This window comes from Oryzias latipes, chromosome 22, assembly GCF_053564925.1.
Source record: "Oryzias latipes strain Hd-rR chromosome 22, Olatipes_Hd-rR_3.1".
Classification (NCBI taxonomy): domain Eukaryota; kingdom Metazoa; phylum Chordata; class Actinopteri; order Beloniformes; family Adrianichthyidae; genus Oryzias; species Oryzias latipes.
In genome coordinates this window covers 24,486,833-24,558,921 of record NC_136258.1, presented here as the reverse complement: position 1 = coordinate 24,558,921, position 72,089 = coordinate 24,486,833, and the positions used below count along the sequence as shown (strand labels likewise).

The following is a 72,089-nucleotide window of genomic DNA, read 5'->3' as shown; positions in this document are numbered from 1 at the left end:
GCGCCACTTTGCTAGCTCGCCACGCGCACGCCGTTTAAAATCTACAACTTCTAATTCCAACATTTTTTCCACAGTAGCTTGCCGTTGATGCCCAAAAAGTTTCGAGACGATCGATGAAAATTCCAACGACAAGTTTACGTTTGAATCTGGTGGTAAAGGTGTTTTTTATAGAAAATTCAAGATGGCCGCCTTTTCCCGAGGTCAAAGGTCGACAAAACTCCAGAGGTGATTGTAAACTTACACTAGGGACACGCGCGTCAAATTTCGTGAGAATCGCTCGAAAAAAAGTTCATTTTTCCATATTGTGTAAAAACGCGAAAAACTCAAAATGGCGGATTTTGGCACAAAATGGCCGCCAAACCGTAGGTCGTGTCGCCATCACATAATGATTTCAAAACTTTGTTTGGATATACCCGACAAAGTTATCTGGGTTTCGCTAGCCGATTCATAAAAAAAAAAATCCGAAATTTTTTTTTTTAGCCGAGTCAGCACTTTTTTTTGCGACCGTTTTTTGTTTACCACGGCCACATTCCTTTATCGATTTTGTCGTATGTGACATCGTTTTGTTCAGTGTGGGCCAGGTTATCGCATATTTCAGTTTCAGGCTATTTCGATAAAATATGTGCGAGCTAGCTAAAATGGCGACGGTTGCGAATTCGCCACGCGCACGTGTTTCAAATTCTACAACTTCTAATTCCAACATTTTGTCCACAGTAGCTTGCCATTGATGCCCGAGAAATTTCAAAAAGATCGATAAAAATCCCTAGGACGAGTTTTCGTTTGTATCCGTTACTAAAGGAGCTTTTTTTTGAAAATTCAAGATGGCCGCCCCTTGCCAAGGTCAAAGGTCAACGAAACTTCTTTGGTTATTGTAGAATCATGGTCTTGGTATGTGTGTGCAATTTCGTGAAAATCGCTTAAACAAAAGTCTCGTTTTCCCATATTGTCAAAAAACACGAAATTCGCCATTTTTCTGAGTTCGCCACAAAATGGCCGACAAGCCGTAAGTCGTGTGGCCATCCCATAATGATTTCATAACTTCTTTGGGATATCCCCAACACGCGTGTTTTGGTTTCGTAACAGTATTTCAAAATATTTTTTTTTGGCCCCATAAGCGATTTTCGGCCCATTCATTTTTTTTACGGGAACGCTCGCCGTGATGTCATCATCGTGGGGGGGGTGATGTTGTCTTTGCCGAAAATTCATTTTCAATTTATCCCAGATGTGTGCCAATTTTGGTGAGTTTTCGGGTATGTGGCGGGGGTCAAATTTGAGCTCAAAGACGCCGTTAGAAACAATAATAATTAAAGCCGCAAGCGGCGTTGTATGGCCCGCAGACGCAACCCGCCTTCCACGCCCAACTCTACGCACCACCGCTGACCTCACCGCCCTCACAGCCCGCTAATAAAAAGCTAGTCAAGGCTGGATTTGCTAATTATGCTAACAATGCTAACTATGTTAATGTGGCTAAAAGTGCTAGCATTGCGATCAGCATCATCAACCGATTCAGAAAGACACATTACCTAAAATGCTAATTATGCTAACTATGCTAGCTATGCTAATGTGGCTAAAAGTGCTAGCATAGCGATCAGCATCATCAACTGACTCAGAAAAACACATTACCTAAATGCTAATTATGCTAACTATGCTAGCTATGCTAACATAGCTAAAAGTGCTAGCATAGCGATCTGCATCATCAACTGACTCAGAAAAACACATTACCTAAAATGCTAATTATGCTAACTATGCTAGTTATGCTAACATACATAAAAGTGCTAGCATAGCGATCAGCATCATCAACTGACTCAGAAAAACACATTCCTCCATTGGTGAGAGCTATATGTCATAAGTTGATAAAAAACCCCACTTTTTTCAAAATGGCGGCTTTTCTGTTGATTTTATCTCCATAGAAACCATTTTATGTTTTGGTCCCCTCGGGAGGACGAAAAGATTGACGTCAATTTCGGACAAATCGGTAAAAGTAAACTTTTTGTCGTCCTTAGCTACAGTGGTTTTATGCTAACCACGCCCACATTCCTTATATGTCCATATCCAGTGTTTTTCAATGTATTCAGTTTCAGGCATGAATGCATGCATTCAATTTTCACTGTATTGTATTGAAATGCATGGGAGATATAACAGTGCGCCACTTTGCTAGCTCGCCACGCGCACGCCGTTTAAAATCTACAACTTCTAATTCCAACATTTTTTCCACAGTAGTTTGCCATTGATGCCCAAAAAGTTTCGAGATGATTGATGAAAATTCCAACGACAAGTTTAAGTTTGAATCCGGTGGTAAAGGTGTTTTTTATAGAAAATTCAAGATGGCCGCCTTTTCCCGAGGTCAAAGGTCGACGAATCTCCAAAGGTGATTGTAGACTTACGCTAGGGACATGCGAGTCACATTTCGTCAAAATCGCTCGAAAAAAACTTAATTTTTCCATATTGTGTAAAATCGCGAAAAACTCAAAATGGCAGATTTTGGCACAAAATGGCCGCCAAACCGTAGGTCGTGTCGCCATCACGTAATGATTTCAAAACTTTCTTTGGATATACCCGACAAAGTTATCTGGGTTTTGTTAGCCGATTCTTAAAAATAAAATCAGATTTTTTTTTTTTTTTTTTGCAGAGTCAGCACTTTTTTTTGCGATCGTTTTTTGTTTATTACGGCCACATTCCTTTATCGATTTTGTCGTATGTGACATCGTTTTGTTCAGTGTGGGCCAGGGTATTGCATATTTCAGTTTCAGGCTATTCCGATAAAATATGTGCGAGCTAGCTAAAATGGCGACGGATGCGAATTCGCCACGCGCACGCGTTTCAAATTCTACAACTTCTAATTCCAACATTTTGTCCACAGTAGCTTGCCATTGATGCCCGAGAAGTTTCAAAAAGATCGATAAAAATCCCTAGGACAAGTTTTCGTTTGTATCCGTTACTAAAGGTGCTTTTTTATGAAAATTCAAGATGGCCGCCCCTTCCCAAGGTCAAAGGTCAACGAAACTTCTTTGGTTATTGTAGAATCAGGGTCTTGGCATGTGTGTGCAATTTCGTGAAAATCGCTTAAACAAAAGTGTCGTTTTCCCATATTGTCAAAAAACACGAAAATCGCCATTTCTCTGTGTTCGCCACAAAATGGCCGCCAAGCCGTAGGTCGTGTGGCCATCCCATAATGATTTCATAACTTCTCTGGGATATCTCCAACATGCGTGTTTTGGTTTTGTAAATGTATTTCAAAATATTTTTTTTTGGCCCCATAAGCAATTTTCGGCCCATTCATTTTTTTTACGGGAACGCTCGCTGTGATGTCATCGACTTTGGGGGGGTGACGTTCTCTTTGCAGAAAATTCATTTTTAATTTATCCTAGGTGTGTGCCAATTTTGGTGAGTTTTCGGGTATGTGGCAGGGGTCAAATTTGAGCTCAAAACGTCCGTAACAAACAAGAAACGTAATAATAATAGTGAAACAAAGCAGAAACAATATAGAAGTTTTTGCGGTTAGGTGGCCTATGTATTTCAATGCGGCCTGTCTTTTACTATAGGCTGGGCATGTCTTTTTGGCTTTAAAACAGTCTTTTGAGGGCTTTTTGGGGCTTTTTCGTGTTTTTGTCGTCATTTTTGCGACTACAATTTTGTCGTTTTTGCATTGGTGTTGTACGTGTGTGTGTCTATTTTTGTTGCGTTACACAATTGTCGTGTTGTTGTGTGCTTTGGGCGACTTTTGACCCCATTTTTTGGCGTTTTGACACGTTTTTTTGACGTTTTGGACCTTTTTGAGTGTTCGACCCTCGTAGCAGTTACAATATGGTCCTTGCACTCTGTGAGTGCTGCGGGCCATAATAATAAAAAAACATTCGAAAAACAATATAGAAGTTTTTGCAGTCAGGTGGCCTATGTATTTCAATGCGGCCTGTCTTTTACTATAGGCTGGGCATGTCTTTTTGGCTTTAAACCCGTTCTTTGAGGGCTTTTTGGGGCTTTTTTGGTTTTTTGTCGTCATTTTTGCGACTACAATTTTGACGTTTGTGCCTTGGTGTTGTGCGTGTGTGTGTGTATTTTTGTTGTGTTACACAATTGTCGTGTCATTTTGTGCTTTGGGCGACTTTTGACCCCATTTTTTGGCGTTTTGACGCGTTTTTTTGACGTTTTGGACTTTTTGAGTGTTCGACCCTCGTACCAGTTACAATATGGTCCTTGCAGTCTATGACTGCTGCGGGCCATAATTAAAGCCGCAAGCGGCGTTGTATGGCCCGCAGACGCAACCCGCCTTCCACGCCCAACTCTACGCAACACCGCGGCCCTCTCCGCCCTCACCGCCCACAAATTAAAAGCTAGTCAAGGCTGGATTTGCTAATAATGCTAACTATGCTAACTATGCTAATGTGACTAAAAGTCCTAGCATAGCGATTAGCATAATCAACTCTCTCAGAAAAACACATTACCTAAAATGCTAATTATGCTAACTATGCTAGCTATGCTAATGTGGCTAAAAGTGCTAGCATAGCGATCAGCATCATCAACTGACTCAGAAAAACACATTACCTAAATGCTAATTATGCTAACTATGCTAGTTATGCTAACATAGCTAAAAGTGCTAGCATAGCGATCAGCATCATCAACTGACTCAGAAAAACACATTACCTAAAATGCTAATTATGCTAACTATGCTAGTTATGCTAACATAGCTAAAAGTGCTAGCATAGCGATCAGCATCATCAACTGACTCAGAAAAACACATTCCTCCATTGGTGAGAGTTATATGTCATAAGTTGCTAAAAAACCCACTTTTTCCAAAATGGCGGCTTTTCTGTTGATTTTATCTCCATAGCAACCATTTTATGTTTTGGTCCCCTCGGGAGGACGAACAGATTGACTTCAGTTTCGGACAAATCGGTAAAAGTAAACTTTTTGTCGTCCTTAGCAACAGTGGTTTTATGCTAACCACGCCCACATTCCTTATATGTCCATATCCAGTGTTTTTCAATGTAATCTGTTTCAGGCATGAATGCATGCATTCAATTTTCACTGTATTGTATTGAAATGCATGGGAGTTATAACAGTGCGCCACTTTGCTAGCTCGCCACGCGCACGCCGTTTAAAATCTACAACTTCTAATTCCAACATTTTTTCCACAGTAGCTTGCCGTTGATGCCCAAAAAGTTTCGAGACGATCGATGAAAATTCCAACGACAAGTTTACGTTTGAATCTGGTGGTAAAGGTGTTTTTTATAGAAAATTCAAGATGGCCGCCTTTTCCCGAGGTCAAAGGTCGACAAAACTCCAGAGGTGATTGTAAACTTACACTAGGGACATGCGCGTCAAATTTCGTGAAAATCGCTCGAAAAAAAGTTCATTTTTCCATATTGTGTAAAAACGCGAAAAACTCAAAATGGCGGATTTTGGCACAAAATGGCCGCCAAACCGTAGGTCGTGTCGCCATCACATAATGATTTCAAAACTTTGTTTGGATATACCCGACAAAGTTATCTGGGTTTCGCTAGCCGATTCATAAAAAAAAAAATCCGAAATTTTTTTTTTTAGCCGAGTCAGCACTTTTTTTTGCGACCGTTTTTTGTTTACCACGGCCACATTCCATTATCGATTTTGTCGTATGTGACATCGTTTTGTTCAGTGTGGGCCAGGGTATCGCATATTTCAGTTTCAGGCTATTCCGATAAAATATGTGCGAGCTAGCTAAAATGGCGACGGTTGCGAATTCGCCACGCGCACGCCTTTAAAAATCTACAACTTCTAATTCCAACATTTTGTCCATAGTAGCTTGCCATTGATGCCCGAGAAGTTTCAAAAAGATCGATAAAAATTCCTAGGACGAGTTTTCGTTTGTATCCGTTGCTAAAGGTGCTTTTTTATGAAAATTCAAGATGGCCGCCCCTTCCCAAGGTCAAAAGTTAATGAAACTTCTTTGGTTATTGTATAATCAAGGTCGAGGCATGTGTGTCCGATTTCGTGAAAATCGCTCAAACAAAAGTGTCGTTTTCCCATATTGTCAAAAAACACGAAAATCGCCATTTCTCTGTGTTCGCCACAAAATGGCCGCCAAGCCGTTAGTCGTGTGGCCATCCCATAATGATTTTATAACTTCTTTGGGATATCTCCAACACGCGTGTTTTGGTTTCATACCTGTATTTAAAAATATATTTTTTTGGCCCCATAAGCGATTTTCGGCCCATTCATTTTTTTTACGGTAACGCTCGCTGTGATGTCATCGACTTCGGGGGGGTGACGTTCTCTTTGCCGAAAATTCATTTTCAATTTATCCTAGGTGTGTGCCAATTTTGGTGAGTTTTCGGGTATGTGGCGGGGGTCAAATTTGAGCTCAAAGACGCCGTTAGAAACAATAATAATAATTAAAGCCGCAAGCGGCGTTGTATGGCCCGCAGACGCAACCCGCCTTCCACGCCCAACTCTACGCACCACCGCCGCCTTCACCGCCCTCACCGCCCTCACCACCCTCACCACCCTCACCGCTCAAAAATTTAAAGCTAGTCGAGGCTGCATTTGCTTATTATGTTAACTATGCTAACAATGCTAATGTGGCTTAAAGTGCTAGCATAGCGATCAGCATCATCAACCCTCTCAGAAAAACACATTGCTCAAAATGCTAATTATGCTAACTATGCAAGCTATGCTAATGTGGCTAAAAGTGCAAGCATAGCGATCAGCATCATCAACTGACTCAGAAAAACACATTACCTAAAATTCTAATTATGCTAACTATGCTAGCTATGCTAATGTGGCTAAAAGTGCTAGCATAGCGATCAGCGTCATCAACTGGCTCAGAAAAACACATTACCTAAAATGCTAATTATGCTAACTATGCTAGCTATGCTAATGTGGCAAAAAGTGCTAGCATAGCGATCAGCATCATCAACTGACTCAGAAAAACACATTCCTCCATTGGTGAGAGCTATATGTCATAAGTTGATAAAAAAACCACTTTTTCCAAAATGGCGGCTTTTCTGTTGATTTTATCTCCATAGCAACCATTTTATGTTTTGGTCCCCTCGGGAGGACGAACAGATTGACCTCAGGTTCGGACAAATCGGTAAAAGTAAACTTTTTGTTGTCCTTAGCAACAGGGGTTTTATGCTAACCACGCCCACATTCCTTATATGTCCATATCCAGTGTTTTTTAATGTATTCAGTTTAAGGCATTAATGCATGCATTAAAATTTCACAGTGGTCCATTAAAAAACATAGGAGTTATAACAGTGCGCCACTTTGCTAGCTCGCCACGCGCACGCCGTTCAAAATCTACAACTTCTAATTCCAACATTTTTTCCACAGTAGCTTGCCATTGATGCCCAAAAAGTTCTGAGACGATCGATGGAAATTCCAACGACAAGTTTACGTTTGAATCTGGTGGTAAAGGTGTTTTTTACAGAAAATTCAAGATGGCCGCCTTTTCCCGAGGTCAAAGGTCGACGAAACTCCAGAGGTGATTGTAGACTTACGCTACGGACATGCGCGTCAAATTTCGTGAAAATCGCTCGAAAAAAAGTTCATTTTTCCATATTGTGTAAAAACGCGAAAAACTCAAAACGGCAGATTTTGGCACAAAATGGCCGCCAAACTGTAGGTCGGGTCGCCATCACGTAATGATTTCAAAACTTTATTTGGATATACCCGACAGAGTTATCTTGGTTTCGTTAGCCGATTCTTAAAAATAAAATCCGAAAAAATTTTTTTTTGCCGAGTCAGCACTTTTTTTTGCGACGGTTTTTTGTTTACCACGGCCACATTCCTTTCTCGATTTTGTCGTATGTGACATCGTTTTGTTCAGTGTGGGCCAGGGTATCGCGTATTTCAGTTTCAGGCTATTCCGATAAAATATGTGCGAGCTAGCTAAAATGGCGACGGTTGCGAATTCGCCACGCGCACGCCTTTCAAATTCTACAACTTCTAATTCCAACATTTTGTCCACAGTAGCTTGCCATTGATGCCCGAGAAGTTTCAAAAAGATCGATAAAAATCCCTAGGACGAGTTTTCGTTTGTATACGTTACTAAAGGTGCTTTTTTAAGAAAATTCAAGATGGCCGCCCCTTCCCAAGGTCAAAGGTCAACGAAACTTCTTTGATCATTGTAGAATCAGGGTCTTGGCATATGTGTGCAATTTCGTGAAAATCGCTTAAATAAAAGTGTCGTTTTCCCATATTGTCAAAAAACACGAAAATCGCCATTTCTCTGAGTTCGCCACAAAATGGCCGCCAAGCCGTAGGTCGTGTGGCCATCCCATAATGATTTAAAAACTTCTTTGGGATATTTCCAACACGCGTGTTTTGGTTTCATAGCTCTATTTCGAAATATTTTTTTTTGGCCCCATAAAGAGATTTCGGCCCATTCATTTTTTTTACGGGAACGCTCGCTGTGATGTCATCGATTTCGGGGGGGTGACGTTCTCTTTGCCGAAAATTCATTTTCAATTTATCCCAGGTGTGTGCCAATTTTGGTGAGTTTTCGGGTATGTGGCGGGGGTCAAATTTGAGCTCAACGGATCCGTTAGAAACGGGAATAATAATAATAATTAAAGCCGCAAGCGGCGTTGTATGGCCCGCAGACGCAACCCGCCTTCCACGCCCAACTCTACGCACTACCGCGGCCCTCACCGCCCACAAATTAAAAGCTAATCAAGGCTGGATTTGCTCATAATGCTAACTATGCTAACTATGCTAATGTGACTAAAAGTCCTAGCATAGCGATCAGCATAATCAACTCTCTCAGAAAAACACATTTCCTAAAATGCTAATTATGCTAACTATGCTAGCTATGCTAATGTGCCTAAATGAGCTAGCATTGCGATTAGCATCATCAACTGACTCAAAAAAACACATTTCCTAAAATGCTAATTATGCTAACTATGCTAGTTATGCTAACATAGCTAAAAGTGCTAGCATAGCGATCAGCATCATCAACTGACTCAGAAAAACACATTACCTAAAATGCTAATTATGCTAACTATGCTAACTATGCTAATGTGGCTAAAAGTGCTAGCATAGCAATCAGCATCTTCAACTGACTCAGAAAAACACATTACCTAAAATGCTAATTATGCTAACTATGCTAGCTATGCTAACATAGCTAAAAGTGCTAGCATAGCGATCAGCATCATCAACTGACTCAAAAAAACACATTTCCTAAAATGCTAATTATGCTAACTATGCTAGCTATGCTAATGTGGCTAAAATTGCTAGCATAGCGATCAGCATCATCAACTGACTGAGAAAAACACATTCCTCCATTGGTGAGAGTTATATGTCATAAGTTGCTAAAAAGCCCACTTTTTCCAAAATGGCGGCTTTTCTGTTGATTTTATCTCCATAGCAACCATTTTATGTTTTGGTCCCCTCGGGAGGACGAACAGATTGACGTCAGTTTCGGACAAATCGGTAAAAGTAAACTTTTTGTCGTCCTTAGCAACAGTGGTTTTATGCTAACCACGCCCACATTCCTTATATGTCCATATCCAGTGTTTTTCAATGTATTCAGTTTCAGGCATTAATGCATGCATTCAATTTTCACTGTATTGTATTGAAATGCATGGGAGTTATAACAGTGCGCCACTTTGCTAGCTTGCCACGCGCACGCCGTTCAAAATCTACAACTTCTAATTCCAACATTTTTTACACAGTAGCTTGCCATTGATGCCCAAAAAGTTTTGAGACGTTCGAAGAAAATTCCAACGACAAGTTTACGTTTGAATCTGGTGGTTAAGGTGTTTTTTATAGAAAATTAAAGATGGCCGCCTTTTCCCGAGGTCAAAGGACGACGAAACTCCAAAGGTGATTGTAGACTTATGCTAGGGACATGCGAGTCAAATTTCGTGAAAATCGCTCGAAAAAAAGTTCATTTTTCCATATCGTGTAAAAACGCGAAAAACTCAAAATGGCAGATTTTGGCACAAAATGGCCGCCAAACCGTAGTTCGTATCGCCATCACGTAATGATTTCAAAACTTTCTTTGGATATACCCGACAAAGGTATCTGGGTTTCGTTAGTCGATTCTTTAAAAAAAAATCCGATTTTTTTTTTTTTAGCCGAGTCAGCACTTTTTTTTGCGATGGTTTTTTGTTTACCACGGCCACATTCCTTTATCGATTTTGTCGTATGTGACATCATTTTGTTCAGTGTGGGTCAGGCAATTGCATATTTCAGTTTCAGGCTATTCCGATGAAATATGTGCGAGCTAGCTAAAATGGCGACGGTTGCGAATTCGCCACGCGCACGCGTTTCAAATTCTACAACTTCTAATTCCAACATTTTGTCCACAGTAGCTTGCCATTGATGCCCGAGAAGTTTCAAAAAGATCGGAAAAAAACCCTAGGACGAGTTTTCGTTTTTATCCGTTACTAAAAGTGCTTTTTTATGAAAATTCAAGATGGCCGCCCCTTGCCAAGGTCAAAGGTCAACGAAACTTCTTTGGTTATTGTAGAATCAAGGTATTGGCATGTGTGTGCGATTTTGTGAAAATCGCTCAAACAAAAGTGTCGTTTTCCCATATTGTCAAAAAACACGAAAATCGCCATTTCTCTGAGTTCGCCTCAAAATGGCCGCCAAGCCGTAAGTCGTGTGGCCATCCCATAATGCTTTCATAACTTCTTTGGGATATCTCCAACACGCGTGTTTTGGTTTTGTAACTGTATTTCAAAATATTTTTTTTTGGCCCCATAAGCGATTTTCGGCCCATTCATTTTTTTTACGGGAACGCTCGCCGTGATGTCATCGTCGTGGGGGGGGTGATGTTCTCTTTGCCGAAAATTCATTTTCAATTTATCCTAGATGTGTGCCAATTTTGATGAGTTTTCGGGTATGTGGCGGGGGTCAAATTTGACCTCAATGGATCCGTTAGAAAGAAGAAAAATAATAAAAAAACGAAGCAGAAACAATATAGAAGTTTTTGCAGTCAGGTGGCCTATGTATTTTAATGCGGCCTGTCTGTTTCTATAGGCTGGGCATGTCTTTTTGGCTTTAAACCCGTTCTTTGACGGCTTTTTGGGGCTTTTTTGTGTTTTTGTCGTCATTTTTGCGACTACAATTTTGTCGTTTGTGCGGGGGTGTTGTGCGTGTGTGTGTCTATTTTTGTTGCGTTACACAATTGTCGTGTCGTTGTGTGCTTTGGGCGACTTTTTACCCCATTTTTTGGCTTTTTGACGCGTTTTTTTTGACGTTTTGGACCTTTTTGAGTGTTCGACCCTCGTAGCAGTTACAATATGGTCCTTGCAGTCTATGACTGCTGCGGGCCATAATAAACATTCGAAAAACAATATAGAAGTTTTTGCGGTTAGGATTTCCTATGTATTTCAATGCGGCCTGTCTTTTACTATAGGCTGGGCATGTCTTTTTGGCTTTAAACCTGTCTTTTGAGGGCTTTTTGGGGCTTTTTCGTGTTTTTGTCGTCATTTTTGCGACTACAATTTTGTCGTTTTTGCGTTGGCGTTGTGCGTGTGTGTGTGTATTTTTGTTGCGTTACACAATTGTCGTGTCGTTTTGTGCTTTGGGCGACTTTTGACCCCATTTTTTGGCGTTTTGACGCGTTTTTTTGACGTTTTGGACCTTTTTGAGTGTTCGACCCTCGTACCAGTTACAATATGGTCCTTGCACTCTGTGAGTGCTGCGGGCCATAATTAAAGCCGCAAGCGGCGTTGTATGGCCCGCAGACGCAACCCGCCTTCCACGCCCAACTCTACGCAACACCGCGGCCCTCTCTGCCCTCACCGCCCACAAATTAAAAGCTAGTCAAGGCTGGATTTGCTTATAATGCTAACTATGCTAACTATGCTAATGTGACTAAAAGTCCTAGCATAGCGATTAGCATAATCAACTCTCTCAGAAAAACACATTACCTAAAATGCTAATTATGCTAACTATGCTAGCTATGCTAATGTGGCTAAAAGTGCTAGCATAGCGATCAGCATCATCAACTGACTCAGAAAAACACATTACCTAAATGCTAATTATGCTAACTATGCTAGCTATGCTAACATAGCTAAAAGTGCTAGCATAGCGATCTGCATCATCAACTGACTCAGAAAAATACATTACCTAAAATGCTAATTATGCTAACTATGCTAGTTATGCTAACATAGCTAAAAGTGCTAGCATAGCGATCAGCATCATCAACTGACTCAGAAAAACACATTCCTCCATTGGTGAGAGTTATATGTCATAAGTTGCTAAAAAACCCACTTTTTCCAAAATGGCGGCTTTTCTGTTGATTTTATCTCCATAGCAACCATTTTATGTTTTGGTCCCCTCGGGAGGACGAACAGATTGACTTCAGTTTCGGACAAATCGGTAAAAGTAAAGTTTTTGTTGTCCTTAGCAACAGTGGTTTTATGCTAACCACGCCCACATTCCTTATATGTCCATATCCAGTGTTTTTCAATGTAATCTGTTTCAGGCATGAATGCATGCATTCAATTTTCACTGTATTGTATTGAAATGCATGGGAGTTATAACAGTGCGCCACTTTGCTAGCTCGCCACGCGCACGCCGTTTAAAATCTACAACTTCTAATTCCAACATTTTTTCCACAGTAGCTTGCCGTTGATGCCCAAAAAGTTTCGAGACGATCGATGAAAATTCCAACGACAAGTTTACGTTTGAATCTGGTGGTAAAGGTGTTTTTTATAGAAAATTCAAGATGGCCGCCTTTTCCCGAGGTCAAAGGTCGACAAAACTCCAGAGGTGATTGTAAACTTACACTAGGGACATGCGCGTCAAATTTCGTGAGAATCGCTCGAAAAAAAGTTCATTTTTCCATATTGTGTAAAAACGCGAAAAACTCAAAATGGCGGATTTTGGCACAAAATGGCCGCCAAACCGTAGGTCGTGTCGCCATCACATAATGATTTCAAAACTTTGTTTGGATATACCCGACAAAGTTATCTGGGTTTCGCTAGCCGATTCATAAAAAAAAAAATCCGAAATTTTTTTTTTTAGCCGAGTCAGCACTTTTTTTTGCGACCGTTTTTTGTTTACCACGGCCACATTCCTTTATCGATTTTGTCGTATGTGACATCGTTTTGTTCAGTGTGGGCCAGGTTATCGCATATTTCAGTTTCAGGCTATTTCGATAAAATATGTGCGAGCTAGCTAAAATGGCGACGGTTGCGAATTCGCCACGCGCACGTGTTTCAAATTCTACAACTTCTAATTCCAACATTTTGTCCACAGTAGCTTGCCATTGATGCCCGAGAAATTTCAAAAAGATCGATAAAAATCCCTAGGACGAGTTTTCGTTTGTATCCGTTACTAAAGGAGCTTTTTTTTGAAAATTCAAGATGGCCGCCCCTTGCCAAGGTCAAAGGTCAACGAAACTTCTTTGGTTATTGTAGAATCATGGTCTTGGTATGTGTGTGCAATTTCGTGAAAATCGCTTAAACAAAAGTCTCGTTTTCCCATATTGTCAAAAAACACGAAATTCGCCATTTTTCTGAGTTCGCCACAAAATGGCCGACAAGCCGTAAGTCGTGTGGCCATCCCATAATGATTTCATAACTTCTTTGGGATATCCCCAACACGCGTGTTTTGGTTTCGTAACAGTATTTCAAAATATTTTTTTTTGGCCCCATAAGCGATTTTCGGCCCATTCATTTTTTTTACGGGAACGCTCGCCGTGATGTCATCATCGTGGGGGGGGTGATGTTGTCTTTGCCGAAAATTCATTTTCAATTTATCCCAGATGTGTGCCAATTTTGGTGAGTTTTCGGGTATGTGGCGGGGGTCAAATTTGAGCTCAAAGACGCCGTTAGAAACAATAATAATTAAAGCCGCAAGCGGCGTTGTATGGCCCGCAGACGCAACCCGCCTTCCACGCCCAACTCTACGCACCACCGCTGACCTCACCGCCCTCACAGCCCGCTAATAAAAAGCTAGTCAAGGCTGGATTTGCTAATTATGCTAACAATGCTAACTATGTTAATGTGGCTAAAAGTGCTAGCATTGCGATCAGCATCATCAACCGATTCAGAAAGACACATTACCTAAAATGCTAATTATGCTAACTATGCTAGCTATGCTAATGTGGCTAAAAGTGCTAGCATAGCGATCAGCATCATCAACTGACTCAGAAAAACACATTACCTAAATGCTAATTATGCTAACTATGCTAGCTATGCTAACATAGCTAAAAGTGCTAGCATAGCGATCTGCATCATCAACTGACTCAGAAAAACACATTACCTAAAATGCTAATTATGCTAACTATGCTAGTTATGCTAACATACATAAAAGTGCTAGCATAGCGATCAGCATCATCAACTGACTCAGAAAAACACATTCCTCCATTGGTGAGAGCTATATGTCATAAGTTGATAAAAACCCCCACTTTTTTCAAAATGGCGGCTTTTCTGTTGATTTTATCTCCATAGAAACCATTTTATGTTTTGGTCCCCTCGGGAGGACGAAAAGATTGACGTCAATTTCGGACAAATCGGTAAAAGTAAACTTTTTGTCGTCCTTAGCTACAGTGGTTTTATGCTAACCACGCCCACATTCCTTATATGTCCATATCCAGTGTTTTTCAATGTATTCAGTTTCAGGCATGAATGCATGCATTCAATTTTCACTGTATTGTATTGAAATGCATGGGAGATATAACAGTGCGCCACTTTGCTAGCTCGCCACGCGCACGCCGTTTAAAATCTACAACTTCTAATTCCAACATTTTTTCCACAGTAGTTTGCCATTGATGCCCAAAAAGTTTCGAGATGATTGATGAAAATTCCAACGACAAGTTTAAGTTTGAATCCGGTGGTAAAGGTGTTTTTTATAGAAAATTCAAGATGGCCGCCTTTTCCCGAGGTCAAAGGTCGACGAATCTCCAAAGGTGATTGTAGACTTACGCTAGGGACATGCGAGTCACATTTCGTCAAAATCGCTCGAAAAAAACTTAATTTTTCCATATTGTGTAAAATCGCGAAAAACTCAAAATGGCAGATTTTGGCACAAAATGGCCGCCAAACCGTAGGTCGTGTCGCCATCACGTAATGATTTCAAAACTTTCTTTGGATATACCCGACAAAGTTATCTGGGTTTTGTTAGCCGATTCTTAAAAATAAAATCAGATTTTTTTTTTTTTTTTTTGCAGAGTCAGCACTTTTTTTTGCGATCGTTTTTTGTTTACCACGGCCACATTCCTTTATCGATTTTGTCGTATGTGACATCGTTTTGTTCAGTGTGGGCCAGGGTATTGCATATTTCAGTTTCAGGCTATTCCGATAAAATATGTGCGAGCTAGCTAAAATGGCGACGGATGCGAATTCGCCACGCGCACGCGTTTCAAATTCTACAACTTCTAATTCCAACATTTTGTCCACAGTAGCTTGCCATTGATGCCCGAGAAGTTTCAAAAAGATCGATAAAAATCCCTAGGACAAGTTTTCGTTTGTATCCGTTACTAAAGGTGCTTTTTTATGAAAATTCAAGATGGCCGCCCCTTCCCAAGGTCAAAGGTCAACGAAACTTCTTTGGTTATTGTAGAATCAGGGTCTTGGCATGTGTGTGCAATTTCGTGAAAATCGCTTAAACAAAAGTGTCGTTTTCCCATATTGTCAAAAAACACGAAAATCGCCATTTCTCTGTGTTCGCCACAAAATGGCCGCCAAGCCGTAGGTCGTGTGGCCATCCCATAATGATTTCATAACTTCTCTGGGATATCTCCAACATGCGTGTTTTGGTTTTGTAAATGTATTTCAAAATATTTTTTTTTGGCCCCATAAGCAATTTTCGGCCCATTCATTTTTTTTACGGGAACGCTCGCTGTGATGTCATCGACTTTGGGGGGGTGACGTTCTCTTTGCAGAAAATTCATTTTTAATTTATCCTAGGTGTGTGCCAATTTTGGTGAGTTTTCGGGTATGTGGCAGGGGTCAAATTTGAGCTCAAAACGTCCGTAACAAACAAGAAACGTAATAATAATAGTGAAACAAAGCAGAAACAATATAGAAGTTTTTGCGGTTAGGTGGCCTATGTATTTCAATGCGGCCTGTCTTTTACTATAGGCTGGGCATGTCTTTTTGGCTTTAAAACAGTCTTTTGAGGGCTTTTTGGGGCTTTTTCGTGTTTTTGTCGTCATTTTTGCGACTACAATTTTGTCGTTTTTGCATTGGTGTTGTACGTGTGTGTGTCTATTTTTGTTGCGTTACACAATTGTCGTGTTGTTGTGTGCTTTGGGCGACTTTTGACCCCATTTTTTGGCGTTTTGACACGTTTTTTTGACGTTTTGGACCTTTTTGAGTGTTCGACCCTCGTAGCAGTTACAATATGGTCCTTGCACTCTGTGAGTGCTGCGGGCCATAATAATAAAAAAACATTCGAAAAACAATATAGAAGTTTTTGCAGTCAGGTGGCCTATGTATTTCAATGCGGCCTGTCTTTTACTATAGGCTGGGCATGTCTTTTTGGCTTTAAACCCGTTCTTTGAGGGCTTTTTGGGGCTTTTTTGGTTTTTTGTCGTCATTTTTGCGACTACAATTTTGACGTTTGTGCCTTGGTGTTGTGCGTGTGTGTGTGTATTTTTGTTGTGTTACACAATTGTCGTGTCATTTTGTGCTTTGGGCGACTTTTGACCCCATTTTTTGGCGTTTTGACGCGTTTTTTTGACGTTTTGGACTTTTTGAGTGTTCGACCCTCGTACCAGTTACAATATGGTCCTTGCAGTCTATGACTGCTGCGGGCCATAATTAAAGCCGCAAGCGGCGTTGTATGGCCCGCAGACGCAACCCGCCTTCCACGCCCAACTCTACGCAACACCGCGGCCCTCTCCGCCCTCACCGCCCACAAATTAAAAGCTAGTCAAGGCTGGATTTGCTAATAATGCTAACTATGCTAACTATGCTAATGTGACTAAAAGTCCTAGCATAGCGATTAGCATAATCAACTCTCTCAGAAAAACACATTACCTAAAATGCTAATTATGCTAACTATGCTAGCTATGCTAATGTGGCTAAAAGTGCTAGCATAGCGATCAGCATCATCAACTGACTCAGAAAAACACATTACCTAAATGCTAATTATGCTAACTATGCTAGTTATGCTAACATAGCTAAAAGTGCTAGCATAGCGATCAGCATCATCAACTGACTCAGAAAAACACATTACCTAAAATGCTAATTATGCTAACTATGCTAGTTATGCTAACATAGCTAAAAGTGCTAGCATAGCGATCAGCATCATCAACTGACTCAGAAAAACACATTCCTCCATTGGTGAGAGTTATATGTCATAAGTTGCTAAAAAACCCACTTTTTCCAAAATGGCGGCTTTTCTGTTGATTTTATCTCCATAGCAACCATTTTATGTTTTGGTCCCCTCGGGAGGACGAACAGATTGACTTCAGTTTCGGACAAATCGGTAAAAGTAAACTTTTTGTCGTCCTTAGCAACAGTGGTTTTATGCTAACCACGCCCACATTCCTTATATGTCCATATCCAGTGTTTTTCAATGTAATCTGTTTCAGGCATGAATGCATGCATTCAATTTTCACTGTATTGTATTGAAATGCATGGGAGTTATAACAGTGCGCCACTTTGCTAGCTCGCCACGCGCACGCCGTTTAAAATCTACAACTTCTAATTCCAACATTTTTTCCACAGTAGCTTGCCGTTGATGCCCAAAAAGTTTCGAGACGATCGATGAAAATTCCAACGACAAGTTTACGTTTGAATCTGGTGGTAAAGGTGTTTTTTATAGAAAATTCAAGATGGCCGCCTTTTCCCGAGGTCAAAGGTCGACAAAACTCCAGAGGTGATTGTAAACTTACACTAGGGACATGCGCGTCAAATTTCGTGAAAATCGCTCGAAAAAAAGTTCATTTTTCCATATTGTGTAAAAACGCGAAAAACTCAAAATGGCGGATTTTGGCACAAAATGGCCGCCAAACCGTAGGTCGTGTCGCCATCACATAATGATTTCAAAACTTTGTTTGGATATACCCGACAAAGTTATCTGGGTTTCGCTAGCCGATTCATAAAAAAAAAAATCCGAAATTTTTTTTTTTAGCCGAGTCAGCACTTTTTTTTGCGACCGTTTTTTGTTTACCACGGCCACATTCCATTATCGATTTTGTCGTATGTGACATCGTTTTGTTCAGTGTGGGCCAGGGTATCGCATATTTCAGTTTCAGGCTATTCCGATAAAATATGTGCGAGCTAGCTAAAATGGCGACGGTTGCGAATTCGCCACGCGCACGCCTTTAAAAATCTACAACTTCTAATTCCAACATTTTGTCCATAGTAGCTTGCCATTGATGCCCGAGAAGTTTCAAAAAGATCGATAAAAATTCCTAGGACGAGTTTTCGTTTGTATCCGTTGCTAAAGGTGCTTTTTTATGAAAATTCAAGATGGCCGCCCCTTCCCAAGGTCAAAAGTTAATGAAACTTCTTTGGTTATTGTATAATCAAGGTCGAGGCATGTGTGTCCGATTTCGTGAAAATCGCTCAAACAAAAGTGTCGTTTTCCCATATTGTCAAAAAACACGAAAATCGCCATTTCTCTGTGTTCGCCACAAAATGGCCGCCAAGCCGTTAGTCGTGTGGCCATCCCATAATGATTTTATAACTTCTTTGGGATATCTCCAACACGCGTGTTTTGGTTTCATACCTGTATTTAAAAATATATTTTTTTGGCCCCATAAGCGATTTTCGGCCCATTCATTTTTTTTACGGTAACGCTCGCTGTGATGTCATCGACTTCGGGGGGGTGACGTTCTCTTTGCCGAAAATTCATTTTCAATTTATCCTAGGTGTGTGCCAATTTTGGTGAGTTTTCGGGTATGTGGCGGGGGTCAAATTTGAGCTCAAAGACGCCGTTAGAAACAATAATAATAATTAAAGCCGCAAGCGGCGTTGTATGGCCCGCAGACGCAACCCGCCTTCCACGCCCAACTCTACGCACCACCGCCGCCTTCACCGCCCTCACCGCCCTCACCACCCTCACCACCCTCACCGCTCAAAAATTTAAAGCTAGTCGAGGCTGCATTTGCTTATTATGTTAACTATGCTAACAATGCTAATGTGGCTTAAAGTGCTAGCATAGCGATCAGCATCATCAACCCTCTCAGAAAAACACATTGCTCAAAATGCTAATTATGCTAACTATGCAAGCTATGCTAATGTGGCTAAAAGTGCAAGCATAGCGATCAGCATCATCAACTGACTCAGAAAAACACATTACCTAAAATTCTAATTATGCTAACTATGCTAGCTATGCTAATGTGGCTAAAAGTGCTAGCATAGCGATCAGCGTCATCAACTGGCTCAGAAAAACACATTACCTAAAATGCTAATTATGCTAACTATGCTAGCTATGCTAATGTGGCAAAAAGTGCTAGCATAGCGATCAGCATCATCAACTGACTCAGAAAAACACATTCCTCCATTGGTGAGAGCTATATGTCATAAGTTGATAAAAAAACCACTTTTTCCAAAATGGCGGCTTTTCTGTTGATTTTATCTCCATAGCAACCATTTTATGTTTTGGTCCCCTCGGGAGGACGAACAGATTGACCTCAGGTTCGGACAAATCGGTAAAAGTAAACTTTTTGTTGTCCTTAGCAACAGGGGTTTTATGCTAACCACGCCCACATTCCTTATATGTCCATATCCAGTGTTTTTTAATGTATTCAGTTTAAGGCATTAATGCATGCATTAAAATTTCACAGTGGTCCATTAAAAAACATAGGAGTTATAACAGTGCGCCACTTTGCTAGCTCGCCACGCGCACGCCGTTCAAAATCTACAACTTCTAATTCCAACATTTTTTCCACAGTAGCTTGCCATTGATGCCCAAAAAGTTCTGAGACGATCGATGGAAATTCCAACGACAAGTTTACGTTTGAATCTGGTGGTAAAGGTGTTTTTTACAGAAAATTCAAGATGGCCGCCTTTTCCCGAGGTCAAAGGTCGACGAAACTCCAGAGGTGATTGTAGACTTACGCTACGGACATGCGCGTCAAATTTCGTGAAAATCGCTCGAAAAAAAGTTCATTTTTCCATATTGTGTAAAAACGCGAAAAACTCAAAACGGCAGATTTTGGCACAAAATGGCCGCCAAACTGTAGGTCGGGTCGCCATCACGTAATGATTTCAAAACTTTATTTGGATATACCCGACAGAGTTATCTTGGTTTCGTTAGCCGATTCTTAAAAATAAAATCCGAAAAAATTTTTTTTTGCCGAGTCAGCACTTTTTTTTGCGACGGTTTTTTGTTTACCACGGCCACATTCCTTTCTCGATTTTGTCGTATGTGACATCGTTTTGTTCAGTGTGGGCCAGGGTATCGCGTATTTCAGTTTCAGGCTATTCCGATAAAATATGTGCGAGCTAGCTAAAATGGCGACGGTTGCGAATTCGCCACGCGCACGCCTTTCAAATTCTACAACTTCTAATTCCAACATTTTGTCCACAGTAGCTTGCCATTGATGCCCGAGAAGTTTCAAAAAGATCGATAAAAATCCCTAGGACGAGTTTTCGTTTGTATACGTTACTAAAGGTGCTTTTTTAAGAAAATTCAAGATGGCCGCCCCTTCCCAAGGTCAAAGGTCAACGAAACTTCTTTGATCATTGTAGAATCAGGGTCTTGGCATATGTGTGCAATTTCGTGAAAATCGCTTAAATAAAAGTGTCGTTTTCCCATATTGTCAAAAAACACGAAAATCGCCATTTCTCTGAGTTCGCCACAAAATGGCCGCCAAGCCGTAGGTCGTGTGGCCATCCCATAATGATTTAAAAACTTCTTTGGGATATTTCCAACACGCGTGTTTTGGTTTCATAGCTCTATTTCGAAATATTTTTTTTTGGCCCCATAAAGAGATTTCGGCCCATTCATTTTTTTTACGGGAACGCTCGCTGTGATGTCATCGATTTCGGGGGGGTGACGTTCTCTTTGCCGAAAATTCATTTTCAATTTATCCCAGGTGTGTGCCAATTTTGGTGAGTTTTCGGGTATGTGGCGGGGGTCAAATTTGAGCTCAACGGATCCGTTAGAAACGGGAATAATAATAATAATTAAAGCCGCAAGCGGCGTTGTATGGCCCGCAGACGCAACCCGCCTTCCACGCCCAACTCTACGCACTACCGCGGCCCTCACCGCCCACAAATTAAAAGCTAATCAAGGCTGGATTTGCTCATAATGCTAACTATGCTAACTATGCTAATGTGACTAAAAGTCCTAGCATAGCGATCAGCATAATCAACTCTCTCAGAAAAACACATTTCCTAAAATGCTAATTATGCTAACTATGCTAGCTATGCTAATGTGCCTAAATGAGCTAGCATTGCGATTAGCATCATCAACTGACTCAAAAAAACACATTTCCTAAAATGCTAATTATGCTAACTATGCTAGTTATGCTAACATAGCTAAAAGTGCTAGCATAGCGATCAGCATCATCAACTGACTCAGAAAAACACATTACCTAAAATGCTAATTATGCTAACTATGCTAACTATGCTAATGTGGCTAAAAGTGCTAGCATAGCAATCAGCATCTTCAACTGACTCAGAAAAACACATTACCTAAAATGCTAATTATGCTAACTATGCTAGCTATGCTAACATAGCTAAAAGTGCTAGCATAGCGATCAGCATCATCAACTGACTCAAAAAAACACATTTCCTAAAATGCTAATTATGCTAACTATGCTAGCTATGCTAATGTGGCTAAAATTGCTAGCATAGCGATCAGCATCATCAACTGACTGAGAAAAACACATTCCTCCATTGGTGAGAGTTATATGTCATAAGTTGCTAAAAAGCCCACTTTTTCCAAAATGGCGGCTTTTCTGTTGATTTTATCTCCATAGCAACCATTTTATGTTTTGGTCCCCTCGGGAGGACGAACAGATTGACGTCAGTTTCGGACAAATCGGTAAAAGTAAACTTTTTGTCGTCCTTAGCAACAGTGGTTTTATGCTAACCACGCCCACATTCCTTATATGTCCATATCCAGTGTTTTTCAATGTATTCAGTTTCAGGCATTAATGCATGCATTCAATTTTCACTGTATTGTATTGAAATGCATGGGAGTTATAACAGTGCGCCACTTTGCTAGCTTGCCACGCGCACGCCGTTCAAAATCTACAACTTCTAATTCCAACATTTTTTACACAGTAGCTTGCCATTGATGCCCAAAAAGTTTTGAGACGTTCGAAGAAAATTCCAACGACAAGTTTACGTTTGAATCTGGTGGTTAAGGTGTTTTTTATAGAAAATTAAAGATGGCCGCCTTTTCCCGAGGTCAAAGGACGACGAAACTCCAAAGGTGATTGTAGACTTATGCTAGGGACATGCGAGTCAAATTTCGTGAAAATCGCTCGAAAAAAAGTTCATTTTTCCATATCGTGTAAAAACGCGAAAAACTCAAAATGGCAGATTTTGGCACAAAATGGCCGCCAAACCGTAGTTCGTATCGCCATCACGTAATGATTTCAAAACTTTCTTTGGATATACCCGACAAAGGTATCTGGGTTTCGTTAGTCGATTCTTTAAAAAAAAATCCGATTTTTTTTTTTTTAGCCGAGTCAGCACTTTTTTTTGCGATGGTTTTTTGTTTACCACGGCCACATTCCTTTATCGATTTTGTCGTATGTGACATCATTTTGTTCAGTGTGGGTCAGGCAATTGCATATTTCAGTTTCAGGCTATTCCGATGAAATATGTGCGAGCTAGCTAAAATGGCGACGGTTGCGAATTCGCCACGCGCACGCGTTTCAAATTCTACAACTTCTAATTCCAACATTTTGTCCACAGTAGCTTGCCATTGATGCCCGAGAAGTTTCAAAAAGATCGGAAAAAAACCCTAGGACGAGTTTTCGTTTTTATCCGTTACTAAAAGTGCTTTTTTATGAAAATTCAAGATGGCCGCCCCTTGCCAAGGTCAAAGGTCAACGAAACTTCTTTGGTTATTGTAGAATCAAGGTATTGGCATGTGTGTGCGATTTTGTGAAAATCGCTCAAACAAAAGTGTCGTTTTCCCATATTGTCAAAAAACACGAAAATCGCCATTTCTCTGAGTTCGCCTCAAAATGGCCGCCAAGCCGTAAGTCGTGTGGCCATCCCATAATGCTTTCATAACTTCTTTGGGATATCTCCAACACGCGTGTTTTGGTTTTGTAACTGTATTTCAAAATATTTTTTTTTGGCCCCATAAGCGATTTTCGGCCCATTCATTTTTTTTACGGGAACGCTCGCCGTGATGTCATCGTCGTGGGGGGGGTGATGTTCTCTTTGCCGAAAATTCATTTTCAATTTATCCTAGATGTGTGCCAATTTTGATGAGTTTTCGGGTATGTGGCGGGGGTCAAATTTGACCTCAATGGATCCGTTAGAAAGAAGAAAAATAATAAAAAAACGAAGCAGAAACAATATAGAAGTTTTTGCAGTCAGGTGGCCTATGTATTTTAATGCGGCCTGTCTGTTTCTATAGGCTGGGCATGTCTTTTTGGCTTTAAACCCGTTCTTTGACGGCTTTTTGGGGCTTTTTTGTGTTTTTGTCGTCATTTTTGCGACTACAATTTTGTCGTTTGTGCGGGGGTGTTGTGCGTGTGTGTGTCTATTTTTGTTGCGTTACACAATTGTCGTGTCGTTGTGTGCTTTGGGCGACTTTTTACCCCATTTTTTGGCTTTTTGACGCGTTTTTTTTGACGTTTTGGACCTTTTTGAGTGTTCGACCCTCGTAGCAGTTACAATATGGTCCTTGCAGTCTATGACTGCTGCGGGCCATAATAAACATTCGAAAAACAATATAGAAGTTTTTGCGGTTAGGATTTCCTATGTATTTCAATGCGGCCTGTCTTTTACTATAGGCTGGGCATGTCTTTTTGGCTTTAAACCTGTCTTTTGAGGGCTTTTTGGGGCTTTTTCGTGTTTTTGTCGTCATTTTTGCGACTACAATTTTGTCGTTTTTGCGTTGGCGTTGTGCGTGTGTGTGTGTATTTTTGTTGCGTTACACAATTGTCGTGTCGTTTTGTGCTTTGGGCGACTTTTGACCCCATTTTTTGGCGTTTTGACGCGTTTTTTTGACGTTTTGGACCTTTTTGAGTGTTCGACCCTCGTACCAGTTACAATATGGTCCTTGCACTCTGTGAGTGCTGCGGGCCATAATTAAAGCCGCAAGCGGCGTTGTATGGCCCGCAGACGCAACCCGCCTTCCACGCCCAACTCTACGCAACACCGCGGCCCTCTCTGCCCTCACCGCCCACAAATTAAAAGCTAGTCAAGGCTGGATTTGCTTATAATGCTAACTATGCTAACTATGCTAATGTGACTAAAAGTCCTAGCATAGCGATTAGCATAATCAACTCTCTCAGAAAAACACATTACCTAAAATGCTAATTATGCTAACTATGCTAGCTATGCTAATGTGGCTAAAAGTGCTAGCATAGCGATCAGCATCATCAACTGACTCAGAAAAACACATTACCTAAATGCTAATTATGCTAACTATGCTAGCTATGCTAACATAGCTAAAAGTGCTAGCATAGCGATCTGCATCATCAACTGACTCAGAAAAATACATTACCTAAAATGCTAATTATGCTAACTATGCTAGTTATGCTAACATAGCTAAAAGTGCTAGCATAGCGATCAGCATCATCAACTGACTCAGAAAAACACATTCCTCCATTGGTGAGAGTTATATGTCATAAGTTGCTAAAAAACCCACTTTTTCCAAAATGGCGGCTTTTCTGTTGATTTTATCTCCATAGCAACCATTTTATGTTTTGGTCCCCTCGGGAGGACGAACAGATTGACTTCAGTTTCGGACAAATCGGTAAAAGTAAAGTTTTTGTTGTCCTTAGCAACAGTGGTTTTATGCTAACCACGCCCACATTCCTTATATGTCCATATCCAGTGTTTTTCAATGTAATCTGTTTCAGGCATGAATGCATGCATTCAATTTTCACTGTATTGTATTGAAATGCATGGGAGTTATAACAGTGCGCCACTTTGCTAGCTCGCCACGCGCACGCCGTTTAAAATCTACAACTTCTAATTCCAACATTTTTTCCACAGTAGCTTGCCGTTGATGCCCAAAAAGTTTTGAGACGATCGATGAAAATTCCAACGACAAGTTTACGTTTGAATCTGGTGGTAAAGGTGTTTTTTATAGAAAATTCAAGATGGCCGCCTTTTCCCGAGGTCAAAGGTCGACAAAACTCCAGAGGTGATTGTAAACTTACACTAGGGACATGCGCGTCAAATTTCGTGAGAATCGCTCGAAAAAAAGTTCATTTTTCCATATTGTGTAAAAACGCGAAAAACTCAAAATGGCGGATTTTGGCACAAAATGGCCGCCAAACCGTAGGTCGTGTCGCCATCACATAATGATTTCAAAACTTTGTTTGGATATACCCGACAAAGTTATCTGGGTTTCGCTAGCCGATTCATAAAAAAAAAAATCCGAAATTTTTTTTTTTAGCCGAGTCAGCACTTTTTTTTGCGACCGTTTTTTGTTTACCACGGCCACATTCCTTTATCGATTTTGTCGTATGTGACATCGTTTTGTTCAGTGTGGGCCAGGTTATCGCATATTTCAGTTTCAGGCTATTTCGATAAAATATGTGCGAGCTAGCTTAAATGGCGACGGTTGCGAATTCGCCACGCGCACGTGTTTCAAATTCTACAACTTCTAATTCCAACATTTTGTCCACAGTAGCTTGCCATTGATGCCCGAGAAATTTCAAAAAGATCGATAAAAATCCCTAGGACGAGTTTTCGTTTGTATCCGTTACTAAAGTTGCTTTTTTTTGAAAATTCAAGATGGCCGCCCCTTGCCAAGGTCAAAGGTCAACGAAACTTCTTTGGTTATTGTAGAATCATGGTCTTGGTATGTGTGTGCAATTTCGTGAAAATCGCTTAAACAAAAGTCTCGTTTTCCCATATTGTCAAAAAACACGAAATTCGCCATTTTTCTGAGTTCGCCACAAAATGGCCGACAAGCCGTAAGTCGTGTGGCCATCCCATAATGATTTCATAACTTCTTTGGGATATCCCCAACACGCGTGTTTTGGTTTCGTAACAGTATTTCAAAATATTTTTTTTTGGCCCCATAAGCGATTTTCGGCCCATTCATTTTTTTTACGGGAACGCTCGCCGTGATGTCATCATCGTGGGGGGGGTGATGTTGTCTTTGCCGAAAATTCATTTTCAATTTATCCCAGATGTGTGCCAATTTTGGTGAGTTTTCGGGTATGTGGCGGGGGTCAAATTTGAGCTCAAAGACGCCGTTAGAAACAATAATAATAATAAAAAAACATTCGAAAAACAATATAGAAGTTTTTGCAGTCAGGTGGCCTATGTATTTCAATGCGGCCTGTCTTTTACTATAGGCTGGGCATGTCTTTTTGGCTTTAAACCCGTTCTTTGAGGGCTTTTTGGGGCTTTTTTGGTTTTTTGTCGTCATTTTTGCGACTACAATTTTGACGTTTGTGCCTTGGTGTTGTGCGTGTGTGTGTGTATTTTTGTTGTGTTACACAATTGTCGTGTCATTTTGTGCTTTGGGCGACTTTTGACCCCATTTTTTGGCGTTTTGACGCGTTTTTTTGACGTTTTGGACTTTTTGAGTGTTCGACCCTCGTACCAGTTACAATATGGTCCTTGCAGTCTATGACTGCTGCGGGCCATAATTAAAGCCGCAAGTGGCGTTGTATGGCCCGCAGACGCAACCCGCCTTCCACGCCCAACTCTACGCAACACCGCGGCCCTCTCCGCCCTCACCGCCCACAAATTAAAAGCTAGTCAAGGCTGGATTTGCTAATAATGCTAACTATGCTAACTATGCTAATGTGACTAAAAGTCCTAGCATAGCGATTAGCATAATCAACTCTCTCAGAAAAACACATTACCTAAAATGCTAATTATGCTAACTATGCTAGCTATGCTAATGTGGCTAAAAGTGCTAGCATAGCGATCAGCATCATCAACTGACTCAGAAAAACACATTACCTAAATGCTAATTATGCTAACTATGCTAGCTATGCTAACATAGCTAAAAGTGCTAGCATAGCGATCTGCATCATCAACTGACTCAGAAAAATACATTACCTAAAATGCTAATTATGCTAACTATGCTAGTTATGCTAACATAGCTAAAAGTGCTAGCATAGCGATCAGCATCATCAACTGACTCAGAAAAACACATTCCTCCATTGGTGAGAGTTATATGTCATAAGTTGCTAAAAAACCCACTTTTTCCAAAATGGCGGCTTTTCTGTTGATTTTATCTCCATAGCAACCATTTTATGTTTTGGTCCCCTCGGGAGGACGAACAGATTGACTTCAGTTTCGGACAAATCGGTAAAAGTAATGTTTTTGTCGTCCTTAGCAACAGTGGTTTTATGCTAACCACGCCCACATTCCTTATATGTCCATATCCAGTGTTTTTCAATGTAATCTGTTTCAGGCATGAATGCATGCATTCAATTTTCACTGTATTGTATTGAAATGCATGGGAGTTATAACAGTGCGCCACTTTGCTAGCTCGCCACGCGCACGCCGTTTAAAATCTACAACTTCTAATTCCAACATTTTTTCCACAGTAGCTTGCCGTTGATGCCCAAAAAGTTTCGAGACGATCGATGAAAATTCCAACGACAAGTTTACGTTTGAATCTGGTGGTAAAGGTGTTTTTTATAGAAAATTCAAGATGGCCGCCTTTTCCCGAGGTCAAAGGTCGACAAAACTCCAGAGGTGATTGTAAACTTACACTAGGGACATGCGCGTCAAATTTCGTGAAAATCGCTCGAAAAAAAGTTCATTTTTCCATATTGTGTAAAAACGCGAAAAACTCAAAATGGCGGATTTTGGCACAAAATGGCCGCCAAACCGTAGGTCGTGTCGCCATCACATAATGATTTCAAAACTTTGTTTGGATATACCCGACAAAGTTATCTGGGTTTCGCTAGCCGATTCATAAAAAAAAAAATCCGAATTTTTTTTTTTTAGCCGAGTCAGCACTTTTTTTTGCGACCGTTTTTTGTTTACCACGGCCACATTCCTTTATCGATTTTGTCGTATGTGACATCGTTTTGTTCAGTGTGGGCCAGGTTATCGCATATTTCAGTTTCAGGCTATTTCGATAAAATATGTGCGAGCTAGCTAAAATGGCGACGGTTGCGAATTCGCCACGCGCACGTGTTTCAAATTCTACAACTTCTAATTCCAACATTTTGTCCACAGTAGCTTGCCATTGATGCCCGAGAAATTTCAAAAAGATCGATAAAAATCCCTAGGACGAGTTTTCGTTTGTATCCGTTACTAAAGGTGCTTTTTTTTGAAAATTCAAGATGGCCGCCCCTTGCCAAGGTCAAAGGTCAACGAAACTTCTTTGGTTATTGTAGAATCATGGTCTTGGTATGTGTGTGCAATTTCGTGAAAATCGCTTAAACAAAAGTCTCGTTTTCCCATATTGTCAAAAACTACGAAATTCGCCATTTTTCTGAGTTCGCCACAAAATGGCCGACAAGCCGTAAGTCGTGTGGCCATCCCATAATGATTTCATAACTTCTTTGGGATATCCCCAACACGCGTGTTTTGGTTTCGTAACAGTATTTCAAAATATTTTTTTTTGGCCCCATAAGCGATTTTCGGCCCATTCATTTTTTTTACGGGAACGCTCGCCGTGATGTCATCATCGTGGGGGGGGTGATGTTGTCTTTGCCGAAAATTCATTTTCAATTTATCCCAGATGTGTGCCAATTTTGGTGAGTTTTCGGGTATGTGGCGGGGGTCAAATTTGAGCTCAAAGACGCCGTTAGAAACAATAATAATAATAAAAAAACATTCGAAAAACAATATAGAAGTTTTTGCAGTCAGGTGGCCTATGTATTTCAATGCGGCCTGTCTTTTACTATAGGCTGGGCATGTCTTTTTGGCTTTAAACCCGTTCTTTGAGGGCTTTTTGGGGCTTTTTTGGTTTTTTGTCGTCATTTTTGCGACTACAATTTTGACGTTTGTGCCTTGGTGTTGTGCGTGTGTGTGTGTATTTTTGTTGTGTTACACAGATGTCGTGTCATTTTGTGCTTTGGGCGACTTTTGACCCCATTTTTTGGCGTTTTGACGCGTTTTTTTGACGTTTTGGACTTTTTGAGTGTTCGACCCTCGTACCAGTTACAATATGGTCCTTGCAGTCTATGACTGCTGCGGGCCATAATTAAAGCCGCAAGCGGCATTGTATGGCCCGCAGACGCAACCCGCCTTCCACGCCCAATTCTACGCAACACCGCGGCCCTCTCCGCCCTCACCGCCCACAAATTAAAAGCTAGTCAAGGCTGGATTTGCTAATAATGCTAACTATGCTAACTATGCTAATGTGACTAAAAGTCCTAGCATAGCGATTAGCATAATCAACTCTCTCAGAAAAACACATTACCTAAAATGCTAATTATGCTAACTATGCTAGCTATGCTAATGTGGCTAAAAGTGCTAGCATTACAATCAGCATCTTCAACTTACTCAGAAAAAAACATTACCTAAAATGCTAATTATGCTAACTATGCTAGTTATGCTAACATAGCTAAAAGTGCTAGCATAGCGATCAGCATCATCAACTGACTCAGAAAAACACATTACCTAAAATGCTAATTTATGCTAACTATGCTAGCTATCCTAACATTGCTAAAATTGCTAACATTGCGATCAGCATCATCAACTGACTCAGAAAAACACATTTCCTAAAATGCTAGTTATGCTAACTATGCTAGCTATGCTAATGTGGCTAAAAGTGCTAGCATAGCGATCAGCATCATCAACTGACTCAGAAAAACACATTACCTAAAATGCTAATTATGCTAACTATGCTAGTTATGCTAACATAGCTAAAAGTGCTAGCATAGCGATCAGCATCATCAACTGACTCAGAAAAACACATTCCTCCATTGGTGAGAGTTATATGTCATAAGTTGCTAAAAAACCCACTTTTTCCAAAATGGCGGCTTTTCTGTTGATTTTATCTCCATAGCAACCATTTTATGTTTTGGTCCCCTCGGGAGGACGAACAGATTGACGTCAGTTTCGGACAAATCGGTAAAAGTAAACTTTTTGTCGTCCTTAGCAACAGTGGTTTTATGCTAACCACGCCCACATTCCTTATATGTCCATATCCAGTGTTTTTCAATGTAATCTGTTTCAGGTATGAATGCATGCATTCAATTTTCACTCTATTGTATTGAAATGCATGGGAGTTATAACAGTGCGCCACTTTGCTAGCATGCCACGCACACGGCGTTCAAAATCTACAACTTCTAATTCCAACATTTTTTCCACAGTGGCTTGCCATTGATGCCTAAAAAGTTTCGAGATGATTGATGAAAATTCCAACGACAAGTTTAAGTTTAAATCCGGTGGTAAAGGTGTTTTTTATATAAAATTCAAGATGGCCGCCTTTTCCCGAGGTCAAAGGTCGACGAAACTCCAAAGGTGATTGTAGACTTACGCTAGGGACATGCCAGTCAAATTTCGTCAAAATCGCTTGAAAAAAAGTTCATTTTTCCATATTGTGTAAAATCGCGAAAAACTCAAAATGGCAGATTTTGGCACAAAATGGCCGCCAAACCGTAGGTCGTGTCGCCATCACGTAATGATTTCAAAACTTTCTTTGGATATACCCGACAAAGTTATCTGGGTTTCGCTAGCCGATTCTTTAAAAAAAAATCCGAAATTTTTTTTTTTAGCCGAGTCAGCACTTTTTTTTGCGATCGTTTTTTGTTTACCACGGCCACATTCCTTTATGGATTTTGTCGTATGTGACCTCGTTTTGTTCAGTGTGGGCCAGGGTATCGTATATTTCAGTTTCAGGCTATTCCGATAAAATATGTGCGAGCTAGCTTAAATGGCGACGGTTGCGAATTCGCCACGCGCACGCGTTTCAAATTCTACAACTTCTAATTCCAACATTTTGTCCACAGTAGCTTGCCATTGATGCCCGAGAAGTTTCAAAAAGATTGATAAAAATCCCTAGGACGAGTTTTCGTTTGTATCCGTTACTAAAGGTGCTTTTTTATGAAAATTCAAGATGGCCGCCCCTTGCCAAGGTCAAAGGTCAACAAAACTTCTTTGGTAGTTGTAGAATCGTGTTTGTGGCATGTGTGTGCAATTTCGTGAATATCGCTTGAACAAAAGTGTCGTTTTCCCATATTGTGAAAAAACACGAAAATCGCCATTTCTCTGAGTTCGCCACAAAATGGCCGCCAAGCCGTAGGTCGTGTGGCCATCCCATAATGATTTCAGAACTTCTTTGGGATATCTCCAACACGCGTGTTTTGGTTTCGTAACTGTATTTCAAAATATTTTTTTTTGGCCCCATAAACGATTTTCGGCCCATTCATTTTTTTTACGGGGACGCTCGCCGTGATGTCATCATCGTGGGGGGGGTGACGTTCTCTTTGCCGAAAATTCATTTTCAATTTATCCCAGCCCTGTGGCAATTTTGGTGAGTTTTCGGGTATGTGGCGGGGGTCAAATTTGCGATCAACGGATCCGTAAGAAAGAAGAAACGTAATAATAATTAAAGCCGCAAGCGGCGTTGTATGGCCCGCAGACGCAACCCGCCTTCCACGCCCAACTCTACGCACCAGCGCCGTCACCGCCCACTTTTGATAAAGGCTAGTCAAAACTGCATATGCTAATTATGCTAACTATGCTAGCTATGCTAATGTGGCTAAAAGTGCTAGCATTGCGATCAGCATCATCAACTGACTCAGAAAAACATATTACCTAAAATGCTAATTATGCTAATTATGCTCGCTATGCTAATGTGGCTAAAAGTGCTAGCATAGCGATCAGCATCATGAACTGACTCAGAAAAACCCATTACCTAAAATGCTAATTATGCTAACTATGCTAGTTATGCTAATGTGGCTAAAAGTGCTAGCATAGCGATCAGAATCATCAACTGACTCAGAAAAACACATTCCTCCATTGGTGAAAGCTATATGTCATAAGTTAGTAAAAAAAAAAACACTTTTTTCAAAATGGCGGCTTTTTTGTTGATTTTATCTCCATAGCAACCATTTTGTGTTTTGGTCCCCTTGAGAGGACGAACAGATTGACGTCAGTTTCGGACAAATCGGTAAAAGTAAAATTTTTGTTGTCCTTAGCAACAGGGGTTTTATGCTAACCACGCCCACATTCCTTATATGTCCATATCCAGTGTTTTTCAATGTATTCAGTTTCAGGCATTTATGCATGCATTCAATTTTCACTGTATTGTATTGAAATGCATGGGAATTATAACAGTGCGCAACTTTGCTAGCTCGCCACGCGCACGCCGTTCAAAATCTACAACTTCTAATTCCAACATTTTTTCCACAGTAGCTTGCCATTGATGCCCAAAAAGTTTCGAGACGATCGATAAAAATTCCAAAAACAAGTTTACGTTTGAATCCAGTGGCAAAGAAAAAAAGTTCCTTTTTCCATATTGTGTAAAAACGCGAAAAACTCAAAATGGCAGATTTTGGCACAAAATGGCCGCCAAACCGTAGGTCATGTCGCCATCACGTAATGATTTCAAATCTTTGTTTGGATATACCCGACAAAGTTATCTGGGTTTCGCTAGCCGATTCTTAAAAAAAAAATCCGAATTTTTTTTTTTTTGCCGAGTCGGCACTTTTTTTTGCGATCGTTTTTTGTTTACCACGGCCACATTCCTTTATCGATTTTGTCGTATCTGACATCGTTTTGTTCAGTGTGGGCCAGGGAATCGTATATTTCATTTTCACAACATTCCGATAAAATATGTGCGAGCTAGCTAAAATGGCGATGGTTGCGAATTCGCCACGCGCACGCGTTTCAAATTCTACAACTTCTAATTCCAACATTTTGTCCACAGTAGCTTGCCATTGATGCCCGAGGAGTTTCAAAAAGATCGATGAAAATTCCTAGGACGAGTTTTCGTTTGAATACCTTACTAAAGGTGCTTTTTTATGAAAATTCAAGATGGCCGCCCCTTCCCAAGGTCAAAGGTCAACAAAACTTCTTTGGTAGTTGTAGAATCGTGTTTGTGGCATGTGTGTGCAATTTCGTGAAAATCGCTTGAACAAAAGTGTCGTTTTCCCATATTGTGAAAAAACACGAAAATCGCCATTTCTCTGAGTTCGCCACAAAATGGCCGCCAAGCCGTAGGTCGTGTGGCCATCCCATAATGATTTCGTAACTTCTTTGGGATATCTCCAACACGCGTGTTTTGGTTTTGTAACTGTATTTCAAAATATTTTTTTTTGGCCCCATAAGCGATTTTCGGCCCATTCATTTTTTTTACGGGAACGCTCGCCGTGATGTCATCGTCGTGGGGGGGGTGACGTTCTCTTTGCCGAAAATTCATTTTCAATTTATCCCAGGTGTGTGCCAATTTTGGTGAGTTTTCGGGTATGTGGCGGGGGTTAAATTTGAGCTCAACGGATCCGTAAGAAAGAAGAAACGTAATTAAAGCCGCAAGCGGCGTTGTATGGCCCGCAGACGCAACCCGCCTTCCACGCCCAATTCTACGCAACACCACGGCCCTCTCCGCCCTCACCGCCCACAAATTAAAAGCTAGTCAAGGCTGGATTTGCTAATAATGCTAACTATGCTAACTATGCTAATGTGACTAAAAGTCCTAGCATAGCGATTAGCATAATCAACTCTCTCAGAAAAACACATTACCTAAAATGCTAATTATGCTAACTATGCTAGCTATGCTAATGTGGCTAAAAGTGCTAGCATTACAATCAGCATCTTCAACTTACTCAGAAAAAAACATTACCTAAAATGCTAATTATGCTAACTATGCTAGTTATGCTAACATAGCTAAAAGTGCTAGCATAGCGATCAGCATCATCAACTGACTCAGAAAAACACATTACCTAAAATGCTAATTTATGCTAACTATGCTAGCTATCCTAACATTGCTAAAATTGCTAACATTGCGATCAGCATCATCAACTGACTCAGAAAAACACATTTCCTAAAATGCTAGTTATGCTAACTATGCTAGCTATGCTAATGTGGCTAAAAGTGCTAGCATAGCGATCAGCATCATCAACTGACTCAGAAAAACACATTACCTAAAATGCTAATTATGCTAACTATGCTAGTTATGCTAACATAGCTAAAAGTGCTAGCATAGCGATCAGCATCATCAACTGACTCAGAAAAACACATTCCTCCATTGGTGAGAGTTATATGTCATAAGTTGCTAAAAAACCCACTTTTTCCAAAATGGCGGCTTTTCTGTTGATTTTATCTCCATAGCAACCATTTTATGTTTTGGTCCCCTCGGGAGGACGAACAGATTGACGTCAGTTTCGGACAAATCGGTAAAAGTAAACTTTTTGTCGTCCTTAGCAACAGTGGTTTTATGCTAACCACGCCCACATTCCTTATATGTCCATATCCAGTGTTTTTCAATGTAATCTGTTTCAGGTATGAATGCATGCATTCAATTTTCACTCTATTGTATTGAAATGCATGGGAGTTATAACAGTGCGCCACTTTGCTAGCATGCCACGCACACGCCGTTCAAAATCTACAACTTCTAATTCCAACATTTTTTCCACAGTGGCTTGCCATTCATGCCTAAAAAGTTTCGAGATGATTGATGAAAATTCCAACGACAAGTTTAAGTTTGAATCCGGTGGTAAAGGTGTTTTTTATATAAAATTCAAGATGGCCGCCTTTTCCCGAGGTCAAAGGTCGACGAAACTCCAAAGGTGATTGTAGACTTACGCTAGGGACATGCCAGTCAAATTTCGTCAAAATCGCTTGAAAAAAAGTTCATTTTTCCATATTGTGTAAAATCGCGAAAAACTCAAAATGGCAGATTTTGGCACAAAATGGCCGCCAAACCGTAGGTCGTGTCGCCATCACGTAATGATTTCAAAACTTTCTTTGGATATACCTGACAAAGTTATCTGGGTTTCGCTAGCCAATTCTTAAAAAAACAATCCGAAATTTTTTTTTTTAGCCGAGTCAGCACTTTTTTTTGCGATCGTTTTTTGATTACCACGGCCACATTCCTTTATCGATTTTGTCGTATATGACATCGTTTTGTTCAGAGTGGGTTAGGGAATCGCATATTTCAGTTTCAGGCTATTCCGATAAAATATGTGCGAGCTAGCTAAAACGGCGACGGTTGCGAATTCGCCACGCGCACGCGTTTCAAATTCTACAACTTCTAATTCCAACATTTTGTCCACAGTAGCTTGCCATTGATGCCCGAGAAGTTTCAAAAAGATCGATAAAAATCCCTAGGACGAGTTTTCGTTTGTATCTGTTACTAAAGGTGCTTTTTTTTGAAAATCCAAGATGGCCGCCCCTTGCCAAGGTCAAAGGTCAACGAAACTTCTTTGGCAGTTGTAGAATCGTGTTTTTGGCATGTGTATGCAATTTTGTGAAAATCGCTTGAACAAAAGTGTCGTTCTCCCATATTGTGAAAAAACACGAAAATCGCCATTTCTCTGAGTTCGCCACAAAATGGCCGCCAAGCCGTAGGTCGTGTGGCCATCCCATAATGATTTCATAACTTCTTTGGGATATCTCCAACACGCGTGTTTTGGTTTCGTAACTGTATTTAAAAATATTTTTTTTTGGCCCCATAAGCGATTTTCGGCCCATTCATTTTTTTTACGGGAACGCTCGCCGTGATGTCATCATCGTGGGGGGGGTGATGTTCTCTTTGCCGAAAATTCATTTCACATTTATCCTAGGTGTGTGCCAATTTTGGTGAGTTTTCGGGTATGTGGCGGGGGTCAAATTTGAGCTCAAACTGTCCGTTAGAAACCAGAAGAATAATAATAAAAAAACATTCGAAAAACAATATAGAAGTTTTTGCAGTCAGGTGGCCTATGTATTTCAATGCGGCCTGTCTTTTACTATAGGCTGGGCATGTCTTTTTGGCTTTAAACCCGTCTTTTGAGGGCTTTTTTGGGCTTTTTTGTGTTTTTGTCGTCATTTTTGCGACTACAATTTTTACGTTTTTGCGTTGGTGTTGTGCGTGTGTGTGTGTATTTTTGTTGCGTTACACAATTGTCGTGTCGTTTTGTGCTTTGGGCGACTTTTGACCCCATTTTTTGGCGTTTTGACGCGTTTTTTTGACGTTTTGGACCTTTTTGAGTGTTCGACCCTCGTAGCAGTTACAATATGGTCCTTGCACTCTGTGAGTGCTGCGGGCCATAATTAAAGCCGCAAGCGGCGTTGTATGGCCCGCAGACGCAACCCGCCTTCCACGCCCAACTCTACGCACCACCGCTGACCTCACCGCCCTCACTGCCCTCACCGCCCACAAATTAAAAGCTAGTCAAGGCTGATTTTGCTAATTATGCTAACTATGCTAGCTATGCTAATGTAGCTTAAAGTGCTAGCATAGCGATCAGCATCATCAACTGACTCAGAAAAACACATTACCTAAAATGCTAATTATGCTAACTATGCTAGTTATGCTAATGTGGCTACAAGTGCTAGCATTGTGATCAGCATCATCAACTGACTCAGAAAAACACATTACCTAAAATGCTAATTATGCTAACTATGCTAGCTATGCTAATGTGGCTAAAATTGCTAGCATAGCGATCAGCATCATCAACTGACTCACAAAAACACATTCCTCCATTGGTGAGAGCTATATGTCATAAGTTTATAAAAAAAAACACTTTTTCCAAAATTGCGGCTTTTCTTTAGATTGTATCTCCATAGCAACCATTTTATGTTTTGGTCCCCTCTGGAGGACGAACAGATTGACGTCAGTTTCGGACAAATCGGTAAAAGTAAACTTTTTGTTGTCCTTAGCAACAGTGGTTTTATGCTAACCACGCCCACATTCCTTTTATTTCCATATCCAGTGTTTTTCAATGTATTCAGTTTCAGGCATTAATGCATGCATTCAATTTTCACTGTATTGTATTGAAATGCATGGGAGTTATAACAGTGCGCCACTTTGCTAGCTTGCCACGCGCACGCCGTTCAAAATCTACAACTTCTAATTCCAACATTTTTTACACAGTAGCTTGCCATTGATGCCCAAAAAGTTTTGAGACGATCGAAGAAAATTCCAACGACAAGTTTACGTTTGAATCTGGTGGTAAAGGTGTTTTTTATAGAAAATTCAAGATGGCCGCCTTATCCCGAGGTCAAAGGTCGACGAAACTCCAGAGGTGATTGTAGACTTACGCTAGGGACATGCGCGTCAAATTTCGTGAAAATCGCTCGAAAAAAAGTTCATTTATTCATATCGTGTAAAAACGCGAAAAACTCAAAATGGCAGATTTTGGCACAAAATGGCCGCAAAACCGTAGGTCGTGTCGCCATCACGTAATGATTTCAAAACTTTGTTTGGATATACCCGACAAAGTTATCTGGGTTTCGTTAGCCGATTCTTAAAAATAAAATCCGAAAAAATTTTTTTTGCCGAGTCAGCACTTTTTTTTGCGACGGTTTTTTGTTTACCACGGCCACATTCCTTTATCGATTTTGTCGTATGTGACATCGTTTTGTTCAGTGTGGGCCAGGGTATCGCATATTTCAGTTTCAGGCTATTCCGATAAAATATGTGCGAGCTAGCTAAAATGGCGACGGTTGCGAATTCGCCACGCGCACGCGTTTCAAATTCTACAACTTCTAATTCCAACATTTTGTCCACAGTAGCTTGCCATTGATGCCTGAGAAGTTTCAACAAGATCGATAAAAATCCCTAGGACGAGTTTTCGTTTGTATACGTTACTAAAGGTGCTTTTTTATGAAAATTCAAGATGGCCGCCCCTTGCCAAGGTCAAATGTCAACGAAACTTCTTTGGCAGTTGTAGAATCGTGCTAGTGGCATGTGTGTGCAATTTCGTGAAAATCGCTCAAACAAAAGTATCGTTTTCCCATATTGTCAAAAAACACGAAAATCGCCATTTCTCTGTGTTTGCCACGAAATGGCCGCCAAGCCGTAGGTCGTGTGGCCATCCCATAATGATTTCATAACTTCTTTGGGATATCTCCAACACACGTGTTTTGGTTTCGTAACTGTATTTCGAAATATTTTTTTTTGGCCCCATAAGCGATTTTAGGCCCATTCATTTTTTTGACGGGAACGCTCGCCGTGATGTCATCATCGTGGGGGGGGTGATGTTCTCTTTGCCGAAAATTCATTTTCAATTTATCCTAGGTGTGTGCCAATTTTGGTGAGTTTTCGGGTATGTGGCGGGGGTCAAATTTGCGATCTACGGATCCGTTAGAAACGGGAATAATAATAATAATAATAATAATCAAAGCCGCAAGCGGCGTTGTATGGCCCGCAGACGCAACCCGCCTTCCACGCCCAACTCTACGCACTACCCGGCCCTCTCCGCCTTCACCGCCCACAAATTAAAAGCTAATCAAGGCTGGATTTGCTCATAATTCTAACTATGCTAACTATGCTAATGTGACTAAAAGTCCTAGCATAGCGATCAGCATAATCAACTCTCTCAGAAAAACACATTTCCTAAAATGCTAATTATGCTAACTATGCTAGCTATGCTAATGTGCCTAAATGAGCTAGCATTGCGATTAGCATCATCAACTGACTCAAAAAAACACATTTCCTAAAATGCTAATTATGCTAACTATGCTAGCTATGCTAATGTGACTAAAAGTGCTAGCATAGCGATCAGCATCATCAACTGACTCAGAAAAACATATTACCTAAAATGCTAATTATGCTAACTATGCTAACTATGCTAATGTGGCTAAAAGTGCTAGCATAGCAATCAGCATCTTCAACTGACTCAGAAAAACACATTACCTAAAATGCTAATTATGCTAACTATGCTAGCTATGCTAACATAGCTAAAAGTGCTAGCATAGCGATCAGCATCATCAACTGACTCAAAAAAACACATTTCCTAAAATGCTAATTATGCTAACTATGCTAGCTATGCTAATGTGGCTAAAATTGCTAGCATAGCCATCAGCATCATCAACTGACTCAGAAAAACACATTCCTCCATTGGTGAGAGTTATATGTCATAAGTTGCTAAAAAGCCCACTTTTTCCAAAATGGCGGCTTTTCTGTTGATTTTATCTCCATAGCAACCATTTTATGTTTTGGTCCCCTCGGGAGGACGAACAGATTGACGTCAGTTTCGGACAAATCGGTAAAAGTAAACTTTTTGTCATCCTTAGCAACAGTGGTTTTATGCTAACCACGCCCACATTCCTTATATGTCCATATCCAGTGTTTTTCAATGTATTCAGTTTCAGGCATTAATGCATGCATTCAATTTTCACTGTATTGTATTGAAATTCATGGGAGTTATAACAGTGCGCCACTTTGCTAGCTTGCCACGCGCACGCCGTTCAAAATCTACAACTTCTAATTCCAACATTTTTTACACAGTAGCTTGCCATTGATGCCCAAAAAGTTTTGAGACGATCGAAGAAAATTCCAACGACAAGTTTACGTTTGAATCTGGTGGTTAAGGTGTTTTTTATAGAAAATTCAAGATGGCCGCCTTTTCCCGAGGTCAAAGGTCGACGAAACTCCAAAGGTGATTGTAGACTTACGCTAGGGACACGCGAGTCAAATTTCGTGAAAATCGCTCGAAAAAAAGTTCATTTTTCCATATCGTGTAAAAACGCGAAAAACTCAAAATGGCAGATTTTGGCACAAAATGGCCGCCAAACGGTAGGTCGTGTGGCCATCTCGTAATGATTTCAAAACTTTCTTTGGATATACCCGACAAAGTTATCTGGGTTTCGTTAGCCGATTCTTAAAAATAAAATCCGAAAAAAATTTTTTTTGCCGAGTCAGCACTTTTTTTTGCGACGGTTTTTTGTTTACCACGGCCACATTCCTTTATCGATTTTGTCGTATGTGACATCGTTTTGTTCAGTGTGGGCCAGGGTATCGCATATTTCAGTTTCAGGCTATTCCGATAAAATATGTGCGAGCTAGCTAAAATGGCGACGGTTGCGAATTCGCCACGCGCACGCGTTTCAAATTCTACAACTTCTAATTCCAACATTTTGTCCACAGTAGCTTGCCATTGATGCCTGAGAAGTTTCAAAAAGATCGATAAAAATCCCTAGGACGAGTTTTCGTTTGTATACGTTACTAAAGGTGCTTTTTTATGAAAATTCAAGATGGCCGCCCCTTGCCAAGGTCAAAGGTCAATAAAACTTCTTTGGTAGTTGTAGAATCGTGTTTATGTCATGTGTGTGCAATTTCGTGAAAATCGCTTGAACAAAAGTGTCGTTTTCCCATATTGTGAAAAAACACGAAAATCGCAATTTCTCTGTGTTTGCCTCAAAATGGCCGCCAAGCCGTAGGTCGTGTGGCCATCCCATAATGATTTCATAACTTCTTTGGGATATCTCCAACACGCGTGTTTTGGTTTCGTAACTGTATTTCGAAATATTTTTTTTGGCCCCATAAGCGATTTTCGGCCCATTCATTTTTTTGACGGGAACGCTCGCTGTGATGTCATCATCGTGGGGGGGGGGTGACGTTCTCTTTGCCGAAAATTCATTTTCAATTTATCCTAGGTCTGTGCCAATTTTGGTGAGTTTTCGGGTATGTGGCGGGGGTCAAATTCGAGCTCAAAGTGGAAGAAAGAAAGTAGAAGAAAAATAATAATTAAAGCCGCAAGCGGCGTTGTATGGCCCGCAGACGCAACCCGCCTTCCACGCCCAACTCTACGCACCACCGCCCTCACCGCCCTCACCGCCCACTTTTGATAATGGCTAGTCAAAACTGCATATGCTAATTATGCTAACTATGCTAGCTATGCTAATGTGGCTAAAAGTGCTAGCATTGCGATCAGCATCATCAACTGACTCAGAAAAACACATTACCTAAAATGTTAATTATGCCAACTATGCTAGCTATGCTAATGTGGCTAAAATTGCTAGCATAGCGATCAGCATCATCAACTGACTCAGAAAAACACATTACCTAAAATGCTAATTATGCTAACTATGCTAGCTATGCTAATGTGGCTAAAACTGCTAGCATAGCGATCAGCATCATCAACTGACTCAGAAAAACACATTACCTAAAATGCTAATTATGCTAACTATGCTAGCTATGCTAATGTGGCTAAAAGTGCTAGCATAGCGATCAGCATCATCAACTGACTCAGAAAAAAACATTACCTAAAATGCTAATTATGCTAACTATGCTAGCTATGCTAATATGGCTAAAAGTGCTAGCATAGCGATCAGCATCTTTAACTGACTCAGAAAAACACATTACCTAAAATGCTAATTATGCTAACTATGCTAGCTATGCTAACATGGCTAAAAGTGCTAGCATAGCGATCAGCATCATCAAATGACTCAGAAAAACACATTACCTAAAATGCTAATTATGCTAACTATGCTAGTTATGCTAATTAGGCTAAAAGTGCTAGCATAGCGATCAGCATCATCAATCCACTCAGTAAAACACATTCCTCCATTGGTGAGAGCTATACATCATATGTTAGTAAAAAACCCACTTTTTTCAAAATGGCGGCTTTTCTGTTGATTTTATCTCCATAGCAACCATTTTATGTTTTTGTCCCCTCGGGAGGACGAACAGATTGACGTCAGTTTCGGACAAATCGGTAAAAGTAAACTTTTTGTCGTCCTTAGCAACAGTGGTTTAATGCTAACCACGCCCACATTCCTTATATGTCCATATCCAGTGTTTTTCAATGTATTCTGTTTCAGGCATGAATGCATGCATTCAATTTTCACTGTATTGTATTGAAATGCATGGGAGTTATAACAGTGCGCCACTTTGCTAGCTTGCCAGGCGCACGCCGTTTAAAATCTACAACTTCTAATTCCAACATTTTTTCCACAGTAGCTTGCCATTGATGCCCAAAAAGTTTCGAGACAATCGATGAATATTCCAACGACAAGTTTACGTTTGAATCCGGTGGTAAAGGTGTTTTTTATAGAAAATTCAAGATGGCCACCTTTTCCCAAGGTCAAAGGTCGACGAAACTCCAGAGGTGATTGTAGACTTACGCTAGGGACACGCGCATCAAATTTCGTGAAAATCGCTCGAAAAAAAGTTAATTTTTCCATATTGTGTAAAAACGCGAAAAACGCAAAATGGTAGATTTTGGCACAAAATGGCCGCCAAACCGTAGGTCATGTCGCCATCACGTAATGATTTCAAAACTTTCTTTTTATATACCCGACAAAGTTATCTGAGTTTCGTTAGCCGATTCTTAAAAATAAAATCCGAAAAAATTTTTTTTTGCCGAGTCAGCACTTTTTTTTGCGACGGTTTTTTGTTTACCACGGCCACATTCCTTTATCGATTTTGTCGTATGTGACATCGTTTTGTTCAGTGTGGGACAGGGTATCGCATATTTCAGTTTCAGGCTATTCCGATAAAATATGTGCGAGCTAGCTAAAATGGCGACGGTTGCGAATTCGCCACGCGCACGCGTTTCAAATTCTACAACTTCTAATTCCAACATTTTGTCCACAGTAGCTTGCCATTGATGCCCGAGAAGTTTCAAGAAGATTGATAAAAATCCCTAGGACGAGTTTTCGTTTGTATCCGTTACTAAAGGTACTTTTTTTTGAAAATCCAAGATGGCCGCCCCTTGCCAAGGTCAAAGGTCAACGAAACTTCTTTGGCAGTTGTAGAATCGTGTTTTTGGCTTGTGTATGCAATTTCGTGAAAATCGCTTGAACAAAAGTGTCATTTTCCCATATTGTCAAAAAACACGAAAATCTTTATTTCTTTGAGTTCGCCACAAAATGGCCGCCAAGCCGTAAGTCGTGTGGCCATCCCATAATGATTTCATAACTTCTTTGGGATATCTCCAACACGCGTGTTTTGGTTTCGTAACTGTATTCCGAAATATTTTTTTTTAGCCCCATAAGCGATTTTCGGCCCATTCATTTTTTTTACGGGAACGCTCGCCGTGATGTCATCGACTTGGGGGGGGTGACGTTCTCTTTGCCGAAAATTCATTTCACATTTATCCTAGGTGTGTGCCAATTTTGGTGACGCGTTTTTTTGAGGTTTTGGACCTTTTTGAGTGTTCGACCCTTGTACCAGTTACAATATGGTCCTTGCAGTCTATGACTGCTGCGGGCCATAATAAAAGGTAACAGAAAACCGGTATTACTCAAAAATATTTTATTACATAATAAATAAATAAGTCAAAAACCACAAACAAACATGCATCCTTTTTTTCTCTTCTGCCAGATAGCAGCTCTTGACTGGTGGTGGGTTTCCTTCAGTAAAGCCAGCTGAGTGTCTCGTGCGTAATTTTGGCTCAATTCCACTCCTCAAGTTTTCATCCCAGGCTTTATGGCATTTCAGCATCACCATGGTTAGCCTAGTGGAGCGCCACTTTGGCAAGGCTTGATAATAAGATGTTTGTCCTCGTCACTTTCCTCGTCGCTGACATAGTTTGCATTGGCTCTTTTTTTTATGACAGATCCTCTTGATTGAGAATCTTCTCAGCAATTTTGACCCTCTTTTTGAAGAGCTATGGACCAACAGGAAAGGAAAATATTATTTTAATTAGAGGAAACAACATACACACACATACACAGTTCAACTGGACCATGCATGACCTGAGTAAATGAAACAAGGTCACAAATAGGACAACTCACCTGATCATGCTGACTGGTCCTCTTTTTGACCTCCTCCTTGCTTCTATCTCCATTCTCTCTCTTTGCACTTGAGACTGTCAATAGCTTGATTGCAAGCTCCTAGTCGATGGAAATATGAAATGTACAGAAGATGAGGTCAACATATTGCAAACATGTTTCCAAAGTGGAATATTCAAAATGTCCCATGCAGACTGTCACAGTGGCTTATCTTAATTATCCATTGTCAATGCTATATCGTTAATGTAACTTAGTGTTTGGTCTTAAGACATGGAAACACTAAATGAGCTGTCTATCACACTAATACAATTGCAATCCTATTCAAAAAAATCTCTGAAAAGAAAGTAACACTGATTATTGACATTGAGTCTCTCACATTATCTCTAACTTGGCGAGTTGTGTAAATCCAACTTCATGTTGGTGCTTACTTCTAACTTGGTGGAAACTCCAATTTGGTTCCACATCTTTCACTGCTGCCGTCATCTCCTCATTGTGTGGTGTTCTGAAGCTAAAAAAAAGACAATATTTTATAACTGACTGGAGTTCTAGTCAAGTTTCCTAAAATGATAGTGAGAAAGAAACATACTTATCATCTGCCCAGACCTTCCACTGGAGCTGCTCTCCGAGGTTCTTGTGTTTGTGATGGACAAGAATCTGAAAGAAAGAACAAGTCTGTTAGGTTACAGCAACATTGCTGTTCTGGCCAATGTTCTAGAATACAGGCACCTGCCCAACACAAAACCCCCCAGCAGCCGAGTGGCAAACTCAAGAACGCATGTAGCTTATAACCCCAAAGGGAGATCCGCCAACGTTTTCCGACCACGGTCAGAAAGAGAAAAGTCCTCGCAGGAAAGGTTCAACATAGGCTAAACATGAACAACCTTTTTTAAAGTGCAAAAAAAAAGTGAACACGTGTTTGTCTGTTTGGCTGCTTTAGTGAATCGTGCTGCTGCTTTTATTTGTCCGTCTTCATGTTACGTGACCGGAACACCAACATATTAACCGTGTCAGCTATCAGTGAGGATCTTAACGGGGTGACGATGTTTCCTGCCGCGCTGAAGTCACGCCATGAGGAGCTCGTAGCGCCTCCAGACGTATATTTTCCTGCCACTTTTGACAGAAGTGCAGAGACATCGGGTGGCCTGCGCTCCACCCTCGCCCCCCAGGCTCCTCGCCTCTCCTTTCCCTCCTCCGGCGCCCTTAGCGAGAGGGGAGCCGACGTTCGGACCCTGTGCAGCCGGTTCGGGCGCAACTGCCGGTGGACCCCCGTGTCTCCGTGCTGCTCACGCTACACAGGCCCCACGGCGGTGGGGGGCGACGTCTGCCGCTCCAGCGGGGGAATCGGGAGGAGTGACGCCGCGGCCGCCCAACACGTAGAACCTAAAAGAAACCTAATTGACATAGTGCTGAGGGTCTCTATGGCAGGCCATTTTAACATCAAAACGCTAAGTTTGACTATCCGGAATGAACATTGTAGATATCAGCAACGTATTTCTGACTAGTCGTAATTACATTTGGATAGTTGGAATTGTAATTCAAGATATCTGTAACGTAATTGTGATAGTCGAAACGACCGATAGAGATATCTATAATTCAGTTTTGCCTAGTCAAAACTGAATTACAGATATCTGCAATGACGTCATTGAAAACGACATTCAACTCGTCACACATCTTAAATGACAATTGTAGATATCTGCAATTCAGTTTTGCCTAGGCAGAATGACAGTTACAGATATCTCAAACGTCATTATCACTAGCTCCTCCTGCAGAATGACAGTTACAGATATCTCAAACGTCATTATCACTAGCTCCTCCTGCAGAATGACAGTTACAGATATCTCAAACGTCATTATCACTAGCTCCTCCTGTCTTGCACGGGCTGCAGCATTTAAAAGACGATTAAAAATCGCTTCGCCCGCTGGCTGCTCTACGACGGAGATTTAGGGCCACCAAAAACAGTAAAATTAAAAGATTTTAAGTCCTAAATTAAATTTACGATATTAAGTGGAAGTGAGCATGATGAGCAGCAGGTGAACGCCACACAGCAGCAGCAGACCGACTAAACTTTGTTGAAGAGGTGAGCTGAATGTTTATTGATAACGTTCTAAATGTTTGGAAATTCGTTAGTTTGATTTATGATTTATTCATGTTTTATTCATTGATGGGTGGTTTGAAGGATCTCTGCAGCCCGAAGCCGTCAGTGTCCCTGCAGCTGTCCACCTGAATCCTTTCTTCCTCCATTAAAGACAAGATCTCTACGTTTCTGTGACCCTTCCGTCTATGGAGGAGCACTTTTTGGCATTTTCAACGTTGTAATGCTAACATAACAGACTATTTTCATTCCTCTTTATTGTTTTATGTTGGATCAGGACGTTTCATCTGGAGGAGAGGTGTATGTAACACTGTTTACTTCTGCATTGGTGTTCGGATGACAGGTTCATGACATAAGGTGACTGATGAACTTCAGGATATGTGAATGAAAAGGAAAATAAAGGCTGCAGCGATCATCTGCACCCACACGTGTCTCTGAGCTCCTTATTAAACACATAAAACTCCGCTTTACCGACACCGAACCCCGGAAAGCCGGCTCCACTAATAATCTGATTTTGAGTCGCCAAAAGGTTCAGAATCACTTCGGTTAAAGCTATCCGGAAATAAAGCTAGGCTCCGATAAACGGAAGACTTGGTGTTTTTCTCTTTTCTTTTCTCTCTTTCCGATCGCGGTCAGAAGCGCAGGGGAGATTTCCTCCGCCGAAGGTGATTCTTCTTCGGGGTTCACTTTCCTGATCGGAACCCTCAACCTCCAGTGCGGATTAAGAAAACAGTTATTCTGGGGGGGGGGGACACCTTCTCTTTATTACGGTGCTCCGTCCTCCGAACACACAGTATCAACGCACACACCTCCGCTCCGTACTCCGTACTCACCCCCATCTCAGCACACACACACGCACGCATGCGCGCGCGCGCACACACACACACACACACACACACTCCACAACACTTTTATCTCCTAAATTTACGAGATAAAAGTTGTAATTAAAGAAAACAAAACTTTTTTTGTAAACTAGTCCTAAAACCCCGTCGTACTGCTGCAACCTGGTGCTAATCAGTGCTAATTACAAGTTAGCAGGTGCGATTTGAATGATTACAACAACACGCTCTGCTCCTCCCCTAAAGTGCGATGCGGACCTAATTTGCATACAGATATCTGCAACGTCATTTCGCCTAGTCGAAACTCTAATTCAAGATATCTGTAATTACATTTTGACTATCCTGAATGAACATTACAGATATCTCAAGATTCAGATATCTCTATTCAAATTTCATTTCAAGATATCTGTAACTTGATTATAGATATCTACAATTAAATTATGACCATCCCTAACTCCAGTTTGAGATATCTACAAAGTCATTTTGACTAGTCACAATTCCAGTTACAGATATCTACAACGTCATTTCGCCTAGTCAAAACTTAATTTAAGATATCTGAAAAGGAACATGTAGATATCTTAAATTGACTTGAATTAAAGATATCTTTAACTTGAGTTTTGACTAGTAAGAATGAAATTGTAGATATCTGAAACTTGAATTACAGATATCTACAATTCAGTTACAGATATCCGTAATTCATGAAGTGGATATCTGCAACTGAATTGTAGATATCTGTAATTGTAAACCCCATACAAATGAATGGTGAAAGTGATGTCATTTGTCCTAGGAATAATATCTTTGAGGATATCTAAAATTACGATTACGGATAGGAAGAATGTAGTTGCGGATATCTGAAATGTTCTTTTTGACTAGGCAAAACTCAAATAAAGATATCTGCAACACACATCCAGTCTAGCCTTTTAATGTTAAAATGGCCTGCCATAGGTCTCCAACATTTGTCCATAACCGCACGAGAATACACAATAATTAGCAAAGATGAATATGTTTATAGTTCAAATCACACACCATATGAGTCCTCTGTGTCTTCAAATAAATAAATAAATAAAGTGTGGGTCCGCGGTGATGACGTCCCGCGCGTGATGAGGTTTTACGGTCTGACACCGAATCCCAGGAGAAGCTACTAGGCTGCGCGGATGATCCATGATCCATACGGATCACAGTCCCCGGTTCTGCACAGACGTGTGCCGCGGATTCCACCCCCCAATCCCCCATCCCCTCCACGCACTTCATTAATCTGTACGGTCACGTCATGCTGTTTACCGCGTCAAAGTCGCTGCTCGACGTTTGTCCGTTAGGTGATGACATGTTTCTGGGTTCCTTGAAGTTTTATACAAAAGCGAAGTTTTTCAGTACAAAATATTTTTACACACGGAAGATACATACGGAAACTTCGAGGGGGGGGGGGGGGTCGTATCCGGTGTTCTTGTAGCTTCTTCTTGGTTTTTTCCACGTCGTCCAGCCTCTGTGATTATGTTTCAATCGCTTCAGATGAAAACTATTTTCCTGAAAAAAGGGAAGGATGTGGTTATTTTTGCTATTTAAAATAGCCCCGGAATTGGTTAAATATAACCCCGTAGCCTCCAAGCCCCGAACATGCCCATTTAAATCAAAAGTTTACCTGAACTTATCCGCTCGGCCGGGTCACTGCCGCCAACTCCCGGATCCTCTGAGGTCTTTTCGTTGTGAGGACGCGGTCGGCCTCGCTTACTAGAGGGTTTCCATGTCTCCTACGGTCAACTTTTATTCTTTTTTTCCGTCTTCATCTTCGGACCTAGCGCTCCGTGCCGCCATTGTTTTCAAACAGACTGCGTCATGGCGGCGCGGAGCTCTGTTACTTGACAGCTGATTTGTCGCGTTGCAGAACGTGACCAATCAAATTTCACTTTACTGGAGCTCGGGTAAGACGTCACGGCCGTTCGTTCTCCTCGTGTTGTTTAGCGGCTTCGAAACTACTGAAGACGTTTTGTTCCCGGCAGCATTTGGAGAAAGGGCTGGAGTGTGACCCAAAAATCTATGATAAATAAAATAAAAAATGAAAGAAGTTTCTTTTAAAATCATGCACAAAATTTACCCCACTAATCAATTCATGCTAAGATACATTAAAAAATTGATTTGTCCCTTTTGCAAAGAACATCCAAAAGCAATTAATCTTCTTTTTTGGAATTGTACTGAAATTAGATTTTTTTTTTGGAAGAAGTGTTTACAATTTATCAGTAATCATATTCACCCCAACTTCACTCTGAAATTCGAATATATAATTTTTGGGTTTTATAATAAAAACTTGGACTCAAATAAAAACTAATAATTAATGTTATTATTATATTTGGCAAATTGTATATTCATAAATGCTTATTCTATTCATCTTCTATCCCCCCCCCGTGTTAATCAAACAAATTGAAATGTATCTCAGTTAAATCTCTAAAAGCCTTAAGAAAGCTGTATGTTTGTATGAAAGTTGTGGAAACCTGAATGTTTTTGTGTAAAATGCATGTAATATGTTTGCTCTCCTGGCTGTACCTACATTTTGAACAATAAAGTTAAAAAAAATAAACTTTCTTCACCCACTCCCTGAAAACACTAAACAGAGCAGCAGTTATCATTGATTTCTTACCAAAAACAATCCTAAAGTTTTTTAAAAGGTTTCTTATGGTTTTTTTTAGTATAATATGAGATACTGTTTTACAAAACATCACAAAAGACTTTCCTGCCACTTGATACATGCTCAGGAAGAAATTGGCTGTTGAAAATGACAAAATTTGTTGTATGCCGAAGTGCCATTGTTTTTATTACCTTTGATGAAGCAATGAGGATATTACTGTATATCTTAATCAAACTTGGGTTGACTTGTCAATACTTTTCACACCTGTTTTTAAAAATTTGTGGGAAAATATAAGTGCAGAGCAAACTCTCAAATATATGTGCTTTTGAAGTATCTTGTGCACATAAATTGCTAGGCAAGGCACTTATCAAACAAGTGATACATATAATATCCAGAGACAATACATGTCCTAATGCAGTATCGCCTTTGCACAAATCATAAAATACGGTGTAGGTACCATAACCTTTCGGCCTGGAACTTCCGTTCGGGGTCCTTTCGACTGAGTATAACGTCACACTACGGTAACCCCATTTGGACAAACTACGTAGCGTTGACATCTGCTTGGGCTCTACGTATTTTCATTTCATGTTCCCTTTTGTAACCTAAAGGAGTTTTCCCCCATAAATTGTATATGACAATATTCTTTGTCATTTTTATAAAGACATGTTGTCACAATCCGCTCGTTACTCCAGTTTAAGTTCAGCCGTGGCTGAAATTTTTGTCAGCACGGCTAAATGTTGCCCTTCCGGGTCCGTTCTGTCAATAATAAAGCAATGGGTGCACAGATTAAAAGAACTATAAGAGAACATGAATTCAATAATAATCATAACAATAATAAAGGCACCTTTCAAATACTATCTCGCAGCTCTGTTCGTTTACAACAGACGTCATAACATTATTTATTAATATTATTAATATTAGTATCGTAAATTGGTGAATAAGGGAAAGAGTAAGGTGATGAGGTGTACGAGGTTAAAGGGTGAACGTAGATTGAATGTGGCATTAAATGGGGAGTTGTTGGAAGAGGTAGAGTGTTTTCAGTATTTGGGGTCGTGTGTCTGTGTGGATGGTGGAATAGGGGAAGAGGTAGAGTTTAGAATGAACAAAGTACGAAAGATATGGGGGGGGATGAAGAGAGTGATTGAATGTAGATCACTGGAAAAGCATGCGAAACGGAGATTCTATGAGGGTGTGGTGGTGCCTGCAGCGTTATATGGGGCTGAAACAGAGTCTGAATGTGGCGGAAAAGAGGAAGCTGAATGTAGTTGAGATGAGATGTTTGAGGAGTATGTGTGGTGTGACGCGTATGGATCGTATGAGAAATGAAGTTATCCGAGAGAGAACTGGTGTGATGCGAGAGTTGGCTTATAGAGCAGAGCAAAAGGCACTGGGATGGTTTGGACATGTTGAAAGAATGGAAAGGGAGCGTTTGGTGAAAAGGGTATATGAATCTGATGTGAGTGGAGTGAGAATGAGAGGAAGACCACGAATGGGATGGACGGAGGGTGTAAGGAGAGCGCTGAATGCAAGAGGGATGACTGTGGTGCAGGGGAGAGAGGCTGCTCAGGACAGGGATGGGTGGCGAGAGTTTGTGTATGAATGAATGGATGGGTGTGGTAGAGGTCTGGTCTTGGGATGAAGCGGCAAGGGGAAACCAGCCTTGGCTGAGGCCCTGCTGTGGAGGTGCCCACACTGGAGTGTGCAGCTGACCCTGGTGCAGTGTGGTGTGGCTTAGACCAGGCCTTAGACCAGTGTCACACACACACACCAACGCACACACACACGCACACACTGAAGGCGGAGGGTTTGGGGAAGAGAAGGAGGGAGTTAAAATTGTGTGCCCTGTCTAGGCTACCCCACCTTGGTGGGACACAGCCTTGGTAAATAGATAGATAGTATCGTAAATTGTCCAGATCAATCACTGTCTGACACGTCATCAGACCAACACAGCCAATCACATAATGTGACGTCAGCACTAGTCGTAGGACCCCAAAGGGAAGTTCCAGGCCGAACGGTTATGGTACCTACAGCGGCAATGGTAACTGCGGAGGATATGCACCAGAAATACCTCAACACTTAGATAAGTATACACTACAGATACTACAGGATATTTACCTTCTTCAGTATCTTTACTCCAGATATTTCCAGATTTGACTTCAAGTCATATTCGGAACTTGGATATGGCCAAAATACGACACAACCAGTATCTTCTGCCCGGATATCTTCAGATATGCTGCATGTCTGGATATGCACCAGAAATGCCTCAACACTTAGATAAGTATACACTACAGATACTACAGGATATTTACCTTCTTCAGTATCTTTACTCCAGATATTTCCAGATTTGACTTCAGGTCATATTCGAAACTTGGATATGACCAAAATAAGACGCAACCAGTATCTTCTGCCCGGATACCTTCAGATATGCTGCATGTCTGGATATGCACCAGAAATGCCTCAACACTTAGATAAGTATACACTACAGATACTACAGGATATTTACCTTCTTCAGTATCTTTACTCCAGATATTCCCAGATTTCAGTTCAGGTCATATTTGGAACTTGGATATGGCCAAAATAAGACACAACCAGTATCTTTTGCCCGGATATCTTCAGATATGCGGCATGTCTGGATATGCACCAGAAATGCCTCAACACTTAGATAAGTATGCACTACAGATACTACAGGATATTTACCTTCTTCAGTATCTTTACTCCAGATATTTCCAGATTTGACTTCAGGTCATATTCGGAACTTGGATATGACCAAAATAAGACACAACCAGTATCTTTTGCCCGGATATCTTCAGATATGCTGCATGTCTGGATATTCATTAGAAATGTTCCAGATTCTTTAGATATTTAAGAAAGTATCCACAACAGATATTGAGGATTCTGGCTCTTTTCGCGCAGTGACAATTTTTCTAAGTAGAGTGCCTAATTATGTGGGAGTGGCAAGAGGTACATAAGAAGGCGCCTCACTCTCACAATGGCAGAGGGACTGAGAGGTTGAGAGAGAAATGGGCAGAAGGAGTGCCATTCAAATTCATAATTGAAGGTGATATGATCTAAAGTCAGATGAATTTATGTTGTTTTGCTTTCATCCCTGCTTTATTTTTTGTGTGTCTCCCAAAGACTCTATTAAAAAGGGTAAAAGCCCTATGAAATCTCTCCTGGCTTGCCTACCAGTTTTTGTTTTTGCATTTTTTCTGAATTTCTTGAGAGAACCCCGCGACAAAATAAAAATAAATGAATAAATAAATAAATAGTGGTAGTAAAAAATTAGCTGAAAGCCAAGTTAAAAAGATGGGTCTTTAGCCTTTTCTTAAAAACTTCAATACTCTCTGCGGCTCTCAGGTCCTCTGGCAGACTGTTCCATAAACGGGGGTCATAGTGCTGAAAAGATGCTTCTCTGTAGGTTTTGGTTTTTACAGTCGGAATGGTTAACAGACCAGTGCCAGAGGATCTCAGGGTCCGCAAGGGTTCATACCTTACTAAAAGATTGGATAAATAAGAAGGCGCAAGACCATTACGACATTTAAAAACGGTTAAAAGTACCTTATAATCAATCCTGAAGCATATGGTGAGCCAATGCAGGGATTTTAAAATTGGGGTGATGTAAGCCCACCTCCTGGTCTTTGTAAGAACTCGTGCAGCAGAATTTTGGAAAAGGCTCCTAATGTTGGTTTTTGGAAGACCAGCAAGCAGGGCGTTACAATAATAAATTTTACTATTAAGAGAAACTCATTCAGCTGAATAAAAACAAGTTTTTCTAAAACTTTGCTTAAAAATGGCAAGTTGGACACAGGTCTGTAGTTATTAAAAACTGAAGGGTCTAAATTAGTTTTCTTGAGTAACGGTTTCACCACTGCAGTCTTAAAAGGCAGCAGGAAAAATATCCGTCTGTAGAGAGGAGTTCATGATATTTAGAATCTCCCTCTCAAAAGACCCGTAAAGTGATTTAAAAAGTGATGTGGGGATGGGATCTAAAAAACAGGTCGTTGGATTAATTTGGGAGAAAACTCGACCAAGTGTTGCAGCTTCAACCAGGTCAAAACTGTCCAGTAGTTCCTCATGTAAAATCAAGCCATCATTACCAATAAAAAGGCTTTTCTGTTCATTTATGATGTTTGATCTGACAGAATCGATCTTGCTCCTGAAGTGGTCTGCAAAACTAAACTTAAAACTATTTACCTGCCCAGTTTTTTTTGCTTTGCTTAAGGCACACACCAACACTGCCAGCTTCACAAACTAGTTTGATCTCCTGTCAAAAGTGAATAACTGAAAGATTGTCGTACAAAAGGGCCTAAAGGCTATTTTTCTTGTTCTACTGTAGGAACGAGTAGAACAGTAATGAACAAGCTTCAGTCACAAGTGTTGCGTGTTAAAGACAAAGTCAAGGAAATGTATTATATATTCATATGTGGCCTTAACTCCCATATCAGTTCAGAGACTCTGAACTGTAAGTTTTTGTCTTTTTCAGATGTGTGTGATGGTTATCTGTTCTGTTTCTGAAAGTTGCTGGGTTGAAAAAATCTTTCAAAATACATCTCACACAATAATACCAGTCTTTTTTTTGTATCAACATAACGCCTGTAAGGAAATCTTTTTTCCACTCCAACACTAAAAAAGCATTTTTTACATAGGTATGTTACTGTTTTTTTATGTGCAGCTTTCAGTCTAGACTCCTCATTTTTGTTGCATTTTCTTTGATTATGCTGTAGAGGAGTGTGATGATGATGAAGAGCACAGTAAAAATATAAACATAATCCTTCTTTGAGCTCTATTTCATGTTCCCTGTCCTGGTGATCATGAGATTCCCAACCAGATGTAAAGTTTAATAAACAAAGACAAAACAATACAGGTGGCTCTTAGAGGCTGGTCTGTTGTTGGGAACACTGCAGCTCACCAATAATGAGCAATGAAAGATTTCATATTTTTTTACAAGTTTATCGTGGCTTGAACTTTCTGAATATAGGTGTGTGTTACGTCCCTCTTCAGGGAGGAGGGAGAAAATATGTAACATAAAGAAAAAATAATAACCAGGCGGGGTCAAGTTTGGCCACACAGCCGTTTATTTGGGTGACAACATAAAAACCAAGGAAACAACCCGAAAACACCAAAGGTAGAATTAATGATGAAATAACTTCAACTCTCAGGCTTTATCAAGAAAATGGAAAATGAAGTCTCCAAAACTCAAATTGTAAACAAAGATCACGAGGTTAAATTTAACAAAATGACAAAAACCCAAATAAACCTGAGAGGCCATACAATTTTAACAGAAAAAGAAGTTTAAGATCAGCAAGCAAAAAATGTTACTTTTATTTACCTTTGAAGTCTGTACACACACACATATTACATCAGTACTTTCATGACCATAGAAACTTCCTTCCGAAGAGCAAAGATTGGTGCTTTTCGATTAATCAAACTCAATGGCATACAAGTTACATACAAAAGTAAATGTATGTATTTTATAAAGACAGTATAAAAAAAGCAACTTCATAATCCTTAGTGTCACAGTAAATAAACTTTCAACCCCAGCACATTTTTGTAACTTTCCACACTCAAACAAGATTACCCTCAAACCTTTAAAAGTACACAAAAATATAAATAAAACCTGACTCACGTATAAATCATAACAAAGCCGTTTTTGGAATGTTGGAGATACCTAAAAACATTGGTGAAAGTTTGGTTCCATTTGTTTCTTGTGTTTGGCTCAATTTTTTATGTCTTTAGGCCCCCAAGCTTTTTCTTTTAGTGCTCATTTAAAACTTTTATTTGCTATTATACACACTGTGAAAACAAATTTAAATAAGAAATTCTTTCAGATTTCCATTTTTGATTTGAAATATATAACATAATATCTGAATATGATATTCTTTCTAGGACTTTGCATTGATTTTCTTCATCAGGAAACTTTTGCACCTTTTCAACCATGACTTTACCATCAACTGAGTTATAGAAAAGACTAAGATGAGGATGTCTAGCTCAAGATATACAAATGAAAAATGTCAGGAAGGAAATCCATTCTATCAAGCTTTTTAATAATTGAGTTATTGGCTTTATCCATTTATGTGTCATTGCATAAGGTGAGGGCTGATATACTGTGAAGATTTAAAGCTGAACAGAAGAGATTTGAATATCATTCTTTAAGCCATTTAGGATGATAATAAAGCAAGATTGTTTAAAGATTTAGAATAAGAATAAAGGTAAGTTCCCCCCAAAAAATACTTTTCCAATCTTCAAAGTTTGGGTATTTTTTGGGGATTGTATCTATTCCTTAAAATGAAAAATCCTATTTATATCTAATTGATTAAATGGTGAACAAGCATTTTCACTTATAATAATATCAGTTTTAAAGTAAATTAAGGTCTTGAGCCTCACTTGTTTTTATTTTGGTTCCTTTGACAATATTCAACACCAAACTCCAGTTTGGAAACAAAAATTAATCATATGAGACTCATTTATTGTGCTAAAGAAAAATGGCAAATAAATTTCTCTTTAAAATCAAACAATTGCAACATTGTAAATTTCTGACACATCTACCAGATTAAATCAGATAATTTGTTATAAACACATAGTTTATCCATGATATTATTAGAGTTGCCTTTTCAGTGCAGACTTCACTTGAAAACCTGTGCACAATGAAATTTAGGAAACTTATAACAATTGTCACTGGATGTCTTCTTGGACAGATTTGTGGCTCATAACAGGATGACACAAACACCAACAACCACCATGAGCAGCAGTAAAGACCCTGTCACACAACTACTATGCACATTTACACATTTTCCACGTATGAAATTTCGGTCTTTGGTGATACATGTGTAATATACGTCATCTATAAGTGTTTCTTGCGTTCATCATTCATGGAAGAACACAGACGTCCGTCAAGGGGTTTTGGCTGATGGGTCTTTATGTTAATTGCGTATGATTCTTGCGAGACACATAGGAAAATTTGTGGCTTTCCAGGACCGTTCCATATATGTCGAACTGACTTTTCACGCATGTACCACCGATGTATAACTTTTATATCACGTATACAGCGCACATACAGTCAGGACCATAAATATTTGGACAGAGACACATTCTTTCTAATTTAGTTTCTGTACATTACCACAGTGAACTTTAAATAAAATGATTGAAGTGCAGACTTTGAGCTTTTATTCCATGGGTTGAAGAAAAAGATTGCATAACAAAGTGAAAAACTAAAGCATTTTTAAACACAGTCCCTTCATTTCATAGGCTCGTAAGTAATTGGACAAATGAAATAACTGAAAACAAAATGGTGATTCCTAATATTTGGTTGAAAACCCTTTGTTGGCAATGAGAGCCTGAAGTCTTGAACTCCTGGACATCACCAGATGCTGGGTTTTCTCCTTCTGAATGCTCTGCCAGGCCTTCACAGAACTCATTGGGCTGCTTCTGTCCTGTGTCCCCTCATCAATAAACACTAGTGTCCCAGTGCCAGTAGCAGCCATGCACGCCCAGGCCATCACACTGCCTCCAGAGTGTTTTACTGATGATGTAGTGTCTTTGGATCATGAGCTTCTCCACGCCATCTCCATACTTTTGAGGTTGATTTTGGTTTCATCTGTCCAAAGAATGTATATTCCAGAACTGTGCTGGCTTTTTTAGATGCTTTTTAGCAAAGTCCAATCTAGCCTTCCTATTCTTGAGGCTTATGAGTGGCTTGCATCTTGCAGTGTTCCTTCTGTATCTACTTTCCTGGAGTCTTTTTTTTTTTATGGTAGACTTGGATATTGATACGCCTACCTCCTGGAGAGTGTTGTTCACTCTGTTGGCTGTTGTGAACGGGTTCCTCTTCACCATGGAAATGATTCTGCGATCATCCACCACTCTTGTCTTCTGTGGATGTCCAGGTCTTTTTGCGTTGCTGAGTTCACCAGTGCTTTCTTTCTTTCTCACGATGGACCACACTGTTGATTTTGCCACTCCTAATACTGTAGCAATTTCTGGCATGGTTTTTTTTCTGTTTTCTCAGCTTAATGATGGCTCCTTTCACCTGCATGGAGAGCTCCTCTGGCCGCATGTTGTCTGTTCACAGCAAAAACTTTCAAAATTCAAGCACGAGTCCTCTAATCAACTCCAGGCCTTTTATCTGCTCTACTCAAAATGACATAACAAGGGAATTGCCCATGCCTGCCCATGCAATAGCATGAAAGTCAATTGTCCAGCCCATGAAATGAAGGGATTGTGTTTAAAAATGATTTTGTTTTTCACATTTTTATGCAATCTTTTTGACATGTTATCCTGACAGGAATGATGATAAACTTTCAGCAACTTGTTGCTTTATGATTCATCTTTTGTGCCCTTAACCCTTGTGTTATCCTAGGCACTTTAACATTGGGAGTTGGGTCATCTAGACAGTGCGCTGAACCTTTTTTCTTCAATGATTTGTGATCTTCACTGGTGTCCATGGATTACATGAAATCTTTCCACCTTTATCCATCTTTGTCATGGTAGAACACGTCAAAGTAAGGGTGGGGTCATCTAAAATAGCACAAAGGTTAATCCCCCCTCTCTAACTTCCCTCTCTCTTCTTCCCTCTTCTTCTTTTCCGTCCGGTCCAGCAAAAAAGTCTATGTAAAAAGAATCTATGTAAATTTGATGAAACGACTCACTGAGTGCAGAGTTTCATTTGCATCCAGACTCAAAGATGCATTTGCTTCTTTACGTTCAAGTGATCTGCAGCTGCAACAAGAAAAACACAGAGTTTGTGTTCTGTTCTAAACTCCTAAACAAATCTGTAACTCTAGACATCCTAAGTTCTGCCTGTAGGCTAAATAAACCAAGTAAATAAATAGTAGTACATTCCGCTGATAAAAAAATAGCAACCTAATATTAACTTAAAAACTTGCATTTATTCCACTCTTGTTTTTTATTTGACTAAACTCAGCAAGAAAATTTGATTCATTTCTAACAAGTGAAATAGATTTTAGAATGGCACTAATGTAATAGAAAAGTTTCTCACCTTTTCTGCCTTTATAAACAATGAGCCAGTCAGCAATGACAGCAGCAAAAATAATGACTGCAATAACAACGGAGATGGTCACTTCATAGGGGTTTGCTGTCAGAAACACAAAAGTGACAATTACACAAGGTTGTGCAGATTTTTAAATATCTAATAACAAAAAATGTAAATGTACACTATATGTATTGTTTTTTAAGACTTTATGGTCTTTCTGTTCATATTTCATTTTATTGGCTAATTTAAGCAGTACTGGTATTTCTTGCTTGCACCATCATTTGATAAACTGACATTCTTTTATATATTTTGTGGTTAATTTTACTTTTTAAAGATAATGATTTTATTTTTTCCTGTTTATTTTATAAAAACAATGAATTCATCAAAATTATAAACAGTTTCAAAGATTTATGTCTAAGCTACACTAATGCCTGTTTTCCACTTACCTCCATTGGTCTTGATTTTTGACTGCTCCAGTTTGGTGATGATGCTTTCATTTGCACCAGAAAGCTGAAAAACACATTCGTACCTCTTCTTTTCTGTTGTGTCTAATAAAAGTTTCAGATCAGTGCTCATCTGAAAGGTCCCGTCATTGTTTGGGAGGATCTCTCCGGTCTCCACTCCTTCGGTTATCTCCTTTCCATCTTTCCTCCAGAACATCACAGCTTTGTTGGGGTAAAAGCCTGTAGCGTGACATCTGACCGGGGACAGGAAATTCTTCTGGAGGAGAAACACTGATGGAGTCTCTGATAAAAGAAAACCATCCATGAGTTAAATTGTTATTACCGGTACTCTCATGCTATGCTCTCAGTGGCAGCCAGTGAAGCAGCCACTTCCAATGAAGAGTCTTTGTAAATGTATGTTTTGGGCTTCCGCGTTCAAAGCTCATTCGTTTGTGCTTTGCAACACAAGTTTTAAGTCCGTTTTTGGACTCTACATCCAAAACACGTGGCCATTGAAATTTAAACCTGTTGAACTTTGATCACTCAGGGACCCTGGATCCTGACTTCTCCCGTTTCTCCTTTGAGGCTCCTACTTGTTGTCGACCCCTGCCCGCCTGACCCTGATTTAGCTTTATGGACTTTTAGCTGAGCTAATAAACCTGCTATAACTGGAACCCGCCGTCCTGTTTATCATAAGTCTTGTATAGTTTTTGGCTAAATATATATTTCTTTACTGTTAACAGTTTTGGTTGTGAAGGACAAGAGTTGTTTCTCATTTTTAAATAATAATCATGCCAGGCAGCAGCTGATTGTTAATTAGACTACAAAGTTTTGCACAGTTGTTTTTCTTTCTTTCTGTGTGTTAGCACTGCTTCATGAGCCTTTGTGCAAATATGAAGCTGAATTTGCAACCAGTATTTCTATCTGTGTAAAACATCTTGCTGTGTTTCAGATCAAGAAATACCAACAGCTCAAAAGGATCTCACAAGAAAATGAAAATGTTCTCAAATAACGATGCTCAAATAAAGTTTTGGACCTTTGACTGCCGAGTGTCACTAACAACCTCACTGCACCGGTTCCAACAACTTTCAGATTTGGGTTACCAAATAAACACACAAGTTTGGTGAGAAAAACAAGGAAAATGTGAATAAAATTGAAAGAAAGCCGCACAATTGATGATGGTAAAAAAAAGAGAGACATAAAATAATGTATCTACTGTATATATGATAGATACATAGGGGCTTGGGACGCACCTGTTCTCAGCAATGTGCTCTTCCCATAGCTCACATACTTCTTAAGATGATCAGGACACCCCTGGGACAGATAGGTGTTCATTCGTATGGCCCAGCCTTTATCTTTGTCCTTTTTGTGTTTATGGAAGGTGGCAGCTGGAGTCTGTGCCGTCCCCGTGTTCGTCTTCAGGTCCAAAGCCATGAGGTCTTCTCCATTATAACCAAACTGCCACCAGCCCTTGATGCTTCCAGTCTCATCATCCCACTCACAGCCGTACATCAGCTGAATAATGTGAACACCTGTAAGACAGGAACCTTGATCAGCGCTCAGCCACTATGCTTCTCACACACAGTCAAATCAGCAATACAGATTTGAATATTGAAAGGGCCTACATGATGCAAAAACAACTGTTTGAGCTTTTAATTGTATCATAATGCTATTTCCTCACAAAAAACAACCCCAACGTGTTTTTTTTCTCCATTTGCGCATTTCTGAGCATTTCACTAAAAACCTGCGCTCTGAATATCCTTCCAGGAAGAGTCTGTGCTGTCAGCCCCGCCCCCAGGCTAACACACACGCCCACTTTCACAGCAGAGCTAGCCGTGATTGGCATAACACACTTTTTATATGCGTAATATTCACATCCATCTTTGCAAAAGTTCGGATGTTGTTTGTTTTCGTTGGTAAAATACAGGCATGCTGCCGAGGGTGGCTCTAGGTTGACGTCATGAAATGGGCGACACCCACACGGAGCGAAAAGCTGTGCCTCAGAGATCGAGTTGCCGTATTTCCGGGTAGAAAAATTAGCTGTGACAACAACAAATATTTCATGAAAGAATGGTTCTTTCTGCGGTCAAAGGTATTACATTATCTTATATATGGAGATTTTTTAGTATAAAAAGCTTAAGAAGAGCATGATATAGGCCCTTAAACAAGCGATTGGGGCGTGGCTTATTTTTAAGACTCATTTCATAGGCGTGGCCATATTAGAATACTTTCCAAACATTAAAGATTGGATTAAACATTTAGTTTTTAAATGAATATTTGAAAATAGCATTAAGTTTTAACATTTAGATTTACCATTCAGGATTAAGATTTAGATTTTATTTTGCTTCAATAATAAGATTTATCATTTAAAACCTTATTATTTTTTATTTAACATTTATGTTTACTTTTCAGTTTAGCATTTAAGCCAGACTATTTTCAAATGACATGAGTAGCATATTTGTTTACAGTAAATGCTGATAAGGTAATAAAAATGCAGAAAATATTATAAACGTTATAAATCTGGCAAAACTTATTTTTATTTTACTGCCCTACTAACCCCAAACAAAGCCTGTTATTAAAGTTCACTAAGCTACGGTGGCCCTGAACTGCAAATCCCATCAACAAATGACTCAACTCAAAAAACCTTTTAATTATCACAATGACTAATAAAAAAAGCAAATATAAGAAAAACAGTATTATACTTTGGAAAACTAAACAAAATTCCAGAAAAATAAACAAAATGAAAAAGAATTTGGGAAAACAAAAGTAGTTTTGTCGTTATGATCTCTAAAATGTTTTTTGTGTCGAGTGATTTGCACTTCAGGGCCACCGTACTGAACTGATCTGAAGCCAAAAGCCAGACAGTTAGCTCCTCAGTAACTGTATCGTAACAAGCAATAACAAAAACAACCTCCTTCTGTTGAAGTTTTAAATATAATCAAAATGACTGAACCCAACCTCAATTGATCAATACCTCAATGAACTTTTTATTTAAAATAGTTCTTTCTGAAATTAGCAAACTCCTATTTGGAAATGAAAATACACATCCAACAACAAAATAAGATATTGATTTGATGAGTGGATCAACATTTCTGTAGATTTTCAAACACTTAAATGGACAAAAAGCCCTGACTTGTCTGTGGGAGACAGAAGCAGCAGCTTCTCTGCATTGAGAGCAAATGCAGCTTCTTCAGACAGAAACAGTGCAGAGACACACCTTCACCCACCTTGTTTCGAACGCTTCTCCTAAACCATCCCATCATATTTGGTTCGGTTTTGTAAATCTTGGAGGAAGAATGCAGCATTATAAATTAAAAAGATATATATATTTATGTAAAACTGATCAGAAAACTGAGTTTCTTCAAAAAGTTCTTCATAACCAAAGTAGTTAAACCCTGAGTACAAGGTTTTAATGAAACAGATCTGCATTATTTTCTAAAGCAAAACGCTTGTTTGGTCTCAAAGCCATTAAACAGAAACAAAATAGAGTTTTCCTGAACGAACTGATTTTTTATGCTAAAATAACTGAAGTCAGTAAAGGTTTGAAGGATGTTAACTTGTCAAAAAAAAAACGTATGGATGTGGAAATATGATCTCAATAGTGTAGTGATGGTGGTTAAAGGGTGTGTCTGCGCACAGAGCGCTTTCCTTCTCGGAGGTAAAGCATCTCCGCCTCTCTTTTGTGTGGCTGCAGATTTAAATTCCGAACTTTCTGATGAGATAACAGTATGTTGAATCCTGCAGCGGACGAGCTGCGTGCGAGCTCCCACCCGTGCTCCCCGCTTCAGACATCCCTCTTGAATATTATCTGTTTCACTATTACAATGAGACTGGAGGCACTTTAAACTTTCCGGCAGCCATTAATCCTGTCACCCATGAAGAACAACGGGGCAGGTGACTCCGCCTTTATTTATACAGGCATGTCACTTTGCGCTGCACAAAATAGTTCCCCAAACAAAAACATGCAGTGATATTCATCGTAGTTCAACACAGTAAAACATTTCTGCTCTTAAAGAGAGCCTTGCCTTGAGGCTGACATTTGCATGCGGAGCGCAGTTTGTTTTTTCCGCGGACACCCGAAAGCGCGCAGATCACCTGAACAAAAGATAACATTGATCTCAAGTCACCTGTTTGTTTTTCGTTTCCTCATTTCTGGGTTAAAATCCAGGTTTGAAGTTGAATAGTTGAATGGTGGCGTTTGTTCAAACAAACTGAGGGGATAACGCCGTTCAGTGCATCAGAAAGATCTGAATCAGACGGAAAGAACAAGTTTCCCCCTGCAAAACGGGAATATGGAGCTCAACCGTAAAAACCTGCCACTGTGGTCGTTTCTTCAACGAAGCGTTCCTTTCTGGCGCGTGACTGCGGATCTTCAGGCTGATTGTCTGGAGCGCACATAATAACATATTTTCTTCTTTAAAAGGAAATAATTTCCTTGAATCACACATCAAAACTACGGGGTTGAAAAATATCCAGTTTTTTATGTTTTTTAATCCTTGTAAAGACTTGCATCTCACAATAAATAGTTTTTTTTAATTCCCTACAAATTCTGGAGGGATGGTTTTCATGTTTACTTAAAGGTTTTACCCAAACTTACCTACATCATTTTGCGCCCTGGGACAGGAAATGTGTTGGTTATTTTTTCTAATTGTGTCTAAATAATATTTATACATTAATCCTTCCGACCTTACATAACATTTCGTACACGCAGGCACAATTCAAAAGGATTTAGAAAACCAGTTCCAGAGTAAACTGTAAAATGTCACTCATATGGGGATTTTCAGTAATTTGCAAATGACAAAATAAGAGTTACAAATCTTTTTTTCTCTTCATTTATTTCTTTATGTAAACGTTTTTTAACAAATAAGAAGTTTTTTTTCTTCTTTCAGCTTAATGGATACGCCATATTAAACATTTGATGTTAAGTTCTTAAAATTAGAGCCTCTGGGATTTAATTCACCAAAAAGTATTAATAGTTTTTAAATTAAAAATAACGAAATTTCATTTAAAAAAGGAGATAACTCACCTCCTGTCTGGTTAAAGCTTGGTTTAATCATCTCCACTTTACTTTTGAAGACTTGTTCGTCAACAATGGAGCTCTTAGTGCGTCTCTCCCAGAAATTCGGGTCTTCGGTTTGGACCGTCCAGGTCTGCCTGGGAAGCTCCCTTTTGATGCTGCTGTCATAGTAAGAGAAGGGCTGTCCGTCCACCAGGACCACCGTCACAAACTCTGGGAATGCTGGGATTCCTGAAGCTGCCGTGTGCAGGTACCGCAGCGAATGCGTGACTGAGGAGACATATTATGGCTTCATCGTTAATCCGACATGTTACCCTGAAGGGAAACGAAGCGGTTGCGCAACAACAGCCAACGTCTGTGGTGCGCTTTGAAAATGAAAAAAAGATAAAAGTGAAAAGTGATTTTGAAGCCGAAATCAAAGAGAAAAATGAACCAAAGAATCAAAAAGGTCAACGTTTTTTTCAATTAATAAAATATTTCAATTTCTAAAGAACCCGAGAGAAGCTAACGTCGCTTAAGTGAATTAGGACAAACGAAAAATAACAAAAAAAAATTAAAATGGGTCCGAATATAGACTGTTAGAAATATATTTCGTAAATGAACCCTTTCTCCAAACATTTTTGAGTCTTTCAATAAAAATTCAAATTCTAAAACTCAACATGGCCCCCTTTTCAACTTTTGTTTAGTTTTTATTTACCTTAAAACAGTAACATTTCGATAATATTTAAGGCTTAAAAAGAACAATCAAGAAAAAAGTAGTTGATAAAAAAGGTAAAACAGAATAACTTACCAGCCGTTGCGCTGTTCATACCGAAGAAAATGACGCTCAAAACCCCCAAAATCCTCATTCCCTAAACTGTGACGTTAATAGAATCTAGACTGTAACCTTTTATATACAGAGCTGAACAGATAAACCTCACAAAAACCTTTGTCTGATAAATTACTCTTTCATTTGCCTCTGATGAATCCGGTCGGTCTCTGCGCGCTCACTCACACCTGTGCCCGCGCTCCCCAGCATTTCTTCTGTGCGCGCTTAACTCCGCCTGCACACGCGCTCAACCCGCACGCGCTTTCATCCGAAAGATGGAAAAAAAAAGAAAGACCGAAAGATGCGATGAGGCAAACTCTGATTGGCCGATTGCCTCCAATCAGACCGCTGTGTGGGCTGTCTAGGTGGTTCCTGTCGTGACCCATTTTACCACAGGCCGGATCACAAGAGACCTAAGCGTTCTCCTTCACAGGTGAGTAGCTTGAAGCTATAAAAATTACTTTATTAATAAAAAAAATAATTTTCAAATGATTGAAATTGTATTCTATTTTCTGTTGACTGATTATCTTAACATTTTAAGGTAATTTAGCGCATGATTTTTTCAACATTCACGTCCTAAAGTAGGCCTAATAGATATCAACCACAAACATGTATTTGTTTTGGAGCAGAAAAGTAATTTGATTTTGTCATTTCTCTTGTTTTTCTGCGGTTTAAAGTCAACACAAGTGGGCCTTTGTTATTGTTTATCATTATTATTTATTATAGTTTGAATGAAAACAAAAATTAAAATAAATTTTCCAGATTATCTCAAGTTTCCAAAAAAATAAAAAAGTTATCATTCTTCCTTCAAAGGAAGGGCAGGAGCAGAATTGCTTCTTCACAAGTGCATATATTTTTTCACTATGAACAAGCTTGTGCACGCACAAATGACCTGCTTTAATGATTATCAATTTTGCATTTTTATGTTTAATACCCACAGTCTTGGGGTTTTAACTTTAAACAGTTCAGTTTTTACAAATTCAGTACTTTTTCTTATTTATGTTCTATTGCTTCTTTATAAAAACATGTAACATTATTTTTTTTAAGTCCCAGAACTATGAGTATGCTGGAGGTAAAAAGCTGATGTGCTTTAATTTAAAATAATTGCAGCCTGCAGGGTGCTCAAAGGGGTTTAACTTAGTTCTTTGCTCCGAAAGAACCTGCAACCAAAAATGTTATCAAATTGAATAATCTAAGGTATGAATTAGTTTGACTGTTTTTTACAATGGGTAAAAAGAAATGGAAAAATTAAACCAGGAACTTATAGTTGTTAGACCATCTGGTCAGGAGAAACTCTCTTAAATGCTGTTAAATTAAAGTTATAAAATGCTTGGCGTAATGTCGCAAAAGACCTGTGCATGAGGAAACATCTGCATATTTAATCAGCAATGCTCTGAAAAAAAGGTTATGCCACGTCTAAACGGATGTGTCTTCCAGAAAACCAAATAATTCAGGTTTTTCCTGATGATACTTCAAGCGGAACTTGAACAATGCTGTTTTGTTTTTCTTTCAGGGTTTTCTTTTTACTAAAACATGTCAGATACCACGGAGCCCTTGTTCTGATATAAAAAAATTAAAATATATCTGGTTCACACAAATTAATATCTTTTTCGCACAAAATAATATTCTGTTCCCTCGAAATACTATTTCGTTCCCTCGAAATGATTAATTCGTGCGAAAGAAATAATTAATTTGTGCGAACGCAATAATTATTCTACAAACATCCTCCGTGTCTTCTATGCAGTGTAATGAGACACACACAGACAGAAATGTGAAGGTATCTGCTGTAAATCCAACTATTCCTATGAATGCCTATGAGGTGTCTAACAGGATAAGCTAGTTAGCATGTAGCCTACTAGCCTTCGAATGTAAAGCAACTGCTAAAGAGTATGTTAAAAAAAGACAAGTCCTGAATATTATTATTCCTATTCGACCCCAAACTGGCTGTCTGTCTACTGGCCTGCCAGCTGCCCGAATGCCGGTATGACAAGCAAAAGAGCTCCGTGGCGGAGCTAAGAGCTATGTCCGGTGAATAGCATGGCAAAGAAGCAAGCCTAGGTATAACAAATCTTATGATATTTTTCTTGTATTCATTGAGACAATAATAAATTGATCATTGTTGTTCCTTTCTTGAACGAATGTGGGTCACAGAGACACGGAAGTTACCGCCATGTTTCACTTCGAAGCCCATCGAGACGACTGTTGTTGTGATTTTGGGCTATACAAATAAAATTGAATTGAATTGAATTGAAAAAAGCGGTTTTTGCGGCGGACAGAGAGCATATCCGTGTTTATGAAAGACTTATGATGTGAATAATTATTGCGTTCGCACAAATTAATCATTTCGAGGGAACGAAATGTTATCTTGTGGGAACGGAATATTATTTCGTGCGAACAAGATATTAATTTGTGGTAACAAGATATATTTTAATTTTTTAATATCAGATACAGAACAAAAATATTTTTTTTTTTCTTAAAGACAGTATAAATTCCAATGTCTTGCCAAATCCTTTTCTTTTGTTTCAATTTGAGGGCAAAATGGACAGTTGAATCTCAGATACAGCTTATTTTAAAGACTTCAGCGTTTTTAAATACAATAGCCATAACAAAAATAACATTTATTGATAGATAATACAACTAAGACCACATTTTAATGTTTATAGTACCTGCAACAATTTTGTACTTATATTAATATCAAGACTTTAACAAACATGTAGCAGTTTAGTTTAATTGTTTTTGAAGAATAGTACTATTTTAAATTAATTTATCCATGTTGTTTTTTTGGGTAAAATGACATTAACAATGCATATTAACCATTTTTATAATTAGTATTAGTCCTTTTATTACACAAAATATTGTTACATCTTGGGGACTCAAATTGCACTGAACCCAAATACTAGTCTCACTGGTAATGTTCACACCCTTCAAACAAATATTACGGTATCCTTTAAAAGTAATTTATCCCTGAGCAAAATGTTTTTCAAAAAGTTAAATGGATCTCGTTTCTTTTGTAAAGCAAAATACTTGTTTGCATTTCAGAAACATCCAACAATGCCCGAAACAAAAGTAGAATTCTCCTGAACAAGCTGATTTTTTTATGGCAAAATAACTGAAGTAAAGGTATGACGAATGTAAACCTGCCAAAGAATGTGTGGTTGTTGAACCAGGAGCTAAATAAAGTGAAGTGATGAAGGCCCAAAGGGCGTGTCTGCGCTCAGAGTTCCTTCCTTCTCTGAGGTAAAACTGGCGTCTTGTCCTCTGAAAGAGCTGCTTTGCTTTGTGTGGCAGAAAATTTGAAAAGCAAACTTCCTGATCAGACATCAGTAAAACATTTTTATAAGCTGGTTTTAAAGAGAAAACTGCCTTTTCCCCCTGACACTCACACATTCACAACCCATGTAAAAAAAAAAAAATAACGCCCCTCTCACTCACTCCAAGCTCGGGTCCTCTACCAGAGGCCTGGGAGCTTGTGGGTCCTGCAGTATCTTAGCTGTTCCTAGAACTGCGCTTTTCTGGACTGAGAGGTCTGAGGTCTTTCCAGGTATCTGTTGTAGCCACTCCTCCAGCTTGGGGGTTACTGCCCCGAGTGCTCCAATTACCACAGGCACCACTGTCACCTTCACTTTCCAGGCTTTCTCCAGTTCTTCTCTGAGTCCCTGGTATTTCTCCAGTTTCTCATGTTCCTTCTTCCTGATGTTCTCATCGCTTGGCACTGCCACATCCACCACAACGGCTTTCCTCTCTCTCTCTCTCTCTATATATATATATATGTATAAATATAAATATACTGTATATATTGCTCATATATATATATATATATATATATATATATATATATATATATATATATATATATATATATATATATATATATATATATATATATATATATATATAATGACAAGCATCGATGCCCACTGGTTTTTCGTAGAGACTTCTGGGCAATTCAGACAGCTCTACAAAATGGCAAAGGTACTACGCGGCGCAGTCAAGGAATGCGCCCACAGCCTGCAATTCCAAAATCCTGTGCCCAAAAATGTCTTCTTTTATCCATTATTGTTGCAACCCTTTTCAATATTTTCCATTAACAGCCTTCAAGAACCACCTTTGTGACATTGTTGTTTTGTCTCCCATTGCAGTTCTACCTCAGATTGGGAATCGTCATGAATACCAGGACAGGAAACACAAACTGCCTCTGGAAGAGAGATTTTGTCCTTCTCATCTTTACTGGGCTCATGGTATTGCTCATCTACAGCCTGACCACAGAAAACATGAGAATGATAAGAAATCTAGTCTCAAAGCTACAAGAAGAACCCGTCCTTTGCCCTGTAGCAATCTCAGAGGAGAGCATCACTCCACTCAAAAACACCAAACACTACCTGGTGTCAGCCTTCATGGACCAGAGAGTGAAGGGTTTCGACATACGCATCATTGGCATTTTCAAGAGAGACTCCATAAATCCTCTTCACTGCTCTTTCTGCTGTGGTGGTGTATGTAACAAAACCTCTCCAGCCAACATTCTCCCACACAGTGACAACTTTGGTTTTCCTTACACTGCCACAGATGTCCTGTGTCAGATCCCCAAAAACTGTGATCCTTCTTATGTCACTGTTCTCACTCAGCCTTCATCGAATGTGTCTGACCACTTATTCATTCCTATAAGAAACAAAAAAGAGGAAATGAGGTTCAACTTCACCGTCTGTATCTCCAACTTGTTTGGAGATTACAACAACGTGCTTCAGTTTGCACAGACTCTGGAAATGTACAAGTAAGACAAACTTTTCATTGCGCTGTGTAAAGTGCACTTATGGATTTACAATTAAGGGTTTTAAAAGGACATGTTAGCTGGAGTTTCCATATTTCAGTTCCTGTTTCTGGTGCTCATAAAAAAGTGACTGAAAATCAACAGGGAACTTGTTGTTACTGATCTAAACAATAGATAAGCCCTGCTCATCTGACAACAAACTGCCAATTTTCTCATCTATCATTAAAACTTCAATTGTTTTATCGTGTGAAACTTCAACGTTTTATTTTTAACTCTTTATCTTTAGTATTAACGTTCCTATTTTGTGTATTGGTAAATCTTGTGTATTTGTATCCCAGTATTTGCCTGCCTTCTATGTAATTACTATTATTTGTTCCTATAGTTGGGTTGCTGGGTAGACATTTGTATTAACATTTGAAATGTTAAACACAACTAATCAGATGCTCCAAGGAGCCAATAACTTCTTCATGTTACAGGTTGCTTGGTGTGAACAGAGTGGTGATCTACAACACCAGCTGTGGTCCAGAACTGGAACGTCTTTTACAAAGTTACAGACAGGAGGGTTTTGTTGAAATGGTTCCATGGCCCATAGACAGGTTTCTGAATCCATCTAGGGGTTGGCTTTTCTCAGAACATGGAGGAGACTTGCATTACTTTGGACAGATCGTCAACCTTAATGAATGCGTGTATCGGTCCATGGAGCGTTCACACTACGTCCTGCTGAATGACATAGATGAGATCATAATGCCATATAAACACGACAACCTGGTCTCTCTGATGAACACGCTGGAACCACAACATTCAAATGTAAGTCAACTTAAAGGGGAAAAACATCACCATTTGCTTTACGGTTCACGCTCATCTTTTGTTTCATATTCTTGCTCTTTAGGTTGGAGAGTTCCTCATTGAGAGCCATTTCTTTCCCAAAAAGCACTTTGAACCAAGTGGGAGGTTTCATCTTCCCCAGTGGGAGAAGGTTCCAGGAATCAACATTCTGGAGCACATCTACAGGGAAGACCCAGAAAGAGGGGTTTTCAATCCACTCAAGATGATAGTAAAACCAAAGTACTTTAAACAAATATTTACAAAAATGTTATGTGGAAAAATTATAGTGCTTATTGTGCTGCTAAAAGGATCTGATGAATTAACTATCTTGATTTCTATGTGTTTCAGGTTAATAGAGCAGACCTCAGTGCATGAAGTCCTTAGGAAGTTTGGAGAACGTTACAAAGTTCCACTGGAGGTCTGTCGCATTATACACGTTCGTGTAGCTCTGCGTGAATATTTGAAGTTGGAGGAGCTTAATGAAGACAAACGACTTTGGGACTTCCAGGACAAACTGATTCCTAATGTGGACAAGGCACTGAAGAGAGCAGGGCTGCTTCCAGCAGAAGAACAAAACTGATGTTTTTACAGAAGGCAATGAAAGTAAATCTACTTTTAAATCTTGCCAAACCACTTCACTTCATTGCTAGATGTGACAAAAGTTATGACAAAATCAGATAATGAAAAACCTGTTTGCACTTGAGTTTGCGCATTATGATAACATTTTTTTACACTTTTCTGTCGAGTGATTCATTTAAATAGGCCCTATGGTGTCCGTTCTGCCCCAGACCTTGACGGAAACAAAGAAGTTCTGTTTCTTTACGCATTGCAGCGCTTCATTGATCAGAAAAACTGTAAAAAAGAATCAAACCCCTTTGATACTTTTCACACACAAAAAAAACCACAGAGGGCATTACACACCAAGCAGAAATGAAAAAAATTGACAAAAGGCAAAGGAAATGGAAAAATTGATTAGTTATTTCTTATTATTAATATTTCCAGGCTTTTTGTGTTTTGTTCTACAGCATGTTCATATTTGTATAATTTTGACAAAATATATTTTTATGGAGAGCAAAATGTTATAGGTTATTTAAGGTTTTAACTTAATTTATTTTGGATTAATTTTCCTGTCTATTTTTTTTTTCATATTTATGTTCAAAAAGTTAATTTTAGCTTTAGTGTATTCAATAAATGTTTATCTTGCTTGGCCCCCAACCTAAAGTGTGTTTTGGATTTAGGTCCCCTGTGCAAAATGGTAAATGGCGTATACTTATAAAGCGCTTTCTACCCTCTTTTGAAGGCCCAAAGTGCTTTACAGTCACAGTCCCATTCACCCAGTCACACACACATTCACACACACATTCACACACACATTCACACACTGATGGCGGCTCCGCTGCTGAACACTGGTGCCAACCTCCCACCAGAGGCAAGGTGGGGTTCAGTGTCTTGCCCAAGGACACTTCGACACATGGGTGTGCAAGGCGGGAATCGAACCTGCAATCTTACGATCATGGGTCGACCGCCCTCCCGCTGCACCACGGCCGCCCACACACCCCTGTAATACGAGTATATAAAATTCAAGCATTCTTTTGTGTAGAATGGGCACACACAAAAAATAGGGAACACAAAAGGATGTCGTCAAAAGTGTATGTGTGTGTGTGTGTGTGTGGGGGGGTTCTTGCCCGGGTCTGCAGAAGAGCATGTCTGAACAGACAACACGTCCAAGCCTGAAGCAGATGGGCTCCAGCAGCAGAAGACCAAACCGGGTGCCACTCTTGTCAGCTAAGAACAGAAACTGAGAGTTAATTTGGCAGGGCCTTAATAAATATAGTAAAATAAAAAAAGGCCCAAGAGAAGAACCCTGCGGGATTCCTTCATTTATTACAGTATAGTTTGACTGACTGCCACAACATGACACAAATTGCTAATGTTGGTGAAGGTACGAATTGAACCACAGAAGGAAGGGAGTAGAAAGGCTAATGGAAAAAAATTGTTCTAAAAGCAGATAATGGTCTACAATACCTTCGTAAGGTCCATGAAAATAGCACCAGTTCAGAAGTTGGTGTCAAAATTTATAAAGAAATCGTCTGCAAATTTCATGAGAGCAG

General features: G+C 39.8%; 2 protein-coding genes and 1 long non-coding RNA gene across 4 annotated transcripts; 1 reads left to right on the top strand and 2 right to left on the bottom strand.

Moving 5' to 3' along the window:
* Positions 1-43,086: 43,086 nt before the first annotated feature.
* LOC110015995 (uncharacterized) lies at positions 43,087-49,308 on the bottom strand. The gene is made up of 6 exons (XR_002872686.2): positions 48,151-49,308; positions 47,916-48,035; positions 44,167-44,234; positions 44,009-44,088; positions 43,584-43,682; positions 43,087-43,456 (listed from the first exon to the last, which is right to left on the bottom strand). It is a non-coding gene; the product is annotated as an uncharacterized LOC110015995 (long non-coding RNA).
* A 4,875-nt stretch (positions 49,309-54,183) lies between these two features.
* On the bottom strand, positions 54,184-64,772 carry LOC101170062 (class I histocompatibility antigen, F10 alpha chain-like). Of its 2 annotated transcripts, NM_001309009.2 has the most exon segments (7): positions 55,525-55,766; positions 57,777-57,846; positions 58,127-58,222; positions 58,567-58,866; positions 59,817-60,095; positions 63,590-63,850; positions 64,371-64,632. In NM_001309009.2, coding segments are annotated over 6 exon segments (1,035 nt in total). In that variant the 5' UTR covers positions 64,429-64,632; the 3' UTR covers positions 55,525-55,766; positions 57,777-57,805.
* Positions 64,732-71,528, top strand: LOC101158318 (uncharacterized). Its single transcript, XM_011490192.4, has 5 exons — positions 64,732-64,821; positions 68,528-69,156; positions 69,630-69,960; positions 70,043-70,218; positions 70,327-71,528. The coding sequence occupies exons 2-5, from the start codon at positions 68,552-68,554 to the stop codon at positions 70,556-70,558; spliced, it is 1,344 nt and encodes a 447-aa protein (XP_011488494.1). The 5' UTR covers positions 64,732-64,821; positions 68,528-68,551; the 3' UTR covers positions 70,559-71,528.
* The last annotated feature ends 561 nt before the right edge of the window (positions 71,529-72,089 follow it).

Bases quoted from the DNA above. Each gene is read 5' to 3' on its own strand.
- LOC101158318 (XM_011490192.4), top strand. From the start codon at position 68,552: ATGAATACCAGGACAGGAAACACAAACTGCCTCTGGAAGAGAGATTTT. The intron at 69,961-70,042 runs GTAAGTCAACTT...CTTGCTCTTTAG, and splicing joins TGGAACCACAACATTCAAAT to GTTGGAGAGTTCCTCATTGA. The intron at 70,219-70,326 runs GTACTTTAAACA...TATGTGTTTCAG, and splicing joins AAGATGATAGTAAAACCAAA to GTTAATAGAGCAGACCTCAG.
- LOC101170062 (XM_078940265.1), bottom strand. From the start codon at position 64,428: ATGAGGATTTTGGGGGTTTTGAGCGTCATTTTCTTCGGTATGAACAGC. The intron at 63,851-64,370 runs GTAAGTTATTCT...ATGTCTCCTCAG, and splicing joins TATGAACAGCGCAACGGCTG to TCACGCATTCGCTGCGGTAC. The intron at 57,847-58,126 runs GTGAGAAACTTT...TTCTTGTTGCAG, and splicing joins TGTTTATAAAGGCAGAAAAG to CTGCAGATCACTTGAACGTA.